Source organism: Maylandia zebra, linkage group LG7 (assembly GCF_041146795.1).
Source record: "Maylandia zebra isolate NMK-2024a linkage group LG7, Mzebra_GT3a, whole genome shotgun sequence".
NCBI classification, from domain to species: Eukaryota; Metazoa; Chordata; class Actinopteri; order Cichliformes; family Cichlidae; genus Maylandia; species Maylandia zebra.
The window spans coordinates 52720177-52791905 of record NC_135173.1 but is presented as its reverse complement, the minus strand read 5'-3'; the positions used below and the strand labels follow the sequence as shown (position 1 = coordinate 52791905).

Below are 71729 nucleotides of genomic sequence, written 5' to 3'. Positions count from 1 at the left end.
TTTCCCACACCTTCTGTGTTTGAAATTATATACTGCCTGCAGTAATAATAACGGCCATGTTTAGAGGCAATGCCAGCATGAACCAATGCTGCCCCCGTGTGGTGGGTTTGATGTTGAGTACGCCCAAGAAAAAGAAAAGCAAAGCGAAACCTTCTTTACCTGGTCTCAGATTGTTTCCATCTGTTGGGTAGGATGTTTTGTGTTACATGTGAAGTACAGGTTATGTTTTTCTTTTCTGTCATTCATAGCAAAATATAGTTTTTACAAAAGTTGTCAGCAGTGATGGGTTATCCGACAGCTTTCCGAGAATGAACTGTTGAAATTGTTGCACCTGTCTGTATTTTCTCACTCCGTTATATTTGGTTCACTGCTCTTTTTTTCCTCCTGATTTAAAAAAAAAAAAAAAGAAGGGGAGAGAAAGAAAAGGACGCCCTGCAAGGATACAATTAACCTTTAAACCTTAACCTAATTTTCTCACTGCCTCCTGTATGACTAGTGATTGTGAATTACCATTTCTCTGTACAAGAGCCCAAAAACTCATTTCCAAAGTGATATCTGCTGCCTGACCTTTTAACTCTCTCCCTCCTGCTCACCCTGCGGTCAGGTCATTACATCCGTCTCAGTTCTACATCAAACTGCAGAGGCCTTGCTACATTTCTGCTTCTTTTCCATCTTTGAATGCAACACTGCAACTCTGTCATCACCTCTGACACACATACATTCCAGATTCAGTATGTCTGCCGCACATGAATGTTTTGTGTGTTCACGCTGCAGGAGTTCTCTCATTCTGCACTGGCTTCAACCTCCTTTGACCTTTGACCTGCCAGATGTTCACTGTGGACCTATCGATCTCGAGGGAAAGAATAACAACAAGGGGCGTGTGAAAGTTGCTAGTTGTAGAAGTGCACTATAAGTGCAACATAACCTACACATGGTGGCCACTTTATTAGACATACATGTGTATCTCTAATAATCATCTAGTCACGAGGCAACAACTCTATGCATGTAGGCATGCAGACAAGACAAACTGTTTAAATCACCTTTCTTTACCCATCAGAATCGGGAAGAAAGGTGATTTAAGTGACTTTGAGCGCATTATGTTTGTTGGGGCTGGTCTGAGGCTGGTCTGAGTATCTCAGAAAATGCTGATCTGCTGGCATTTTTCCACACCGCCATCTACAGGGTTTTAGGGGAACTTTCCTGAAAAGAGAAAACATCGATTCAGGTGCAGTTCTCAGTTGATGCCAGACGTCAGAGGAGAATGACCAGACAGTAATTCAAACAAACCACTAGTTACAGCCATGGTATGAACAAGCGCATCTCTGAATGCACAACATGTCAAACCTTGAAGCAGAAACTTCAAGGTTTGACGTGTAGCAGAAACTTCATTATGGTTATCTAGATACTGCGCTTTCAGCAGGAAAAACTTTTCATCACTCATCCAATTGACTTCTTTAGTCTCAGCTGCAGGTTTTGCCAACCTCATCAATGATACATACTAGCCAAAATTAGCACCACTGACTAATTAATGGACTGTGAGCTTACTTTCATCAATAATATACACATTGTCATGACCATTGATCAATAGCTATGAGTACTGTTTACAAAGACTTGATGCCCAAACCACCTAAACTGGCTCCTTCCGATGTGGAGGAGCAGCGACTCTACTCTAAGCCTCTCCCTGATGGGTGAACTTCTCACCCTATCTCTAAGGGAGAGGCCAGCCACCCTTTGGAGGAAGCTCATTTCTGCCACGTGTATCCGCGATCTCGTTCTTTCCGTCGCAACCCACAGCCCGTGACCATAGGTGACGGTAGGGATGTAGATCAACCAGTAAATTGAGAACTTTGCTTTTACTCACAGCCCTCTCTTCACCACGACGGATCGGTACAGTATCCGCATCATTGCAGCCGCAGCACCAATCCTGTCAATCTCCCGCTCCCTTCTCCCATCACTCGTGAACAAGACTCCGAGATACTTAAACTGCTCCACTTGGGGCAGGAACTCATCCCTGACCCAGAGTGGGCACTCCACCCTTTTCCAGTTGAGGAACATGGCCTCAGATTTGGAGGTGCTGATTTTCAATGAGTGATAAAATGTTTCTCCCACTGAGATCACAACATTCAGATGAATGCAATCAACTGTCAGGAATTTCATTACCTGGATGAATGACCATGCATCAAGACACTTGCAGCACAGTGGCGGAGCGGGGGGGTGGCTTACTGGGCTTAAGCCCGGGTTGTTTTTTCAGAAGCCCGGGGTCTTTTGGAGTGTAATTTTTTCATAGTTACATGCCTGGCTGACAACTGTATAAAACAAAAACTACACACAATATTTGGAGCACATAGTGCACACTGTGGGAATTTACGACTGTGCGTAAATCCCCCCTAATATTGGTATGATCCGAGCTCAGGCACTAAGCGACTGAGCGAGGGGGCGGTGGAGCTGCTGCCTGCGAGTGCGCTGTTGGAGAAGCGCAGACAGAGGAGAACTGAAGTTTGACCAGGTACCAAAGCAAATCATTCGTACTGTACAAATAATGTAAATATGACGGTGAATCACGAAAGATTGATATCAAACTGATCACTTGACCCATATTACGTTACTTGCTCTTCAAGTGAATCAACAAATGGCGAAATGAAAAGCTGAACAACAACAATGCTGTTTCTTTAGAGAGTCTTAGTTTACATGTGTGTTTATTTCATATTTTCAGTTGTTACCCTCCACGGCTAAATAAATCGGTTTAAGTAATGTACTGATATACAAGAATGGACATAAGGGGCTTCTTTCAAAGAAAAAACTCTGGTAGATGTTATTTTATATATTATGCTTTGTATGTTGTTCAGTATATTTCTATGAAAAACAAGAGGGATTTCAGTACACAGCAGTATATCCACAGTTTAAACCAGATATTTACATACACTTTATGGAAAACACAAGAACATTTTTACTGTACAACATCAATTTAGAGTAAACTTGTTTTGTTTTGGATAAATAAATATTGAAATATCTTTTGAATTAGTTAAAGAGAGACAGAGCTGTCTATTGTTTTATTATTTTCATCAAATTTAGGAGTACATATGCACTAAGTTTATTGTTAATTAATAAGAAAACTCCAGACGATTCCATTCTGAGCTTAAGAAGCTTCTGATAGGTTAGTAGAGTCCATGTGAGTAAATTGGTGGCACAGCTGTGGATGCATATAAGGCAAAACACAGAGCCACAGAGGAACAGAGATGGAACAAGAGCAGGTGAGACAGACATGTTAGTCAAATGGTTGTTTACCAAAAGTATCACCGTATCATAGGTAGTCATGTATCTCGTACCTAGTGTTTCTTTTTAGGTTTGTTATTTTTCAAATTCTACATTTATTAAGTTATGCAGGCTTGTTTGCACAACAAGGCTGAATAATTATATAAACTTTTCTCAATCTAAATAGTGTACTTTGGTAGAATTAAAAAATAAGTGTAGTGCAGGTCTATGGTGATTTTTAGTGCTACTATCATCTAGTTTTGATTCTGGGTCTGTCTTGGTTAAATCCTAAGTAGTCCTGATTTTGAACTGGAATAAAAACAGGATGTAGTTGTCACGGTCCTGGGTCGTTTTGACCCAGCGTTTTGTGTTTTCTTGAAGTTCATTTTTGTGCCTTGTGTTTGTTCTGATTTGTATTGGTTTAGGGTTGAACCTGAAGTTAGTGTATATTCAGCCCTACCTGTGTCTGTCCTTGGTGCTCTGTTCTTGTCCCCGTGTTGTGTTGTAAATCAGTCCGTGTGTTCCCTGCTTTACTTCGTAGGCTCGTGTCCTAGAGTTCCTGTCTTATTCTGAAAGTCTGTGTCTCCTCCGGTCCTCATGTGTATTAGGTTCAGCTGTTCTTCCCTCCTGTGTGTGATTACCTGATTACCTTGTGTGTGTATATTTAGTGGGTGTCGGTCTGTGTTCTTTGTCGGCTCGTCTGCGTTATCTGCCTGCATTACTCTGCGGCTCTCTGCCCCGCACCCCTTTGTATGGTCTCAGGTTTGCTCTTTAGTTTCTCCCAGTTTAGGTTTCCGTTTGTAATTGCTCATGCTGCGTTGCCTGTTTTTGCCACCTCCACCTTGTAAATAAACATCACTCGTATCATCAGTTTGCTGCATTTTGGGTCCTCCTTTTCCTCCACACCACACGGCTCCCTCCGCCAGCCGTGACAGTAGTCCTGTTTTAATTCCGGATCAGTTCTGGGTCTGGTTGGATTGGGATTTAGTCCGCATGTCTTGATACAGCCCCAACTTTGTTCTGCCTTGCTGCTTAATTAAAAAAACTAGTTTAAGGTGTCCTGCATATGTGATACATATTTTTCCCTATATGAAGTCATTCTTTTTTTTGAACAAAAAAACAGAGCCCAGTAATCTTTCAGTCATTTCAACCCCCCTTCCCCCAAATCCTACATGCGTACTACCCTTTAGGGCTAAGCCCCGGATGTATCAAATGTCTGCCTCCGCCTCTGTTGCAGCAGATGGGCTACAGCAGCAGAAGACCGCACTATGTGACTGTCCTGTCTGCTAAGAACATTAAACTCAGGCTACGTGTCACAAAAGGTTCACCAAAAAAATGTTGCCTGGTCTGATGAGTCTTCATTTGTGATACAGTCACATGTGAGTCAGAATTGGGCGTAAACAATATGAAACTATCCCATAACCATTGAGGCGGATGCTGGTGATGAAGGGGTTTGTCAACAAGAATTAAGTTGATAAACTTAATTCTAGCTAACCAAGTGGCCAGTAAATGTTTATTCTATATTAAAACGTAAGACTAATGCCTATTTTTCTTCATTCTCTACTCTTAATGTATTATGTATGACTCTTAACTGCTCTTACTCTAAGCACAACCGTTCCATCTGAAGATGTTAACCCAGAGGATACTGTTACCAAACATCAGCATGGAAGTTCTGTCCAACTGCATTTATAGTATATTTTTGTGTACTTACAGGAAATGGAACAGGTAAAGACCATATTTAGAATTCATAATTTCTGATATTCTTAATCTTGTCACATTGTGAGTGCAGTACAAAGACACTACAAAACCTGATTAAAATTTCTGCAGTAGGATGAAACTTCATTCTAGTCAGGCAGCTGTGCAGATCTATTGCACAGAGGTGGAAAGAAAACTATTAAAGCAGTTCTCAAAGGGGGGCCGATTATGCTCATTTCCACCTCCATATTTCTTTTTTTCTTTTTTTTTCTGGGAGTCCTCTAGGGTACGGTTGCATGATTCACAGGTAAAAGAAAATCCTTCATTATATTAAAGAAAGCGAGGCACAAGAATAGATGTCGTTGTGTTTAGACTGAGGTTTTGCCTCACAGAGATTACTTTTACATACACTGACCTCATTATTTGAAGCTATGCCCATTGCTATGAAAAGCATAAAATGTCACCTTTGAATCAAGACTGAATCTCAATGGCTCGTCTACAGGCTATGTTTCTGCAGGGTTCCCATCTCTGAACATCAACAAAAATATGAGAGCGCTAGGAAATCACTGGGAGGGCAACCCATTATGATATGAAAGTGCATCGCAAGTGCAATTTAGTACCAGACTGTGGTCTTGCCAAGGCCATAATTTATTTAAAACCAAGCAGCCCTGTGATGTAACACTGAATTAATGAATGTTAAAAAAAGGGCTCCCAGTGTAGTCTTGCTGATTAATACGATGCAGTCTAGGCTTTCCAGCTGAAGACCAATCAAGCTTTTTTTTTTTTGGTGAGTATTAACAGCGTCTCCTTTAATAAAACTAAAACCACTGTGGTGAACTGAACAACGTGAATTTTAAAGCATGCACCCATAAATTCCTGAAGGTTTTTCTGGGTGTACAGTAACATAACCAAACATAATACAATGCCTGCTTTCTTACAGCCTATAAAATGCAAACTTGTGTGAATATATGTAAAAAGCACAAAAATGCATTTTCTTCTGTTAACTAAACAGGTCTGTCGTGTTCCCGTGTAGCCTTTTTTTGTTTAATGACAAAAGAAATACATTTCAAAATGCTTCAACTTCTGATAAAGGCTTTGCCCACAGCTGCCTTTTTGTTCTGTGTTTGTATTCACTGCAGCAAGGCCCTTAACAGAAGAAGTGATGTTTTTCAAATATCACCCCTGAATTTCCATGTGCAAATAAGCGCCATCCAATCAATTAAGTGAGACACTTCAAAATGTTTTGCAGAAAAAAAAGCAAAAAAAAAAAAGCAACACATACACATTCAAGTTTATCAAAAAGGCTAATCGGGCAAAATAAGGCCCCCAGTTACACTCCAAGAAGTTTTGACAATGCCTATATCACAGTTAGTGAAAATGACACCCCTTAAGACAAAAGGACTGACACTACCAGACTCTTCAAACGTCCGGTGCCACCACTGACGGAGCTTAGCCAATTAAAACTTCTTTGCAGTTTCCTTTCCCTGATTGTCCACACTGAAATCTATATTTTTGGTATAAAATATATAGACTACAAAGCTGACTGAGGTATCTGTGCTACTCAGGTTTCTAAGCAAAACTGATGTGATCTGACTTTATTTCCTCCCTGTGCTCTCACCACATCAGCTGGCTGTTTGTTTGTCTAGTGCAGGGATGTCAAAATTAGAAAAACAGAAGAAAGAAATGTAAGAAAAACAGGAACTCTTCTGTCATTTCATTATTACTCGATTACTTATTTACTTTGGTGTAGTCTGAATAGCCCAGAGAGGTCTTTATTAGTAGGAAAAGATGTCACACTTAGTGAAAAGTCCAAAATTTATGCTCTCCTTTACATTTTCCAAAGCAGTTCAGCGGGCCACATTGGAGTCTTTGTTGGGTTGATTCTGGCCACTTTCTTGCAACTTTGTGGTCACTCTTTGATTTGGGGTTGCACCTAACATTTATTTTCATTATCAGTCAGTAGTCTGGGAGTTATTTTTCTCTCCCTGCGCCAGCCACAGCTGTGGTTGAAGGTATTATGTTCCTGGATTGTCTCTGGATTGAAATCCTTTGAAGGCAATGTATCTCAGGAATGTCTTGTGAACGTGAACTGGAAGTTATTAGAATTTGGTGATCAAACTCAATGTCTTTTTGACCTCATAAACACTGTTGGTCATAACCCAAAACTTCATAAGTTACCTTTGCCAAAAATGTTCCATACTTAACTAGTACAGTGGTGTCAAATATGTGCCCTGGGGGCCACAACTGTCTTGGAAAGAGTCAAATTCGGTCCACTAGATCACAAAGGCAATGTGAGAAACTTGCAATTAACTGCAATTAATTTTTCAATAACATGCATTCTGATTATTATTATCACTTATTCTGGGAATGTCAGATTGTTAAATCTCATTAGGTAAGTAAAGTAATTTAACAAGATATAATGCTTTCTGTTGTCTGGCAAAGTTCTAATGTAATGGTATAAAAGGTTCTTATTACTTTGGCATGTGGCTGTAAATATTGTTGTTCTGACCCAAGTGAATGCTTTCAAAATGTAATTCTCAACATGAAAGAAAGAGAAATATTATTTTTATTATGCAGTGATTTTACTGGTCCGGTCCACTTGAGAGCATTTTGGATAGTTTGTGGTTCATAAACTCAAATGAGATTGACACCTGGTCTAATAGGAAACAAATGCAATGATATGAAATTCACTTTCACTCCAAAAAGGTCAGCTTACTGTGAAATCATGATGTTTGGCAAAACCACTTCTGACATTATCAAAACACATTAAATCAGGAAGACAACAACAACAACAAAAACAAACAAGATTTATAAGCTGATTATCTGATGAAACCATATGATCCTGTAGCAGTCATGTTAATTTTGATCAATCATTTAGACAATAAAACATTATAAAAAGGGACTTCTGAAGCATCATAAAAACTTTCATGTTTCTTCAACCACAATCCAAAACCAGCTGTTTTGAATAATACACAAGCTGATAAAAACATAAGTTTTTATCAGCTTATATGTGCTTTTATTTATTTATGTTTATTTTTGTTTTACTTTAAATGAAAAAACACCATAGATGTATATCTTGCTCTTGTTCTGTTTCTACAAATAACCACTAATTATCTAAATGATCTAAATGCAGATTGATTCTTTTCAGTTCAGCTGTTGATCATATGTTACAAGATCTGTTCTAATTGCTAATGGAGGGATTTTTTTTTTCTGATTATGGTGACATTTGTGTTATACCTTAAAATAAAATTACCATACTAATATTACAACTTTTATGCAAATTTGTCAGCATTTGATGGACAGTAATTGTATCTAGTTGTCTAGTTTCAGTCATTGCAATGACAGGCAGCGGTCGGTTTTAAATAAATAGTACTGACAGGCCTACAGGAACAGAAATAGAGCACATGAGCACAGAAAATGTGCTACAGAGAAAGTGATTTATATAGCTCTCCATATACTCTGTTATGCTCTCTCTACCATCAAGCATGCCTCAGTGGCTTGATATCATAAATAATGTTCAGTGGGAATACATAAATGCATGAATAACACCGAAACAAACAAATAACATGGCTATGGCATTGTCATATATCTACAGTGTTTCTAACCATATGCAACCCAAATCTGACCAAAAGAAAAACATAAAAAATAATGACCTGTAACCTGAAAAAAAACAAAAAAACATACATTTCATTTGTAGGGCTTTGCAAAATTGACCACAAGGGGGCGACAAATTGCAATGACTATATTTTCTCTGGCCAATGTTTCAGTAGCAACACCGAAAATTCAAGGAGGAATTTGAAAGTAGAGATTAATTTCTATATTACTGACGACGGAGTTTTATTTGAATTGATCGGCATGAACTGGTGTAACTGGAAAGAATTAGAATTTTATTTGAACAGTTCAATAAAAACACAACCAATCACTCTCTAAGTTTGGATATCTCCTGGGAAGCAATATGAAATTTGGCACAAGGTCAGTGTGGGCTATTGAATGTTTTTGAGCTTGGTAAAGATTATTGATTTTCTGGCCTAATGCCATGAGCAATGTATGTACCAGACATTTTAATGTGGCTGTTATCTAATTAAATTATAATGGCATTGCATTAGTATTGACGGAGAATATGTGAAAAACATTTTGCCCCCTTCTTGATTTTTTTTTTGTTTTTTCATATCTGTCACACTTAAGTGTGTTAATCATACAAATCTGAATATTAGCTAGCAATAACCTGACTAAAGACAATGCAGTTTAAAAACAAAAAGACGATCTCATTTATCAAGGCTATTTGGATGAAGGTAAATATAATTTGCTGATAATCTCAGTTCTATTTCACTAGCCACACCCTGGCCTGACCACTGCCAAACATGTTGAATAAAAAAATGACTTAAATCGAACCTGTCTGACAAAGTGAAGAAACAATTAACTAATTAATTAAAAAACAGAGGATGGTCAAAGTCATTGCCATCTATCGGTCTGGAAAGCGTCACAAAGCCATTTCTACAGCTGGGAACAGTTGTGAATCTTTTGAGGAACCTATCAAAAGGGCACTAATGACTACCAAGACTACCAAACTGAATTAAATAATAAAATAATTACAAAATTACAAAATATAACAAAATAGCTTTAATAAATACACAGCTCTGATTATAAATAATCCAGGATATTACACATATTGTCCTTATCATAATGATTATCTCTGTTGAGGATTTGATATTAAGGGTGTGCACTATGCAGTGTGTACTGTGCCCCAGCATGCAACAGCATGAGGCTAGCACTGGCCACAACAGACTAGCAAAGCCTCTGCATCCGACAGGTATTAAAAGACCTCAGCCACCTCAGAAAATAGAAACAGCTCTGGCCCTTCCTGTAAACTGCAGTGGTGTTTTAGCCCAGTCCAGTTTATTGTCAGTCCTGTGATTGATAGAACCATGAATTCTGCTCTCTACCAGAAAATCCTGAAGGAGAATGTGTGGCCATCAGTTCACACCCTGAAGCTCAAGAGCACCTGAGTCATGTACCAGGACAATGATACAATACACATCAGCAAGTCCACCTCTGAATGACTCAAAATAATATTAAAATAAAATAAAATAAAGATGTTGGAGTGGCTTAGTTAACATCTAGACTTCAATCAGGTTGAGATTCTTTGGCATGACCTTAAAATTCCTCCACACTGATGCTGTACATCATGTACTTTCATATATAACACAAGTTGTGTTTCCTCAATATTGTATTATGTTTTAGATTTTAGCACATTTGGTGCCTGAATAACATGGCGTGTCAGATCTAACACAACACGTGTTGTTTTGAAAGATTTTTTTTGGTTTTTGGGTGTTTTTTTTTTTACACGTGTTAAAATTCACACAAAATGTGTTACACGTGGAACAAAAACGTCGTTTTTAACACGAGTGTAAAGCCTCGTCCAATGAAAGGACGGCGAGTCAGATTAAATCAGGGGAGTAAATTAACATTTTACTGGATGTGCTGAAATCCAGTTTTGCGGAATAATATGTTAATGCAATTTTTTTTTTTACTATAGAGCGATTGTTTCACAAAAGATGTTTGTATAGATACCTTACCTCAAATGTATTTCTGCACATTTATTTCACCTTTTAATTCATCCCAGTCAGCTTGTTTGCTCCGATGTGGATATTTACCCTTCACTGCCCGTGTATTGTCTTGGTCACGGATTTATTGTGAGCAGATTCCTCAGAGGCCACGTGATGGCGAAGGCGTTCCAGTTTACTCAGCGCATCACTTACTGACGAGAGGAGCGTTTCTGCGTCGTGATACCGGAATGTGGATATTTCACCTTTCAAAATAAGAGCAAATTGTTAATAAAGCAGAAGAAATGTGGCTGTCCCATGTAATGTGCGTGGAGTTTTAAATAGACTCGTAACATTGATGCAGATTGTGCCCATATGTCTCAGTGGGAAGCGTTTGCGTTTGGCAAAACAATACAAAGTAAGGTATTTCACGACCTCACATTGGGCTCTGGAAAGCTGAAAGTCTATGATTAATATCTGTTTCATTATTTTAACAACCGATTAAGTAATCAGAATCCGAACATCAACATACCGCACGCTAGAACTCTGAAACAACACAGAAGAGCTCTGCAGTCACACCTACAGGCCAGTGGTCACCCTTTCAGTGATGAAGATGTACAGATCCTGGACAGGAAGGAATGGTGGTTTGTGCAGGGAGTCAAGGAGGCCATTTAGGTGAAAAGGGAAAGACCATCTCTGAATCGCTGAGGGGGCATAAGGGTAACTCTTTTACCATCTTACAATGTGCGATTGCAGTCATGGCAATTTGATCATGAAACTGACCTCATTGTTAGTCACTGGTGCTATAGTATAGTTTCGGTCATTATGCCAATGTGCTGTTTATAAAGTCAGCTGAGACTGAAGGAGTCGCTCTCCAGTTCAGTGCGTGCGTGACGTTTCTCCCACTGAAAACACTACTTCCAGAAGAACAGAATCAACTTTCTTGGATTTCAACGTTTTGTTTTGAAAGGACTGATCGGATGTTCCGTTGATAATAGTGTATGTTTTGACACCGGTGCAGTGAGTGGCCTATTGAGCCCATTCTCTAAATAGGAGTATCTCCCAGGCGGACAGTTGCGGCAGCCTTCTGGCTCGGAATTTTTTTTTTTCATTTTCTGGATTTTTACATCACAGATAAATTCCGGGATGCCTTCAAGTAAAAATCTCCAAGGTAATAAATAAAATGGTTACGGACTGCCATGCCCCCCTTTAGCGGGCATCTGCTTATGTCTGTGGCTAGCTACAGCTTAATGTTAGTCTTTACAATAGAGCATCTCAGGCCGACCGGCTACCGTCCAGGCTAAGCCTGTGTTAGTATTAACCAGCTATTTAATAAAAATAACCTCACTTTCTTTTGTTTGGCAGGTGGAAAAGCCTTCGGGCTGTTAAAAGACCAGCAAAGGCAAAAACTGGAAGAAATAAACCAGGTACGCGTGTTCTCTTTATTTGCCGCGAGCTTCTCTAACGGCACTTCACGGTAATTTGAATTTTAATGAGCTCGCGCACACTTGACTTGGCCTTGGCCTCGTTTTTGAGGATTCGGTGCATTCCCGGGTAACTGTCTCAGGAGTGCGGTGAATTAGAAATCAAAACGCCACTGTCTCGTGTTTTGAAGCTGGCCGTGACCATGCTGTTGATGATGCATTTTTATTGATTTCCCTCCGTCACCAACTGCAGGGTCTGGGGTGCACTTGTTGAATGGTTGCATGCTGTCACACAGCTCCGTGCTAAAGGACCGTGAACGTCTCCCTCTGTCCCGATTATATCAATGTGGGAAACGTTTAAAACGCGTTTCGTGCCGACGGGAAACAGGTGTTACAATGAGCTCTTTGTTTAACACGCTTCGTCAGCCGTAGTTTGACGAGATATCTGTGTAATCTGTTTTCCTCCTCTGCTTTGGATGTCATCAGCTCACTGCTGCGGCAAAATGTACACATATATGTATAAAAATAAAAAAAGGCAGGCCACTTGGAAAGGAGCCAGTGACAGTAATGTATTTGCACAGCAGTCCCAGTTGCCACTACGCACTGCTTGTATTTATTTGTTCATTAGAGAAATGACCCCTGGTTTCTAAGCGGCTCTGTCTAAAAATATCAGTTATTTTGTGATTAAATCCAGGATTTTCTTTTGTACAGTGACATCCATTTAATTCCGCTGTATTATCATGACTGCATCTTGTAGTTCCCGATCTCAAATCTCAGCTTCTGTGTTCTGTATTCTGGCATCACTCTCTATTATTTATTTATTTTTCTTATTAAGGCTCCATTAATGAGGAACTAATAACATGTGCAAGATATGTAAACGTGACAAGGAAATTTTGGCACTATTCTTCTTGTTTTTCATGACCGAAAACAAAATAAAATGACTGTAATTTGCTCATAGATGTAAAGTGTAATCCATATATCTGTATTTCGGTTTAACCGTTCCTTATAGATTTTCACGACTCGTAAAACTGGCCCTCCCTTTGTTTACATAACGTAAATGACTAGCAGGACACTTCTGTGTGGGAAATTGCTGTGTGATTCAGCACAGCTGAGTCAGGCATCCCTGATAAAGGTCCAGTCGTGGTGTTTATCCTCTTTACACTTAATTGCAAGTTCGATAGACACACTGAGGTCAGCACGAAGAACAACGGCACGCTCTGTCGTTCTGGCTCTCGCTCTGTCCTGCAAGGATTGTGGATGACTCCCACATGCCATGTTGCATCATTATAATTTTATTACATTAGCTCCCTTCTGGCAGCTTTATACCCTTGCGAGGTGTTCCACTTAATGAACGCGGTGATAAGTGACGACAGTAAAGGGAGTCGTTGGTCTCCAGTTCAAAATTTGGACAGGACACAGTCAGATTTGGTGTGCTGAAAGTTCTGTTTATGTGTGGGGAATTCGCTGGAATCTAACAAGGAAGATGAAAAAGTAGTCCCAGTTTCATTAAACTTGTAAAACCTGTATTTTATGACCAGCTTCACTTTTGTTTTACCCCCTTCCTCTTTCTCAGGAGTACCTGGAAGACCAGAAATACAGTGATGAAGAAGACCTGGCTGAAAAGTTGGAAGGTTTCAAAAGTAAGAAAATCCAGCCCTTCCTTCAGCTGATGGCTATCTGCGGTGGTGTGGCTGGGGGTTTTCCTGGCTTTTGTCTTAGCTTAAATATTTTTTTACTTGGCAGGCAATATACACACACACACACACACACACACACAATCCTTTAGTCTTCAGCATTTTGTTTTTCTCTGTGGGAAAGACAGAATGCTGTGATTTCTAAAACATTTGTAAGGCCAAGTCCTTAGTGGCCTGGTAGGAATGTGCCGGGGCGTGACTCTGCTTGTTGTTGCAATATTCGGAGCTTTCCTGGGTAAACTCCTAGCTCCTGGGAACAGGAGTAAAAACATTGATACTTGCTGAATACAGGAATAAAGGTTGCACAATTTAGAAAAGAACTCCTTCCCCATTCCACAGATATTGCGTTTACATTTAAGGCATGTAGATTTTTCTTTTCTTTTTACAGTCGGTGTGAGTTTTTTAATCGGTTTCACATCAGACCAAAAACGCAGTTTATTGTAAAAAAACAGCGTAAGTATTGCAATGAAGAAGAAAAAATGCTCCAGTGTCCTACTTACATTGCATGCTTGCTGGAGGAAATGGAGCAGTAATATATAAACAGAAATGGGACAAAGCACCAGGGTCCTGGGAGGTTTGCTGGGTCCCCCCCCCCCCCCCCCCCCCCCCCCGTCTTTTCCACATTGTCCCAGAGGCTTAAAGGTCACACTACTTTTAACTACCAGTCAGATCGACTCATTGCAACCCAGCACATGGAACAAAAAAAACCAAGATAAAATGTAGTCCTATTTTATTTTAACACTTCCATAAAACCCAATGCAGGTTTGGGGGTTTTTTTTAAATTAATTTTGCATATTCAGGTGACTCTATATTGAAGTTTTCATTGATTTGTTTGGTTTTTGGACACTTGTTACTACTTTCATGGCTGAATGTAGTTATTCCTATCAGTTAGTCACTAGATTAAATTAATCAGCCACAGGGTACTCAGGCTGCTGGCCTTATTAACATAAATGAAATCTAAAAAACATGAAAATATAGTGTGTGAAACATATTAAATCACATTAACAAAGTTACTGTACAGAAATAACAGTTTTGGAGCTGACCAATATAAGCTTTCCAATATTAATATGATTTTTTAAAATAGAGCTGTTTCAGCTGGTGATTTCAGCACTCTAACTAATGAGCAATAACATTAATAAGCCTCATGTTCTGAGCAATTACAACTGTGAATTTTTTTTTTCAGTTTTAATGAAAAATTAAGTTTTACACCCAGATTTTGGATGGGGACAATTTTTAGACCAAATATATCAAAGTATTGATTCTATTATTCTCACACTCTAAGGCTACGTTCGCTCTGCAGGCAAAAGTGCATCAAATCTGACTTTTTGGACACTATGCGACCCATATCCGATCATAGTATGACAGTGTGAACAGCACAAATCCGATACTTTCAAATCTGATCTGGGTCACTTTCGTATGTGGTACTGAATCCGATACATATCTGATGTTTTAGAAAGCGACTGTTGTGTGAATGGTCATGTCGCATTAAATACGTCTTTTTCGTCACTGACACAAGACAGACGCCTATTATCAGCGCCAGAGAAGCGCCCGACGACATCGTGATCGCTTCCTGGCCATCCAGTGTAGATGTTAGTGAAACTGTTTGGAAGACAACATTGGAGAAATGTGAACATTTTATTTGTACTGTTTAATCTGCAGATTCTGACAGAAATCTGCAGCTATCCTTTGAAGCACTGCTCCTCTCTAAAACAGCAATAAGGATAATTATTAGGTCATATTTAAATAACAAAAAAACTTCAAGCAAAATTGGAAAATGTAAAGTCCGAAACAGGTCTTTATATTAAGGGCCATCAAACAATACTGTTTGGTCTGAGTCTAAACAGAGGTGTGTGTGTGTGTGTGTGTGTGTGTGTGTGTGTGTGTGTGTGTGTGTGTGTGTGTGTGTGTGTGTGTGTGTGTGTGTGTGTGTGTGTGTGTGTGTGTGTGTGTGTGTGTGTGTGTGTGTGTGTGTGTGTGTGTGTGATGTCTTCTTTTGCGCATGCAGGCCGCTTTAGGGCCGTGAACGGTTCACATTAGAGCGCGTTTGCTGTCACATTTTATTTGTAGTGTGAACAACCAAACAAAAAAATCGGATTTGATCAAAAAATCGGAATTGAGCATTAAGACCTGCAGTGTGAACGGAGCCTTAGTCTCAAGCATTGTACATACATAAATTGTACTCATCGGTACAGATCTTTTCTCCTTCTAACAGCAGCAGTTATCCAACAAATGAGTATTTGGTCAAATGAGACTGTGTTAACAAACCAGTCCACTAATCAACCTGGAGAGTACAGCCCTAGCTACTTCAGCCCAAGGGATTCACCGATGCAACTCCTGCCATGTCCAATACATACCAGTATCGGTGTCGAATCATCAGTACACACATTCATACCCAAGCACCCTGTCTAACATTTGTGAACGCACTGCTGTGGAGAAGTGTCCAGGGAAACTCTGAGTTCAGTATCTTGAAGACTGGAGTAGCTAAGGAATCAGTCCATCAGTCATACCATCTCTACCCCCTGAACCACTGCTGCGCAAAGAGGACAGAACGCATCAACCTGTGTCTGAGTTTTTCAGTCCCATTAACTCGATTACAGTTAAAAAGTTTAAATAAAACAAACTTCTGCAACCACAAATTCTAAAAAAGTGTAAAGTGTGCATGTTAGTCCCCCCTGTTAGCTTGCCTGGTAATTGTGGCCACTTGGCAAAGTAAACACAGACTAATCTGGGACTAAAATGAAAAGATGGTGCTGATAATCAACTACCGATTGAGCTAAAGTATGTAGCCTGCATTTGCTCAGAATTAGTGCACGCGCACACACACACACACACACACACACACACACACACACACACAGACACAAACTAGCACTGTACCTTTGCTTAGAGTTCCACAGGTTGTTTTTGTTTCTCATCACTCTCAGACAAACCAAAAAGAAAACTGAAGTTGTGTTTTGGGGGGGGCTGTTTTTATTTTGACTAAACAGAAGCTAATTGACAGTGGCCTCTGCCCTGGGGGTTAGGGTCTTTTAAAGTGATGGGAAATCCTTGTGTTTATCTGTTGGCCAAAGTGGCAGAGGAAGTCAGTGCGGTCACCGTCCATTGCAGCTATTTTATCAGCAAGTCACCCTCCTTTTTTAAAAATGGAAAATCCCTTTTGATGAGCTGACTAAGTGGGTGGTAGACAAACAACTTTGTCTAAATCAAACTTACACTTCAGACCTCCTTATGAATGTCAGAGAAAAGTAAAAAATAAAGTATATTTAAGGCTTTCTTGAGAATTTGATGCCATTTATTTTCTAGCATCACTTGCCAAAAGAATTTGGGTCTGGAGGAGCAACTGAAGACTTGAGTTTTGTGCAGTTGAGCCGTTTTCTGTGGCTGCAGATGATCAACAGGCTGCGCTACGACAAGTGGCCCACTCAAAAACTGCTGTGTGTGTGCGCATGTGTGTGCGGAGGCCCACTCCTCAGAGTTTACGAACAGGGTCGGCATTGTCCCGTCCCACTCCCCACGGGTTCGCTCAGTTAACACAGTACCCTCTCTTTGTCCCTCCCAACACACACACACAGAGCTCCCATTGTGGTACAGAAATAGCAAGTGTAATCTGACTAAAGTGCTCTTCCAGGGAAAAGGGAACAGAAAAATTTAGGCAGAAGCGGAAAAATGTCCGCTTCCGAAGAAGCAGTCACTTCATTGACATGTTTATGTTGTGCTTTTATAAGTGAATGCAAATCCAGTGGTTAGTAATTACTATTTATTCTTAAGCCTGTCTGTGGTTAAAACCACTTGGATTAGACGATATACCAAGAGTAATCTTTAGGCCAATTCCATTTCATTCCATCCCAGTTTAGAAATGAAAGCTTTAAAAAAAAGCAACCGACTTTTTCAATTCCATGTTTTAAAATGTGTGAATTGTTTTCTTTTGGTGTGATACAGCAAAGTGATTTATTTTTTTTTCAATAGGAAGAAAAGAAAAGAAATGTCTGATTTATCAGTGATGAAAGTCATGACTTGTTTTAGTCCTAGATTAGATTTTCATGCTCCCGTTAGAGCTGCGGCTGGAGGCGTTATGTTTTCAGGCTATCCCTCCATCTGTCCCGTTCTCACAATTGTGATATCTCCTGAGGAATTTCAGATTTGACCCAATAGTTCACTTAGACTCGAGAAAAACCAATGAAATTTCAATTCAACATTTTATATTCAAAGAGGTCACAGGTCAGCTACCTCGTGATGTCACAATGTTGCCAAAACCATCAACTCTTCAGATCATTATTCACCATCATAGCTGCAGAGATTGTGTCCCTAACTGACGTTTAGAAGGATACTAAATTGATGATACTAGATTTATTTCTCCTAAAGTTTTCACTGCATCTATTATAAGAGTTTCCCTCCAAGTATTAATGGTAAATGTTGTTCTATGCTAATTTAAAAAAAAAAAAATTGTAACATTTGGTCACATACATCCAAGTTATTCTATCGCATAAATAACAAGGGTTTTTTTTTCTTTAGCTGAAACCACGAATGAGGAGTTGTTAAGGGAGTGTTTTCAACAATGACAATGTGTTAGTGTCTCGAATGTTCAGTAATTACAACTTTTGTTTCTTTATAGTGAAATGAGTATAGAGCAGGGGTGGGCAATCTCAGTCCACGAGGGCCGGTGTCCCTGCAGGTTTTAGATGTGTCCTCGAACCAACACAGCTGATTTAAATGGCTAAATTAGCTCCTCAACAACATGTCCCGAAGTTCTCCAGAGGCCTGGTAACGAACTAATCATGTGATTCAGGTGTGCTGACCCAAGGTGAGATCTAAAACCTGCAGGGACACCGGCCCTCGTGGGCTGAGATTGTTCACAGCCCATGAACTGTCTGTATGCTGCTGTGCTTGGCGATTTTGGGCCCAAACATCTTTCTTTTCACTCTGTTTAAACTTGAAGTACTGTTTTAACTTCCTGACCTTCTGACTCTTAATCTGGCTGCCACGGCTCCCTGCAGCTGCCAGATTGCTTGCTTCCTGCTCAGAGATGTGGGAGAACACACACAAAAACCCACCTGTCCTTATCAGCTGTTTGTGTCTTTGCTAGGTCAGCTGTCAGCACAGTGTAAGATGTTGAGATCACTGGGCAGAGTGTGCTAACTGTTTTGCTGACATGTAATATGCTCTCTGGAGGTTGGTGCTTGTTAGTGTTGTACTGCGAGGTGTGTATGTGTGTGGGGGATGGTGAATGAACTACCACTGTTGGTAATAATCTCCTGTGCTTGTTTTGCAGATAAATATGCTGAGTTTGACCTGAACGACCAAGGAGAGATTGGTGAGTAAAAAAAACAACCCAGATAACAACTGTCGCTCAAGCCCATGTTGACATGAGACAACAGTAATTAATACTGTGTGTGTGTTGTCTGCCCCCAGTGGGCGCAGGATTTAAACAGGCTCATGTTACTTTGCTGTGTGCTGCATGGGAAGTGAGACTGTTCTGTCCATTGTTGTGGAAGGTTTTGAAACAGGTGTGGGGCCAACTGTAGTGTCAGGATCTGTTTGCGGTTCCTAAAACAAGCTCCTGTATGTCCTATAAAACTTCCCCAGTCAGCAAAATATCTCTGAATATTAGCCCCTATTCAGTTTTCTGGTCTCTGCACAATTAATATTGGTTTTCCATAATTTTGCACAGATATCTTTGTGATTCAGAAGCACTTTTACCAAATCATTACAATGTATTTTAAACTCATTCCAGCTGAAATAAATGGTATTTCTGTCAGAAGCAGACATTATAAAACTGTTAGACAGAAACGATCTCTGTGTGATAAATGCTTGAAACTTTCTGTGTAAATTTAGTCAAGTCTATTGTAGGTGTTGATGTAATTTAGCGTTTTTGAAAGTTTTTTTTCTTTTCTTCATATTATTGTGGAAAAGAAAGACTTGTACATAAATAGGAAAGCAATTCACCTTTTTCTGCTAATCGTGGATCCATTTGTCAACTCCACTTTGTCTCAGATCTGATGGGTCTCAAGCGGATGATGGAGAAACTGGGAGTGCCCAAGACCCACTTGGAGTTGAAAAAAATGATCGTGGAGGTGACAGGCGGCAGCAGCAACACCATTAACTACAGGGACTTTGTCAAGATGATGCTTGGCAAGCGCTCAGCTGTGCTCAAATTGTAAGTAAACCCCCTTTTAGTGTGTGTGCATGTGTGTTTGGGGTTGTTTTTGTTTTTAACAGTGATATTTTGTTTAATGTACGACTGTGTGCTGGTTCATTGCTTGTGTTCACATGTCTAATAGGGAGGATATGAACTGTGTGCTGTGTCAGCCAATTGCTTCCTTAAACAGCAGGGGGTTCAGGGATGACAAGGGATGATGTCACAGCCCACATGCTGCATTGGCTGCTAATCAGCATGATAACAAAACCCATCTCGGTAGCCTATCCATAGTCAGCTCATCCCTCTCTGTAGTGGGGATCCTAATCTTAGGGTACTGAGAATAGGCTGATTAACACCTTATGGTTGCATAGGCCTGACAAAGCCACCAAAATTTACCATACTGTGTCATTAAAATGTACCCTTTACAATAGAAATGGTGTCTATAGAATATGTAATAACTTTTTCATGCTCCCCAGGGGATAAAGTGGTGCACCTGTTTTTAAATGTGTTAATGTAGCCAGTGTAAGCCTTTTAAAGCAGCCTTGCACTAGGTCAACCTACAGGAGCTAGAGCCTGTAATGGCTGCTGCGTGTCAGCTCTGCTGGACTAAGCTGGCTGGACCCTTTAGCAGACAAATCTTATAATCCTGAAAAACAGCAAGCAGAGAAAAGGCATAGCATTTCCTCCTCACTTTTGAACAACACTCAAATGTTGTTCAAAAGTGTATCCCATAATCCCACAGCTGCTATTTATAAACATTTAAATCCCTTCCTGCTTCTCTTGTCTGCTTGCTGATAATCTAGTAACACTGTTGTTGCATCCAGAAATAACATTTATCATTATCAGTATTTGGTTACACTTTCTAATATATGTAATACATGCATATCATATTTCTTGTTCTACAGAAAAATGAAATAATTATCTGTATGGTTAACTACTAACTAGGGGTGCAACAATACTCGTATCGATATTGAACTGTTCGATATATCGGTTCCGTACGCATATGTATCGAACAATACAAAATGTTTTATTTTATCAACTTTTCTTCTGACGATGCTGTCTGTGTTGAGCGCTCAGTGGATCTGCGTTTGACTACTCCGCCTAGGCTGCACTGTCGAGTGCAGATCCACTGCGCGCAGCGCAAGCTAGCAAGACAGAAGCTAAGCTCGTTGCAACATGGCAACTTCCTCAATGTCACTAATGTCATTTTAACAAAATTAATGCTGACAGCACTAGTGGGAACACAACGAATATGACTGCACATTTACGCTGACATCATCCTAGTGCAAAGACAAGTGGAAGCACACAAAACAACAAACTTCACCCGAGTCATTTAGACAGCTGTTGGCACACGATTCTCCTTATGGGACCTGATGTTTAATATGCTGCTGAGACTATACCTCAGAAGGAGCGTATAGTATAGCTTTTATTTCATGTGGGTTTTTTGTTTTTTTTGGGGGGGGAGGTCTCGAGAGGATATGAGAGGGAGAAGCTGAGGCCACGGAACAGCTTTAGACTGATGTTATTCAAAGCATTTGGCAGGACAATAATTGATTTTGGTTGTAATTAGAGGGCAATGAATGACACCAAGCTCCGCAACTGGGCTAAGTTAGTGTTAGTGCAGTGCACAAGTACAAAAGAAGACACAGTCATAATTTGTTAGACCAAGATTTTGATTGACAAAATGAGCCGTGTAGGGATTTGTTAAAGGTCTTGCAGGAGAGCAGCAAAGGAAACCTTGCTCTTTGAAGAGATAAGTGTAATGGAGTCTTTATCAGATAATAAAGTCACACTGATTAAACAACACACATAGATGCCATAACATTAAACAGTCTGTTCAATGTTATTGCAGCTGGTCTGGCTGCACAGGCATCAAAGTCCACGTGAGTCGCTCCCTTTAAAACTATTGGCCATCTGCTATTAAGATGCCAGAATTCCCACCTCAACCCCTTTTAAAATATGCTTGCACTTTGGGTAAAATACAGATGTGTGCTCATCTCTGTAAAAATCACAAATCCTTATGCTGACAGAACATGGTCACAATGGTCATGAAAACTCTTCAGTTCAAACATTACATTGATGAATATTAGTGGTGACGGGTAGAATGGCAGACAAGTCCTAAGTGTGAAGAAAAATGAGTGAGAGTAGTGGTCAGAGGAATGTGCCAGAGTTTGAGTTGCTGAGTGCCTGTTTCGTCACTGGGATCATTACTCCTTATGAGCTTACTGGAGCTTTGCAGAGTTTTCCAAAAAAGGAAGTTAAAGGCAGGCATTTGCTCTGAATAGCTCTTGTCAGATCACTCACTGTGCTGTGTCCAGTCTGAACCACTGTTGCCTTCGGTCCTTTTGTGGTTTCCTTTCATTCCATTCCTTTCACTTATTGCTCAGCTGCTTCTTGCCTGACTGCTACATCCTGTGTCTACTGTCAGTCTTTTAAATTTACATCTAAATTAATATTTTACAGTCTTTATGCCTCTCTCCGTGGTGCTGAAGGGAACATGCCAAGGCACTTTATTAGGATCTTGCTAGTACTGTTTTGCCTTGAGAATTGTCCTAATTCTCCATTTCACAGATTCAGCAAGGTGCAGAATAATTCCTGAGATTTAGCTCCATATTGACATGATAGCATCACGTAGTTGTGGCAGATTTGCCAGTTGCACATCTTTGGTGTGACTCTTATTTTACTACATTCCAATGCTCTATTAGATTGAGATCTGGTGATTTTGGTGGTCACATTGAACTTGCTGTCATGTTCAAAAACCCAGTTTAATATGATTTGAGCTTTGACATGACAGATTATCTTGTCTTCTGAAGATGTGTGGTCATAAAGGGATGGAGTTGGTCAGCAACAATACTGTGGTGTTTTAAAAGATGCTCAGGTGGTGCTAATTGGTCCAAAGGTTGTGATGAACACGTTTCCCACACCTTTACACCACTAGCCTAAACTGTTGATACAGGGTAGAGCTATGCTTTTACGGGCAAATGTTGCAGAAACCAACAGACCAGGCAGCATTTATCCAAACTTCTGTCCGGTTTTGGTGAGTCTGTGTCAATTGTTGCCTCATTTTCCAGTTCTTAGCTGACAGGAGTGGTCTTCTGATGCTGTAGCACAGCTGGTTCAAGGTTTGCCCTGTTGTGCATTCAGGGATGTTCTTTATTATTCTTTGTTAAAGTGGTTATTCATGTTGCTCTGGGCTTCCTATCAGCTTAAAGCAATCTGGCCATATTCCTCTTATATTAACAACAGATTTTCATCAACATTTATTGGATATTTTCTTTCAGACCATTCTTTGTAAATCCTACAACTGGTTGTGTGGGAAAATCCCAGTAGATCAGCCTTTAAAAGTGAAATACCCAGACCAGCAACAACCTGTCATGTTCACACTCTCCTAAATCACCTTTGTTCCCCTTCTGAGGCTGGGTTTGAACTTCAGATAGCCATGTTCATCATATTTACATGCGTAATTGCATTGAGCTGCAATTACGCATGGTGACAATGATGTAAATACTGCTCTGCTGGTCCTGTGATGGACCTATAGAGGGTGCAACTTCCCTGCTGGGATACGCTCAAATTAACATTAAATGGAGATCTTGTGTTAACTGCCCATGACTCATCTCTCTCCACAGAGTTTTGGTTTTTGAAGACAAAGCCAATGGCTCTCCCTGCAAGCCGGCCGGACCCCCTCCAAAGCGGGACATCGCTAGCCTTCCTTAAGTGTCAGGCCTCCATGCTGCTAAAGGAGCTGAGGGACCATCAATAGCTATGTGGAATAATGTGGAGTGTCGTGTTCATGTGGGACCAGTGATCAAGAACGTCATTTTGTGAATATATGATGTGTGTGAGTTTTCTGTTTGAAAGACTGAGCCCAAAACTCACTAAAATTGTTTGACTGTGAATATTTTATTCCTCTTTTTTTCCCTCCTTTAATTAAAATGTAGCAGTGATAATAGTAACTTGTAATCAGCTTGATAAATTACATTTTGTAGTGTGTTTCATGGTTGCATTTTAAGGGAAGACTTAAAATTCTCCAGAGGTCTCTTTTGCTTCCACGGTCTGTTTCTTTTTTTTCTTTTTGACACATTGATTTTAATGATTTAGAGCACTATGCTTTTGGAAAAGCACAAGGAAAATGAACAGTTTATTCCAACACATTTTTGCACTCTTCTTAGCACTCTTTCATGCATTCCTGCCAGGCTTATCTTGGTCAACATCTTCGCTTCAGATCAGATGCCAGAGATTTCAAGCCCTACCCACTTCCTCTGGGTCTAAAGCCCCTTTTGAGTCAAAGTACTGATCTGGAATGAGTAACCAAGTTATCATTCCCACTTTATGATATATAAAAAAAAAAAAAAACACACTGGTGTACATGTGTGTACTTGCTGTACTTTGTGAGTCACAATGTTAGTAAAAGGATAAGGCATGTTGTTGACTTTCAGTGTCCTTGTGTGGCTTGAAAAGCAGTAAGTATGACTCTATTTAGAACCGCTAGTCTAAGTTTGACATACAGGCACGCAAGCAGAACAGATGTACATATTATACTACACATCGTACAATCATATTATTTCCAAGTGCCTCAAAATGCAGATACTGTAGAGCTTACACAGTTTGGAGGAGGGAGTGCACACTAGTGTTCAGTTCAAGCAGTCCTTTTAGTGTATGAATTCAAGAAAACCGTGAGATGCTATCATTTAGTGTTTGGTGAGAGTTTTAATGATGTTTGTTGAAGTGTCTGATGTATTTTTGTTACTGGTTTCCACAATATTCTGAGTGAGTGAGGTTCACATATGGTGGATTTATTTTTTCTGTTCTTTTTTTTTCTTCCCCCTTTTCTAACCATTATTTGTATGCCACTGAAAAAATGTAACCTGATATTTGGTTATTTGTCTTTGTCGAATTGTCTTCCTCATATTGTTCCATAAGCCAGCCATTTATCTCTAACATGGTTTCTTCTCCTACATGTTAAGTAATTTATGACTGTGTTTGTCTCCCCAGTATAAATGTTCTTTTAACAAACAGTATTTACTGTGAAATTGGTACTTTGACACATAACATGTTTTAACACCATTGTGATACTTTGTCTTTCGTCTGGTGGTTATTTTACATATTTAGTGTTGTTAAGATACACATTGTTTTGCCGACGCCAAAGCAATTAAAAGTCTTCTTACACTGGGCACAAGTGTTGAGTTGTTCACTGTGGAAAAACTTGTCTTAAACTGGTAAGATTTTAGGGTTAGCAAGTTTCAGATGGTTAGTTTTGTAAGTATTTGAACAGTGATATAGTTTTTGTAACTTGGCCTTTGTACAGGAGCCCAGTGGATTCTTAAATCAAAGGAAGTGATTTAAGTGCTGACTTCTTGCTTTAATAAAAATGGTTCAAAAGTATTGCATTAACCACTTTTACATCTGAATCATAGCACATCATTTGTCAGAAAGTGGAGGCACGTTATGCATGTATGGCTGTAGGTGTAACTAGAGTTTCCTGATGATGTGAATGCTGATAAAACCAGCAAGATGAAACCTGAAGTGTATCGGGCTATAACACCTGCTCAGATTCAGCCAAATGTTGCGAAGCAGATCAGAAAGCAACGCTTGTTTCTCATCACCAAGAAATTAGATATTCAGGGGTCAAGTCAGCCCAACATATGCTTGCTTTTCATTTACTGAAATAAAACGGAAGGCAGAGGAGACCCCCAAAGGAGCAGAAACTGAAGGTGTAACATATCAAGAGAGGAAGCCATCATTTAAGTATGTCAGTGGTTTCAAGGCCATAAGCAATAATTGACTGCAAAAGTGAGTCAGGCAGAGGCCCTGGTAGTACTTTCTCCAGCTATTAAGGTTTGGCTTTTGGGACACGTCTTCTGAATCTGAGCTAGTTGAGGTCGAGAGACACCTAGTCGCCTCACCTCAATGCATGGCTTGGATTCTCATGGAGAGAGGCTGGACTCCAACCTGGAGTTGCCCTCAGTGAGAGGCGGCGGGCAGGGGAAGGTGTCCTTGTATCCTTTTGGCTTGCTGCCTGTAAGTTGAAGCCTGGCCGTGCGCTGGGAAGGTGTAGCAGAGGCCCCCATCCCATAACTCCCACCTCAACAGCATCCGGGGGGGGGGGGGACCTTATTATAATATTAAACATTATTTCAGATTGTCCAACTCTGGAAATTGAATGCTATGTAGAAACATTGCTGTAATTCCTAAACAGTTTTGTGAAACTGCTTGAATTACAGACGAAAGTCTGCACTTTGGATTAGAATGTAGCAGCAGCCACACAGCAACAGATTTCACTTGATAAATAGTAATTTTATCTCGCTACAGTACATTCAAAGGTGAGTGTCCTTGAATGGCACCACAGTCATAAAGATTGGCAGACCATTAAAGTGGGAATCCTTATGCTAGATTACAGCACATCCTTTGTCTTAGTGCTGACAAATGCAGAAAAAGGTGATATATTATCTAATTTGGAGATATCCATGTCCGTATTGCATGGACACACACACACACAAAAGTGATGTGTGTACCATAAGAGAATCTGGGTGTACACACTAAGTTGGGTCATTGTCTCAGTGCATTAGGCTACTTGTTTGTCCTCACGAGCTTTTCGTTTTGCTTGTTTTCACGAACAGGTAAAATAACGTGAGCATTAACAGTCTCTTAAACTGGTCTGAATGTGTTGTGCTCTCTGTATGAAATGTGAGGCCCATTCACTTTCCTTGTTAGGGGGGAGAGCAGCTGCCTGTGTGTGGAACAGAGTAGAGGATAATGAGCAATACTTTAACAAGCATGCAAACAGGCGGGCCCAGTAGGATTATAATAAGCCTGTCTCTAATTAAAATGATAACCACTGTTGCATGTAATAAACTGTCAGGAGCTTATGGTAGCATAGTGGAGGAAGATGAATTTGCTGGCACTGCTGGGTTTCTCTTTAATCAGAATCAGAATCAGAATACTTTATTGATCCCTGGGGGAAATTATTTAAAGACACCGATCCGCAGGCCCGTATTCGGTCTTCAATAACAAAACTATTTTTTGCCACTTTTTGTTGCACACCATAATAAATTTTGCCTTAGCTATGTGTGTATGAGATTTAGGGCACTGCAGGGCAGCATATTCATCATCTGTCTCCTTACCAGATCCTGCACAGACATCGCCATCTATTGGACAGTCCAAGTTATGGCATGGTTTCTATCCTTTGTTGGTAAAAACGCAATGTAAAAGTGAAACGTGAAAAATAAAAAGGGGATAACTGGTGGTATAAAAGCAAAGTCACATACAGGCTGTAATGAACCAATAGACTGTCACTAATTAAACATTCATAGAAATACACTTATGAAAATAGAAACATTCAGCTTTTGGGAAACTTGGCTAGCTTCTCTGCTTTCTTAGTACTTTTCCTGCTGGAACCACATTATAAACCTGACATGTTGTTCAAGTAGTGTCATTAATTTAATATGCATTGTTTCTCTTTACAACTTTTTTATTTATTTATTTATTTTTGCATTTAGCATCCTTACAGTCTCTGGTTGATGCCTTTAATTGTCACGTGGACACGTAAGCCACTTTGGCATATGACATAACTAACTATACAACTAAATGCGTTTATTGTGTATATATGTCTTTTTCATTGAGCTGCCACAATCATCTGGATGACATTTAAGTTTGCTATGGTGTGAAATGTAACTAGAGCCCCAACGATTTATCATCAGACTGATATTTTCAGGCGATATTATCTATTATCATCTAGCATTTATAATGACTGTAAAATGAAATATTAAAAAAGTGAAGAAGAGACGGGAGAAACACTTCAACCAAGCTATGGATGTTGATGTTTTACACTTTTTGTCCACCAGAGGCCACTCTGTAACTTCTCTGTTAACAACTTACCTTTGGATACAACCAGCTGATCAGAGCAGAGTGGGGCCTAGATTAAAGAAGTAAAGAAATCCCTAGACATAACAAATATTTGGGCAATTTATTTATGTATGTGCCAGAAAGAAAAACAAATATGGACTGGTATATCAAGCTATTGGATTTTTTTTAAATTCTCAAATAGTGATGTCTTAAAAATCTTATATGGGTCAGGCTCTAACTGTAACCCATGACCTGCTTAGTGGATGCAAACAAACAAAAATACTGCAATAAGATATGAAGCAATACTTATACAAAACTGACAACAATATTGTATTATAATACAATATTGTACTAACAATACAATACTGTTCCTGCAGTTGGTGTCTTCAAGAACATACTTTCATGTGATGACACACACATGCAAAGATTTGTACGGTTAAAAAAACAAACAAACAAAACGTGGCCAGTTTACCCTTCTTAGTGCCCCTCAGATACAGTGCTGTTTGTGTCTGACAACCAGTAGTATATAGCTGTCATGATTATATAGCTGACACCAGCCACCATAACATATTTGATAATACTTTTTTAAAGAAAACTTCAAAAACTTATTTTTGGTGAGCTTCAAGTGATAATATATCATATATATCATATGATATGTTATCACTTGTTGACAGCACTGCAAACCCTTAGCCTTCTCTCAGTGAGCTTCATGATGCAGTCACCTGAGTTGGATTTCACTTCACAGGTGTGCCTTCTCTGGGTTCATTTGTGGGATTTCTTGCCTTCTTAATGGGGTTGGGATCATCAGTTGTGTTGTGTTGGTACATAGCCCTATTTCACAACTGTTAACATTCATGTTATGGCAAGAACCAATCAAAAAGATATAATATAATCCATTTAATATAATGTTTTACTTTGTAATTATGTAACCAAATTACACTGAATTCTTCTTTCTTTTTTTTTTTCTTTTTTACATGTAATCAAATTACTTTAAATCATCATTTTGGGTATCTTGAGTGCAGTACTTCTGGGATGTATACTGAGTTCTCTGTGTGCTAAGAAGCTCAATCAAATACCTGTTATGTGTACTGCAGTGAGCCAGATCCCTACGTACTGAGACTCAAACTGCATACAAAGTACAACATTCACACTTGCAAAAATACACTAAGTGTCACTGACAGGACTTTTGGTACTCACTGTTAATTCCTACCAGAATTCTCAAGGGAGTCATGGTAACTGTTCACCAAGCCTTTCTTTTTTTTTTTTGAAATAATCACTGACTGAACAAAACCTGTATTTTTCAGTTTGTACTTAAGAAAAATAATAATATATTTTTTAAAAAGGGCAGTGAAAGATTTTTAAGATCTTTCAGGTTCATTGTCCCATGCTTTAAACATGAGTCCTGACACTCCTTAGAACCATAATCCGTGTGGTCATGCATTACTGTCAGTGAGGAGTTTTTCTCCTCCTGACCAGTTCATTGAAATTCCCTGCATGTCTGTAAGGCTTTTTCATGCTTCAGGTCTTGACATACAGTAGGAGTGGTTCTTTACAAGGTTTATGGAGTTTTGTAGTCAGACTACACAGCAAGGTCAAACTGTCTTTTTTCCTCTCTTGCTGGATATGTTTGCATATTAAATGTAGCATAGTTTAACAAGTATTTCAAAGACTTTTTACTCCATAAAATGAATAATTACAATTGTTGTGAAATCTGGTTCCCATGAATATTGTGCACATCTTTCTGTTTCTAGACAGTTGAGTGTCCTTTCTTCTTGTAATCTACCATATTTACCTTTGAAAGGTTTCAATATTTTTAACAGTTAACAATAAGTGCAACAAATACTGCAGAGTGGGATGATGGCAAAATATATATCCACCTCATAAACAAGAGCCTAAAACCACAACTATGAACTGGATTTGCCATGTTGCAGAACTGAATAGTATAGGGGAAAGAATGGTGCATTATATATTTACTCCAACACAATCGAGCCATATTTACTGATCTTCATATGCTATGACTCATTTCAACGTGATTTTTCCAGCATGAATTATGGACCAGGAGTCATATTTCAGCAGAGTTTGCTGATTCATTCGCCACATTGAGCTTTCTGCTTCCAAACAGTGCTGTGCACTATCTACATTAAAATGTTCCTTCACTTGTACAGTGTGCCTTAAGTATAAACCCACAAAACCTGATTGTGTCACCAGGCAACAGAAATCTGTGGATACAATAACCCTGTTTAATTTGCCCTTGCTGAAGCGGCATTATTGTAATTTGGATAGTTTGGACTGGAGTGCAGCTTTTGTTTATATACTTTTTATGAAGTTAACAAGGTTTGGGAAATATATTTGAGACGATTATGAGAATGGTTTCTTATGAAACATAGTTCACTGTATTAATGTATTTCTAATGTATTTAATCCTGATGGTATTTTGTCAGTTTTTAAAATCTTTTTTATGTTGTATTTAGACAGATAAAAATAGGGCCCCAGTAAGAGAGCAGCCAGAAATCCTTTTTATATAGGCAGAAAACTGCTGACTTTATCCAGAGTTTCCATAGTATTTGATTGGGCACATCATAATTTATCAATCTCATATATTCCTAAAGCACATTTTCTCTCCTTTCACTTCCTGGCCCTGATTTAGCCTATACGGTAGAATTTCCGGCCAAAACAAGTTTACAACATGAACTTCACCCAGATTAACAATTTCGGAGTTTATTGAGAGCATTTAAATGCAACATGTTACGTCGTTGACGAGTTTGACGAATCGCACAGGAGCCGGGACGCCTCCCACCCTCAGTGTTGAGCGGAGCCGCTAGAGTGGAGAAACACATAGCGGAGTCCGGTCCATCTCTACCGCAGCTAGCTAACCCCGCAGCAAGGCCACTGCGGGAAGATGGCGACGGAAAAAGTGAAGCATGAAGGAAGAGTTAAAATTGGACATTACATTCTCGGAGACACTCTCGGAGTGGGGACGTTTGGGAAGGTTAAAGGTATGTGTAACTGTCTCAGGCGTTTGTGCATCCTGCCAGCTGCGAGACGGTGGGAGAGGGAGCTTTTAGCTTAGCTGCTAAGCTAGCATACTAGGAAAGCTAACTTGTCGCAGTGCTGGGGAGGCAACACACTTGTTGTCGCGTTATTTTCTGAACTTTTTGTGTGTGTGACAAAACGCAGGTTTTAGAGCATGTCGTTGTAGTTTCTAAGATAAAGAAGACACTGCAAGTTTTATGAAATTGGGCTGTAGCTGGTCACATAGTTTGCCATTTAGCGTCGGTTGCGTTGCGTGCTAGCGAGCGAAGCGCTTGTTGAGACATACATCGGGAAGTCAGCCCTCGTCATTGATGTTGCCGCAAGCAAGAGTACATTTTAATCGGTAAAGTACGGTTTCCTCTCTCTTGCCTTTAAACCCAACTCTGCGCTACATTTATTCACAACTTCTTTCCCCACGAGTCGTAGTTGTTGCCTGTTTCAAGCATTCAATGTTATTTCTGAAATTTCGATGGAAAGAGTTGGACAAACTCTGCTGAATCTACGCCCACTTTGTCAGTGCACAGGGCTGAACGCTTAGAAGCTTAAGTCAATATACAACTCGAGTTGTATCAACACGCAATGGACTAAAAACCTGTTTTATTTCTTAAAAGTAATCGTGTCTGTGCGTTTTGTTTACCTTACAGGCTGTTCTGTTCAGTAGAAACACTGAAACCACAATATATATCGAAATGGAGTGGAACCACCGCAAGCTGTGTGATCGGTTAATTCCCAATGAGTCACCTCCCAGCTCTCAGCTATTTGTTGATGTTGAGGGAAAAGAGCTAGAGTTGGTGCTGTGTGATTATGGTCTTGATTACTACCGACACAGCTGGTAAATCAAAACCAGCTGTTTGCTAACTCCCATGGGCAAATGCGCTGTCTTCCCACCATCCATTGAGATGCTATCTTTTTGTATCTTGTGCGGCTTTTTACCGCTTTCAGTTATGAGGACTCTGTATTTGACCTATTTGCTCATGTATTGACTGTGTATCCCCACTCATCTTTACAGATCATTTAGCATGTGCTAGGATTTTTTTCTTCTTTTTTTTTTTTAAATATAACTTTCAGCTGGAGACTTTATAAAGTAGAGATGTGGCGTTCAAAGACTCTTGAATTTACATATTTGAGAGAATGCTGAAACAGCAGATAGAAGTAAAATTTGCAAACTTGTTAGAGGTTTTGGTTAGCTTTGACTGATGTTTAGTAAGTATGTGCCCTAATGTTGCTGGAAGTTGTTTCAACATTGTGCGTGGCAAGATTTGCTTCTAGAAGGACTTTTGTTTCAGCATTAGATTTATCACACTCAGTAGGCAGCCAGTTTCAGCAAAAAACAAGAGAACTGTTTTACAGTCTTTCCATAATACCAAATGACAAAGCTATGCTTTGATATGCTTGAGTGATTGAATATGGTTGACTGAAAACAAAATACTTTTTTTCCCTTTCTTCCATTTTTTTTCTTTAATTTGAATGTTTTTATTTTTTTTATATTCTTAAAATTGTGATAGGAGGTGGTGATTTAGATCTCCCATTCCTCACACTGACTTCAGGATATTGGTCCTATTGCTGCTGTCCTTCATCCACCATGCTGCCTTCTGTTTCCAAAATAGGTTTCACCTCTAAGATTCGTAGCATGTCTGGTAACCTTTATCCTAATAGTGTAAACAACAAATTACACCTTTCCTTAAGTTGTGTGAAGATGCCTTGTTTTGCATAATACTTCACCATTCCCTATTTTATATGGCCTTGGTTGTAATAGAAATGCTCCATCCACTCTCTTTCTATCCTTCAGTGGGCCAACATGAGCTGACCAAGCATCAAGTGGCAGTGAAGATCTTGAACAGGCAGAAGATCCGCAGTTTGGACGTGGTGGGAAAGATTCGCCGGGAGATCCAGAACCTCAAGCTTTTCAGGCACCCTCACATAATTAAACTGTAAGTCCTAGATTACACCCTGCTCGCTGCTCCATAATCCCCTTGCCACCACATTAATGCCACCCACTGAGCTATTTTCAGGCCTTTATAGTGTTGTTTTAGAATGCATCCATCTAGGACAGTATCTGTCTGACTCAGTCCACTCTCTCTTCTGACCTCTCCCTATTGTGCAGTATTGACTGTTTCGTTATTCCCTCAGTTGGTCTTTCATTTTAACGTACAAAAGTGCACTGGCTTTGCCTTTGTTGTGGGTAGCTGTGTAGCTTGCTCTGCTGGTATTATTGTCAACATCTGGTAGGCTAAAACAGATAAGTGTGTCATTTCAAATGAGTAATTTTTTAACGTCATAGTCTGAGCTGACTGTGCCATAATGTTCTGGTGCTCTAAGCTAAACTTACTATTTGACAGTTGTCAGGGGACTTCCTGTTTGGTAAGGGAATGTTCACAGACTTGAGGCCACAGTTACAGGGTCATTAAACTGACTGGGGGGGGGGGGTATAATTGCCTGAAATACCCGTTCCATGTTAAAAAATGTAAGCTATGTCTGTGTGTCTACGCATGAGAGACTGATTCCATCTTTGGCAGGGTGCACAGACCACTGGGGCAAAGTACATAACATTGTCTGTCTAGCGGGGATAACAGATCGAGTAATGTAACATAATACTGCTTCATTTTTATTGATGGGATGTTTTCTGCAATTGCAACACATCAGATTCACAGTTAGTGAACATCTCTAACATCTGCTGAGCTACAAACTGCATGGCAGACATTATTGCCTTTGGTTTTATCCAGCATGGTAGTGCGTATGTTGTGTGTGTATTGGATTTACAAAAGCTCTGAATGTTTTCTTAAAATATCTTAACACTGTCACATTGTCAATGCATTTTTTGTTGTTGTTGTTGTCTGTATTTAAAACTTGTAAAATCTGAGCTTTAGAGGCTGCACACAATGTGGTTTCTGGGACTTGCTATCAAGAATTTCTCCTGGTTTGATTCTACAGCTTGATAATGCTTATGTAAAACAGCAACAGATGTGGCTTATGTGCAAAGAGAGCTACACAGCATTTTAGTACAAATAGATGCAGGTATGATGAATGCCACTAATGGACTGCAAGTATGCAGTGGAGTCTAACTCATAGCTCAGTCTGTTGTCTGTCTGGCAGCAGAAACATAAAAATGCTCAATTGTTTTTGTATTATATTATAATATTCAACATTTGCACAAAGTGCTGCTCTCATACACTTTTTTTTCCAATACTGAGCACACCAATTTTCTTCCATGGCAACTAAGTTTCTTCCTGTTTGTGAGGAATTGTTTTTCTTTGTTACAGGAAACCAAAAATTAGATGTGTTAACAATCTCCTGTGGGTTGAACTGAGCTGCTGGTTGATTAAATTACTTTGTTAAAATTAATCATAAATGGGCTAAAATAGACCATTGGCAAAGTAACATGAAAACTAAAAATTTGAGTCAGCTGTCCAAAACTAAGCACATATTCCGATTATTCTTTGTAATAATTATTAAATGGTAACAGACATGTCTAAATGTTTTCTTGTATAATACCTTCCAACTCCTAATAACCCACATGACTTGTGTTTTGACTGTAGGTATCAGGTTATCAGCACCCCTACAGATATCTTCATGGTGATGGAGTATGTCTCAGGGGGAGAGCTCTTTGACTACATCTGCAAAAATGGAAAGGTACTTTAGGACTGGAAACTTGTATATTGATTCCAAACTTCTTTAACCCTTTCCATCATTTCATATTGCACAGATGTTGTGTAGTTTATCATTAGTGAGATAAAGATAACGCAGATAAGTATCATACACTTGTCATCATCAGACTACAGTGGAGATAAAGTAATCTTTGAACTTTGTAAACTGTGAAGGCTGAAAAAGATATTCAAAACACAACATGAGGTGCTGCTTAGTCATCAGTGATGTACTGACTGAGGAAGGAAAGATCACACCTAATGAATAATTTCTGCTTTGACAGTTGGATGAAAAGGAGAGTCGACGACTGTTCCAGCAGATCATTTCAGCAGTAGACTACTGCCACAGACACATGGTGGTACATCGAGACCTTAAGCCAGAAAATGTGCTGCTTGATGCGCATATGAATGCTAAGATTGCAGACTTTGGTGAGTAGTTCTTGGACTTGAATCGAGAAGTCTCAGCAGGAACCACTGTTTTAGTTTGTTAATTATACACACATTAGTAATAGTAATTAGGGCTGTTCGATATAAGAATATATATCGGATGACGATATAAAAACGGCTATCGTTTAATTTTACGCTATCGTTTGTTTCGTGGTGTCGCAAAATAAACTGTTTACGGCAATATTTTTTTCATCGTTTTGATGGTCACTGTAGTGGCTATATTAATTTCTTAAAGTTCTCTCTTTCTCTTATATTCAATATAACTACACTACGGACGGACAAGCGCCTGTATTTATGCGTTGTCTTTAGCAACAATGACGGTAAAACCACAAACTTTTCACAATAAAGCTCAAGATCCTGTTGAGACTTTTCAAAATAAACTGAATCACGTGAAAGAGTATGCAGAGTATTTTCGGATGAGAAGCAAAAAAGAGCCGTCAGTAGAGCAGGGCGATATGACCAAAAATATTTATCACGATATACATTTGAAAATTTGCAATAACGATATAACTGACGATATAATTGACACCAGACAAAATACTTTACAACTCCTCAACTTTATTAGTGCAAAAAACCCCCAAAAAACATCAATGTATTTTCTCTTAAACAAGCAGCTGTTTTTTGTTTTTTTTTTTTAAATGCGCATTAAAGTTATATAAAAATTTAACAGTGCAAATGCAAATTCCTTTCTGACAGTTTAACCAAAAGGCATTTCCAGTGGAAACTGGCCGGCATAACCGTATATAATATCCACAAAACTAAAAAAAGAGGTTATACACCACAGTACGGTAATATTATGTTGAAGCACAGTACGTATCACTCCGCGAGGCTCCTGCCTACGATAGCCATAATGCTCCAACAATCCATCAAGCGGTGCGGCTTCGTAGCTTAGCAAAGTTGTACTAAAGCATTTGACAGATTTTTCCAGCACAGTCTACCAAATAAAATCGTTTTGAGGTCAGTAAACACAACCAGAATTCATACATAAGGCACACGGGATTATAAGGGGCACTGTCGATTTTCAGAAAAATCAAAGGATTGATTTTAAGTGTGCCGTATTTTCCAAAACAACATGGTAATAACGACGGCCCGCTAGCATGCGCTACCAAAAATAGTCCTTTGTTGTGTATCTGACGGACGAAAGCTAAACCAGTTCCACACCACTGAAGTTGCAGCATTTTTACAAACCAGTTCTGGTTCATCTATTTCATTTAACGATCCGCTTTCGCTCTTCTCATTCTGCGTCGCCGCTATGTGCGTATGTAAACAAAGGCACTGCGCATGTGCGTTTTACCCATATTCTATCGCGATATTTCATTTTCCTATCGTTGCCCAACATTACACCGGTATTATCGTGAACGGTATGATATAGCCCAGCTCTAGCCGTCAGATGCTAAAAAGTAAACCTTAGACTCAAACGTTAGAACAGGCTTTTCCCTGCACCACGCCGTGTAATAAATACTCACAAAGAAAACAGCAGCCGTTACAACTTATGTCTAAAAAATGTATCGTTTCATGCATTGGTTAAAACACTCGACTCCAGCTACATGACGCTCAGTTGGAAACACTTCACGCAAGTCGAGCTGCCCAAGATTCACAGAATTTACAAAAAGAATTTACATTTTTGTGATTTTTATATCGTTTCGGACGATAGATGTCTTATATCGGGATATGAGATTTTGTGTCATATCGCACAGCCCTAATAGTAATGATAATGTTTAGAGCACTTTCATAAAAAGTCCTTTCCAAAGCCAAGAATAAACAAAGCTAAAAGCAAACACAGTAATAAATAATTAAAACACCATAATCCATAACTGAAGCATAAATAAACAAAAAGACAATAATACCCCAAGAACTACATACAATAGAAAACAGGTGTCAGTTGAACTTGACAGTCTAATGTCAGACAGAAGGCTTTTCCATAATGTTAGGGCATGATATAAAAATATGTTGTTTTCTTAACCTTTGGGACCTTCAGGACACCACTCCCCTGAGAGTGTAGGGGACCTATAGGTACATATGGTCTCACGAGATCACTCGGGTAGCTTGGTGCTCTGCTAGTTAATATTTTATAAGACTGCAGCAGTACAAAATCCATGGTGCTGCAATATGAACCAACTGCAGACCTCTAAAGATTTTCTTGGGCAAACCTCACAGTAAAGCATTGCTATGATGCAAGATGTCACAAAGACATGAACTAGAACCTTGGCGTCCTTGAGCGCCATCATATGTCTGATTGTAGCCATTTTTCTCACCAAATTAAAAGGCAAATTAAAGGCTCTGATCAAAAAACAACAAGATTCTTACCAAATCCTCAGTGGATCACACAGTCATCAAAACACAAAGACAACTGGTCATACTTATGACTCACTCTTGCCATTCCAGTCACTGACATCTCAGTTTTAGCTGAGTTTAACCCACTGGTGCTGCATATTATTGAAAATAAAAGTGGGCCAGGGACTGACCCTTGTAATCAGATCAATCAGATCAGAAACTTTATTGTCATTATCACAGGTACAATGAAATTAAGAATGTTCCCCGATCATTGCATGTAGACTTCATACTTAATAGTGCACGACACAGAAAATAATTTAAAGCATATATTGAGATCTTTCTGGAAAGTATGGTCTCAACTGTTGACACACCTGAGATGACATAGTGTTTCATAAACCTGTTCTTAAGTATTTTGTGGTCCACTGTTTCAACCACAGCGCTAAGGTCTAATAACAAGAGAACAGAGATTGAGTCAGTCCAACACAAGTAACAGATCATTTACCACCGTTAAAAATGCCGATTCTGTAGAGTCGTTAACTTGAAAGGCAGACAAATCATATATTAACTAGTATTTCACAACTTGATTACAAGTTACTTTCTCAAAAGATTTTTACAAAACCTCCAGATTTGAAACAGAATTTCAAAAAATTGTCCTCCAAATCTGACTACATTTGGTATTTTGATGGGTTTTTAGTGTGAGCTTTTACCACATAGGTTCATAATCCATGAGCAGATTCCAGGGTTGTTTAGTGCGAGCATGAAAACGCATTCTAATAACAGTTTGTTATTTCAACGATCAATCATTTCTGGCAGTAGTGTGCCAGAAACATAAAATATGTTTCAGAAAATCCTTCATACATTCCTTAAATTTGGCTAAGCAAATATACAGAACTACATTCAAGACTTTGATAATATTAAACTATTCTAGTGTGCATTGGTTGTTGTTTAACCTGCAGTTATTCCAAATTATTTTGAATCTTTAGTAAAGTATTTTTGTCACTCTTCTGTTAATTCATGAATCATGTTCACCATTGCTACCAGTGAAAAAGACATTGTCTCCTTGCTGAGAGGATGAACTGCAGTAAGTGGAGAATCTTAAAAAAATGGTACAGCTAATTATAAAGCAGCTTTTTTGGGGGGCCGACAGAAAACAAAACATTACTGCTTTAGTATTTTTCACGTTAGTTATATACTTAATAAAGCACTTTAAGCTAAAACCAAACTAGAATAGTTTGAAACTGCATTAAAAACATTAAATGTTTATGTGAGGTAAATAATTGAAGTTGTTGTGTTTTGAAAAGTGTGCATATTATATAATAGTTAAAATCTTTTGCAGGTTTGTCAAACATGATGTCAGATGGAGAGTTCCTCAGAACAAGTTGTGGTTCTCCAAACTATGCTGCTCCTGAGGTCATCTCAGGAAGGTAATGGCTTATTTTAAATTCTGTTTGGTTTTTTCTTTTCTTCTAATGATACTTTACTTACATTTCGAAGTGAGACAGAAAACACAACTCAAAAACACAGCCTAGTTAAAAATAGATTTTGTGATTCTTTCTTTTTACGCCTCCTCAGGTTATATGCTGGACCAGAGGTGGATATTTGGAGTAGTGGGGTGATTCTCTACGCCTTGTTGTGTGGAACACTTCCCTTTGATGATGATCATGTGCCAACACTTTTTAAGAAGATCTGTGATGGGATCTTCTTCACCCCACAGTATCTGAACCCTGCAGTAATAAGCTTACTGAAACACATGTTGCAGGTGGACCCGATGAAAAGAGCCACCATCAAAGAGATCCGGTAAGCCTGGCGGAGTATTTACAAAGTCAAAAATCCTATAGGCTTTGTTTTGTTTTTGTTTGTTTTTGGTTGTCTAGATTGTAAATCACATTATTTCATGATGGCAAGGGACTGTCTGCGTAGAAAATTAGTTCTGTTGGTGCTGTTTTCATTCATGATCTTTTGACTACCAAAATGATTCTTCGCCACAGAGAGGACGAGTGGTTCAAAAAAGATCTGCCAAAGTACTTGTTCCCTGAGGACCCCTCCTACAGCAACAACATGATCGATGACGAGGCCCTGAAGGAGGTTTGCGAGAAGTTTGAGTGCACAGAGGAGGAGGTCCTTGCCTGCATATACAGTCGCAACCATCAGGATCCATTGGCTGTTGCCTACCATCTCATCATTGACAATCGTCGCATCATGAGCGAAGCCAAGGATTTCTACTTGGCATCTAGCCCTCCTGACTCTTTTCTAGATGACCAACACCTGACTTCATCAGGTGCAGCGATAGTGAAGCCTCACCCTGAGCGTGTACCTTTTCTCGTGGCGGAGACTCCTCCCAGGAGTATCCGTCACACACTGGATGAACTGAACCCTCAGAAGTCCAAGCACCAGGGTGTTAGGAGAGCCAAGTGGCACCTGGGTATACGCAGTCAAAGTAGACCAAATGATATCATGACCGAGGTGTGCCGTGCAATGAAACAGCTGGACTATGAGTGGAAGGTAAGGAAGAAGAGGGACAAGATATAGGAGGAAAGGCTTAATATTTACAATTTAAAAAAAAATGTAGTAAAATGTAATCTCACAGTTAGTTATTGAAGTTGGATTGTATTAAAAGTTTAATAAGCTCCAGGTGTACTTTTTAAAGCATCACAAAGACACATTATCCTTCCTTTCAATAATTTTCTAGGTTGTGAATCCATACTATCTGCGTGTGAGAAGGAAGAATCCTGTTACTGGGATGCTTGCCAAGATGAGCCTTCAACTGTACACAGTGGACAGCAGAACCTACCTCCTTGACTTCCGTAGCATAGATGGTAAGTTTCACCTTCACTAGTCTGTAGCAGTAGGTGAGGAAACAGTCTGCATTTAGATCACCACTCATTTGCATAAGCACCCGGCAGGATACACTGATAAGGTTACATAGCTAACCTGTGTATGGCTCAAATATTAGAGAATAAAACACATGAAAGATCATACACGAGGCCGTTATTTGTGATGATTCAAAGTGCACCATTAAATCTGTGTCATAGCCTGACCCGCACATTCCCAGAAATGTAACTACATATGACGCAGATGTCAATATCTGTTTATTGATTAGCACATGGATTATACCACAGGGAAACAAGATGTAATAGAATGTAATTACATGCTGTGCAGAGGCTAATATTCTGCCAGTGTAGATGCCTTTGTCTCATTTTATTACCTCTGGCGATACGTGCATAAACTCAAGGTCAGTTGTGAATTCCCCTTATCTTCCTGTGTTTCAATAAAAGTAACTGTTGTTCGAGATTTATTAGTTCCATGAACTGCTCGGTTTCAATTATGATGGCAGACACACCAGCAATGTTCCCTCTAATTTTTCACGTGTCTGAGCGAACACACAAACTCCCTGAGCGATCCCTTGGACCACTGTGAGCGACAGCAGATGTGTTTTTTTTTTTTTTTTTTTTTTTTTTTTTTTTTTTTTTTATATAAAGCTCTGACTTATGAGTATGAATCTGTGGTCTGGGAGAGAGTCCTGTAACTCTCTGCCTGCAAAATATAGTATATAATGACCAATGTTGGGCAATTAATTATATAGTTCTTCAAAAAAATGACTGAGTTATGCAAACAACGTTTTTTGTAGCTTTTTTTTTTTTTTTTTTTTTTAATGCAGCCAAGGCGTTTTTTTAAAAGAAACATTTCAAACTATTGACAGAACAATCAGCTGTTCTGCATCAAATCTGATGCCACACAAATTATTTGTGCCACTCGAAAAAATAATTTCTGTCCACTATGAGATAAAGGAGAACAACAGCCTGATACCTGCAGAGACCTTGCCAGCAGTGCGCAATTGCGCACGTGCGCAGCTTAGAGCGAACATTGCACACCAGCATACAAATGCAAACAAGGACAGGTGGGGATTCAACACAGTACTGTGCAAAATGAGGAAATTGTGTTAAAGGGCAGTAATAACACATCAGTGTTTGGGCATTATTTGACTCATGAAGCTCAATGGCAGCAGTACAGCATGTGTTGTAATTTACCGATGGATCAAGTTTTGATTGCTTGTATTGTAATATATTTAATTTTTAAAACTAGTCTCATACAACTTACACTCAGTTTTGCAACATTTGACCAGTTAACCTAGATCTTCAGGTAAGCCCTTTACTCAGTTCTCTGTATCTTTGGTGTTTATCTGGATTTTGTCCTCTAGTATGCTGCCTCAGTGTGGAATTTATAAATGATTAACTCATGGATGATGGTTTGGGAAGTCTGTGTAGGTGTTTGGCATTACCTCAAAGGAAAACATGAGATTGAAGAGCTGTTGTGTGCTTCTGATACATCACAGGCTTTCCATTTAAAGTATGTGAAGCTTTGGCTTTGGGCTACAGCAAAGTCCATCATTAAGCTTGTGTTTATCTGAACTTATACCTGATGACTCAGAAATATAGAAAATATTATGCTGATTGTTAACATTTGTCTATAACTACACATAATTAATCGCATGGATTTATAGCTTAGCTTAATTTAGGTTTTAAACTATTTGCGTGATAGTTTAGCAGCATTTCTTAAATTAATCATTTACCTGCAGTAATATTTGTTGCAGGTCTTAACAAAATTATCTGGGAACTAAGTTTGAGAGACTGCAAACATATTAATACATATTAAATGGTTTGATCAAGCAAGATTCGGCATTGTTAAATGTCCATCTGGTGGACAACATGGAGGACTATGAGAGAAGTTGTAAAAAGTATAAGCCATCAGCAGCTGTATCAGTGCAACAGTCCTGCCTCCTGTTGGGAACCTGGGTGCTAATGCTGTTAGCAAGTTCATAATAGGACTGCTGTAGCAGCAGCAGTTCAGGCACAACCAAATTGGGCACAAATCGGGCACCAGATCAGGAAAGTTGGATGCATCCTCTGACACTGCATGGGAAGGAAAGGGATGTGTGAATGTGGATTACAAGAAAGATTTTCACCTATATATACAGCACTTGCCTCATTTCTTTATATTTTGCTTCCAAGCAGCGAGAGCTTTTTTGTGTAAGGGGTCTTGAGCAATAGTTCTCCAGGATTTCTGAGGGTTTTTCTTTGGACATTGGCTACTTTTTTACTCATTTGAAGTCCAATCCCTCTGTCTTAGGCTACGTCCACACGTACACGGGTATTTTTGAAAACTGAGATTTACCGTTTTCGTTTTCAAAAATAATCCAGTCCACACATAAAGGCAGAAATGAAGGAAAACGCTGCTATGAACATGCCAAAGCAGCAGGTGGCGCTAGATTCCTAACCGTGCAGAAATGTTGGCCAATCAGAAGTCTAGAAGCCTCGTGGGGAAAAGTAAACAAAGCTGGGGCATAGAAGCAGAACAGAGTCGTATGTGTGGAGGGACAGTAACTGTGTGTATATGTAAGCATTTAAACACTGCAGAGAGTACAATTAACAGTATTGTAGAAATTCATTTCACCGAAACAATAACGTGGCGCAAAAATATCCACCCTGGCCGGAGTTTTTAAAAATCTCAGTTTTCAGTGACCAAAAACGCCGTTTACGTGTGGACGAAAGGTGCAAACGCATAGAAAAATCTGCGTTTTCAAAAATACGTGTGGACGTAGCCTTAACATTTTGTTTGTTAAGCCATTTAACACTAACCTGTGACTCATTCAATCACAGAAAAGGGACCGAGCTCAAGAGATAAACAAATAGTTCCAGCTATTTTTCCTGGCAAATTATAAAGAAATGAGGGCTGGCTCAAGACCTTGACTGTTTGACACCTCCTGTCACTGCAAGTGTGTGTCTAACACCCCAGATTATAATAATTTGACCAAGCAAAGTGGACATTGGGACTGCAGTAATCTCATAAATATATCACGGTCAGCAGTATTTTGATCGAGAAAATTAAAATACAGTTGTATGCAGTCTGTTTCCAGCATTAAAACTGGTACTAACAAAATGCATAACCACATTCATAGGAGGCAGGTCATGCACCGGCAAATATAGCTGCATTTAGAATATGTTCATTTTAGAAAGCCGAATAGCTTATATTAAAATTTGTTTACTGGTCAACCCCTCATGAACCAAAGGCTTTTTATCTCAGTAAATGGTGGCTAAGAAGAAGTCAGTGAACAGAGATGTATGTGGGTGTTAGAGCCATGGACTGTGTAGCCACAGCTGCTTTGAGAGGAAATGGTGAACGCTGCTTTGGCTTGTGCATATTTCATGAACTGAACCCAAAATTGTTCAAACTCTGGGTGTCAGGATGATCTGGGTGTCCGCAGTGCAATATCTATATTACAGTTTATTAGGTTAAAAGGAAGAAAATAATCTTTATTTTTGACTACAAAAATCTTACACTTTATCCCTAACCTAAACAATCGACTAAGTATAAACTAGTGATTAATTTCACTGTTTACAGCAGTGTCTCTGTGGCAGGAATTGAATTGAGTATTTTCCAAGACTTGTAGATACCCTAGTGATACCCATTGAACTTCTTGTGTTTGAAAATCAGTTTGTCTTATTGTTCAGATGATATGTTGGAGACAAAATCTGGAAGTGCTACCCCTCTGCGCTCTGGCTCTGTGGGCAACTACCGGACCGCTATTAAGAACGATGTAGATGGAGCAGAACTTCCAGGTACACCTAGTACCGTGCACCCCACCAAGACTGGAGAAGGCTCTTTGACGTCATCGTTGACCTCATCCATCGATTCCACAGGAGGCGGGGACAATGCATCTGTCCCTCGACCAGGAAGCCACACCATCGAGTTCTTTGAGATGTGTGCAAATCTTATTAAACTACTTGCACGATAGCTCGCAAAACAATCGCTAGCCTTTTTCTCCCTCTGAGTGTCTTTATAGCAATAAGCATGCAACTGAATCGTGGCTCAGTTCATCCCGGCTGAGGATGAAGTGATTGTTCCATGGCACTGATGCAGGTTGGTGTTCCCTAAGCTGAAGGGATGTATACTGAGCTGACTGGGGATGCAAAGGGTTACTGGGGGAAAGACAAATGACTAGCTGATTAATTAGCTAGGACAGAACATTTAGGAACGAGGGTTTTACAATTTCCTGAACAACTTAATAGCAAGCGTCTACATCCAAACTACACATATGCGCAAGTGATTACACTGAATTTTCTGTACTGTAGTCAGGTGAGCACTGCTTTTCAGTACAGAGAGCAAAATCACATTCTTACCTGTACAAAAGGAAGCCACACATGGAGGTTGGGGGTTTGGGTGGCAGTCACGGGATGCAGGAAGCACTTTTGCACAAGTTTCTTTTATTTCCTGCTGCTGTTGTTTTTTTTGTTTTGTTTTTTTGGGGGTTTTTTTTTTGGTTCTTTTCAGTAGGGATCTGAGAATTGGTGCACATGTTCCGAAGCGTTATATATAACTAGGGTGGGCAAACCCATCACATTCATTGGAGTCTGAAGAAGTTCTGTGACTCCTGTATTTCTGTCTTGCGTCAGGGACTAAAGAATGCGTTCATCAAATTTATGTTGGGTTATTATTATTATTATTTTTTAATTCTTTTTAAGAAATTGTCAGACTAAATTTCATGGTTTTGTCCTGTTGTAAAAATGTGTTTTTGAATTTGTCTGTCGCCACCTTTTTATATATAAAGACGTAAACATATTTATCAGTGCATTAAGTAGGTGGAGTGTTGGTTGTAAAGGAAATTGATTTTTTCTTTCTTTCTTTCTTTCTTTCTTGCAATAAGATCTATTGCTGGATGATATATATATATATATATATCTTTTTTTTTTTTTTTTTTTTTTTTTTTTTTTTTTTTACAGTCTGGCTTGTAATCATAATGAATTTTATTTCATTCAATCAGTTATTCTGATACACGATTGTCTTTGTATTTAACTTTAGACAGCTTTTTCCCACGACAGTCAAAATCTAGAACTATAACTTTCCATGTCGCATTAGAATGACAAGTTGATTTTTACTTATTTTCTCTTATTTCTTTAGTGTTTTTGTTTTAGATTAATGAATACGATTTCAGTATGATTACTAAGTGAAATGCCTTTTGCCTACATTTGTTTTGTAAATGCCATCACACATGAATAGGCCTCAGGGCTCAGTGAGTAGTAGCAATTACATGCAGCGCGTGGACAATGTCTGTTGGTAAGTGAATACATCCACAATGTCATTTTTGGACATGTTTTAATTTCCTGTACATTCCCTTGAAGTTTGACCTTGTTAAAGGTTTTATGTTTTTAAACCTGAAACAGACTTATGAGCTTTGAATGACATAGATCGGGGAGGTAGATCGCACTTCTGGTAACTTGCAGGCTCACAAAGTAGAGTTGGATATGTCTTTGATTATAAGTGTGATGTATCTCATTATCCATTGCCTCTCCGTGGTCTTAAAGTTTTAAGTTATGCCTGTTTGGCTGCCTTATCATTATCAGTACTGTTTATCAGTTTTATGTCAGTAAAAGTTGGAAATTGTGCCGGTCAGAATTCTTGGTGCTGTTTTTGCGGTTTTGAGGATTAAAATAATCTAATTACACTTTCTTTATGGTTGGTTTATTCATTTTTCTAGGTGCTTTGCATTACCAAAAAGGGAAAAAATTCTAACTGCAAAAACCTAAAAGATCTGATTGTCATCTTTTTATAGACATCAGTAACTACTGCCATCTTTAAAACGATGTCAACAGGATCAAGTTAAATCAAACTTTTAAGATAATTTGGGGGTGGTTCTTATTTGAATTAAAGTATTTGTATGCCCTTGCTGTAAAGTCAGAATCTTATTATCTGACATGTTTATTAGCAAATGTCAGCAATCTGAACTATCTGTTGTATGAGCATTTTACTTTTCAGAGATAATTCAGGAGTGACGATAATTGTGACCAACTTGCATCTTTTGTTCATATCCACATTTGACCTTCATGTCTCACAGACAAAATATATGGATCATGGTAAAGGCACAAACACTATGGTGGGGTTTTGTTTTTGTTTTGTTTTTTTGGGGGGGAGGAGTTGCAACCTCTGGTTATAAACTGCTTTTCATGGCTTGCTTGATACATTTTGAAAGAATGTGTGCAAAAAAGTTTTCTTTTCTTTTTGCCTCTGATGGAGTATTGTCCTAGTGGTCTGAGTTCAGCATCCGCTTCATCTGCTTCAAAGAATAATTGTTCTGTTTTTGTTTGGTGTGTAAGGGGACCCAACCAGACTGATCAGTGTAAATCTGAATGGACAGTATTGAATCATTTATATACACAACTGCATAATAAACTGCTAAAATGCACATTTATGTTTGACTTTTGTTTGTTTGTTTGTTTTTACCTGAAACATACTGTGAAGAATATATAGAATATTAAATCTACCACTACCATACTAAGCTTTTCTGTTTACAGCAATAGCATTGGACTTGTATTTTGGAATGTGATCGCAGGCATCGGTAATTTTATTAAAATTTCATATATTTGTCGTTTAAATTAAATCTATATTAACCAATTTTGATTTCACGTTGATTTTCGTGCGCTTTAAAAGATTTAAAACACGGTTCTTGTTTCTTTAAAAGACTAAACATTCTCACAACTTCCGGGTCATGCTGCATTCACGCGCATTCCACAGAATGGGAGGGGGGTTGGACCGGTTCAAGGCAAAGTTAAAAAAAAAAAAAAAAAAAAGGGGGCGTACACATTTCATTCCGAAAAGTTCACCAGTGTTAACGCAAAGTTACACTTTTGTTCCCTCACGTCTGTAGTTTCAATTGGAGAGATATATACTTACCAAAAGAAACTGCATGAATTGTGCAAAAACGGGCTGATTCCCCCCCCGCTCTTCAAATTTTCCAGTATTTACGATGGGATGTTGGCTTTAAACCGATAAGACCTGAACGCAACGTGAAGGTCAACAAATGTGGCTAACGATTAGCTAACTGCAGCTTATCCACTGTTGCTCGTGGAAAGCCGTGGATGAATGTGCGTATGTCCCCACTTTGTTCTAAAATAACGAAGTATAAAAACATACCTTCAAAATTAAAAGAAGTTAATTTTATGTAGGCAAGCCTACTGGCATGTCATGTTTTAATTGCAAGTTTTAGCTGAGTTGCCCGAATTAACGTTAGCTGGCGTCAGTATGACGAAGTTTAATTTGTTTTTCTAGCGAGTTTTGGGGATGTTATTGCCATAATAAACGTTAAATATCCAAAATAAAATATAAATCTTTCTGCTACGGTATTTTGGAAACTCATTCAGCGGCCATGTATACGAATCTAGATGGCAAAAGCAGGCCAGACTTGCGCTCATAATAATGTACATTTTTGTACTACTCTGTCGTGATTAAAGCTGAAATCGAGCATATATATGATAAGTGACCACCGCCACCACGCGTCGTATCCCGTTTTTTTTCATATAGGATGGCGTCATTTGGCTGGAAGAGGAAAGTTGGGGAGAAGGTGTCCAAGTCAGCGGTGCAGCAGTTTGAGGCAGAAGCGGAGAAAGCTGTGGATGATGGGCCAAGTCAGGACCCCGAGGTGGATTGGCTGCACGCTATCAAACGACGGCGGGAGATCCTGCTGGAGGACTGTGCTGCCAAGAGCAAGAGACTGGAGGAGGAGGGTGCCCTGTTGGCTGAGCATGGCAGGTGAGAGTGCTTGGCGCAAACACATTCTGACAGGCACACAGAAACTGGGCCAAGTGTCCTCTTTTTTTGCGAATCAAAATATGGTCACCCTAACACACAGTACTGTGCAAATGTTTTGATCCACCTCTTATTTTTGTCATTTATTATTTCCTTACCCTTAGCTTGGAAAATTAGGCTACGTTCAAACTGCAGGCGAAAGCGTATCAAATCCGATTTTTTTTTTACCCTATGCGACCCATATCCGATCATGGTATGACAGTGTGAACGGCACAAATTCGATCTGGGTCACTTTCGTATGTGCTACTGAATCCGATACATAAAGGATGTTTTAGAAAGCGACTGCTGTTTGAATGGTCATGTCGCATTAAATCAGTCTTTTACGTCACTGACACAAGACAGACGCCAATTATCAGCGCCGGAGAAGCGTTGTGTGTGACATCTTCTTTTGCGCATGCAGGCTGCTCTGAGCGTTCACACCAATGACTGGTTCACACTAGAGAGCGTTTGCTGTCGCATTTTATTTGTAGTGTGAACAAGTAGCCAAAAAAATCGGATTTGATCAAAAAATCGGAATTGAGCATTAAGACCTGCAGTGTGAACCTAGCCTTAGAAATGGTTGTGGCGATTTATTGAAACGTGCTAACATAAATGGAAATGCATTATATAGGACAGAAACAGTTTGTATCGTTAGTGTAAATATATGGTATGATCGCCTTTATTTTTCAACACAGCCCAGCAAAAACTCCAATCCAGCTCCCTTGATTGCTTTGGAAAATGTGTATTTTCATTTTTGGACTTAACTGTATTTTTATACCGTTTAGGTTTTATAAATATGGAACAGTATGGGCAGTGAGCTATCGGAACCTTTTCTGCAATTCTACAATTCTGAATTGTGCTCCTGAAATTGCATTTCTTTTATATATTAAGATATCTCAGGCATTAAATGTGTAGTTAACCATCTTTACACTGACAGAAAGTGGCGTTTCACTTGTCCGGCCCACTGAAGATCAAAGTGGTCTGTATGTGGCCCTCAATGTAAATTTAGTTTGTCATTTCTGGGCTATGGTGAGGCCAGTCCCTAACTGATAGTGCCCATTGTCACTGACTACCAGTCCACTTCTTGTGTAATCTGGGATACCTCAGTGTGTTGTCTTCATTTTCCTTCCTTAATAATGGCTACTTGAAAGACAGCCTTCTACTGAGACCATTTTTGATGAGACTTCAGTGAACAGTAGATTGATAAACCGAAGGGCCAGATGTTCTGTGTCTGGTTTCTGGTGGAATTTTTTCCAGTTTCTTAAGGAAATTACTTCCAGATACTATTCATCTGCTATATATATATTTTTAAGGCCTGTCTCTTCTTATTTGTCCTCCACTTGTCCACTTTCCTCAAATTCTTTTAAGGACGCACTGCACACCATACCAAGATATAGAAGGTTAATAGCTCTTTAGAAATCAACCTTGTTGGAACAAAAATATTATTTTATACGTGTCAGTCTGTGTTATTTTTGGCACTTTTCATAGCTTCAGACAAAGAAACGGAAACAAATTGTGTTTTTTGTTACAAGCTGCCAGTAACAAAGTTTCTAAAGATACAATTTAAAATTGGTTCTTGGCTAAGTTGTCTGTTATATGTAGACAAAACACACTGGTTAATCCCTTTAGTTAGGTGCCTTTTGAGTGTGTGAATGATTTGTACTTCAGTGTTAAAAGGTTTGAGAAACAAAAAAATCATTCCTCTGAAAATAATCAGGTACAAGGACTGGACTGAAAATTAGTGAAAAAGCTGCCAATGTCCAGAGAAAAACTTTGAAAGACCATCAGAAAGACGGGACAACTATTTTTCAAGACCACTTTAAAAAATTACAAGAAAGCCTGATTTGGAAGCAAATAATAAAGAAATGAGGGGTGGCTCAAGTCTTTTGCACAGCACTGCAATTCAATAAAGCTGTAGTTGTTAATGAAATCAGACAATAGAAATCCAATATTTGTGCAGCTGTTGCCTTGGCAAAAACAGCCAGTGGTGAAAAAAAGGCTGTATACATAAGCCGCGTTCTTTCAAAGTAATTTTCCACACTGTGTGCCAAGTAGGATTACAGCATGAAACATATTTGTATTCTGTGGTAATAATGGCATCCTGTCAGTGTGCTGCTAGATTCCCTTGTGAAAAGTTCTGGGAGAACTGTCAGTTTCAACATTTTTCCCTCCTCAGCTTTGCTGTTAGTAAGAGTCAAGTTACTTCAGATCCTCTCCAGAGGAGGGCAGCATTGTACAGACAATAAAGACATATCGATCACAGTTTAGATATTTCTGTTGGCTTTCTAGTAAAGATTTACATTAAAAACATATTAAATCCAAGGAGACGTGTAACTTAGAAAGGCATCTAAGGTTGAGGTTTTCCTTGTATTTAATTTAATGGCTTTTCTGTGAAAGGTCTAGCACATGTTTCAGAAGTCAAAGAGCATTTGTTCTTCTCAGATCATCTGGTCAGATTATCTCTATTTAATATTGGAGGGGAAAATAAAAACACAGCCGCATTATTTAAGCTTTTCAAACAGAGCAGGGATTTAAAGGTTTAAATCTACTCAAAGCTCTACTGTCAGAGTTCCCGAAGTAAACTTTAGAACTAACGTTAGACTGACTAATAACAAGCAATGTGGTCAGTTTAAGAGAGCTTTTTATTTTATTTTAAATGGATACTCACCATTTCAACTCAAATTTTTTTCTTTTTAAATAGATACAGATATTACAAAAAAATAAGCCTCTTTCAGAAGCTGTTTTTATGTTTGTTTTGTGATAATTTAACCTCTTTAACCAAATAACAATCACATTGTGAAAGCTTCCTAGTCCAGAAGACGTAATGCTGTTGTCCACAGTGACTGCCTGTAATTATATTTGTGAGAAGAAAGTGGATTTTACTGAGGAAATTATGTCTTACTGCTCCATAATTGCAGTTCAGTGGTTTGAAATGGTGTCTGGTCGAGGATGTCAGCCATGTCTTTTTTTTCTTTTCCCTCTAATAACATTGATCTGTGATGTCAGCCTGATATTACAAAGGTTTAGATGTTTGTGATGTAATTGAACAGCTCCTATAGTACCCACTTGTTCTGTGAGCAGAATAGTAGGGGGGTTATGTTTTGCCTGTTTTTCTACAATTATGTCTTTATGTTAACATCTATTTGCTACCTAAAGGTTTTACCGTCCACAGTTAATATTTATATTTGCCACAAATGTATTTTGTTTTGATATTTATCTAATTTTATTTCCTGTTGCTAAATATCCATATATGATTAAGATGCTTTAAGTGGATTCCCTCCCATAGCTGCCTTAAAACACTTCTTTACCATCATCATTACCATCACTACATCAGAGCTTATTAACTGAACTGATATAAAATTAACAGCTTTGCAGTGTAAATATCAAAATTGCTCTATTGTGATACTATGGTGCATAATGTGTTGCCATACTTCAGCGATGGCTCAGTCACACACAGAGTAACAAATAAAGTGGCAGACAAATAATTACCATCTGCTGTATAAATGCAGTCAGATTGCCATCATGTTGGAATTAATTAGAGTCCGTGTGCGCCGATGAGGGCAGCACCTTATCTGGAGTACAACTCTTTGCAGTAGGGGAGTCGATCCAACTGGTTGCATTTTGGCTCTATTCTTATATAAAAGCAAGGTTGCCATTCTGCAGCAACTACATTTCTATTTTGGAGCAATTTCTAAATATTTGTTAACTCCATAAATAGTTAATATGAATTTGTTTTTAATGTGAATTGTAAAAATTGATGGTAACAGATTTGCAGTTTTTCCTGGTTTATGTCAGTTAATTGCTGCTTTATCACAAATCGGTTGCATATTATTGCCAACTTGATCTCATTCTGTCACAAACTGACCGCAGCTTCCATCTTATTGCTTTTTTATCATCATGTTGATGCAGCAAGTAACTGCCAGTGATCGCAGACCTGATTAATGCTTTTGAAACAACCATTTCAAATCCAACTCAGCTGCAAGTTCTTTGCACACGCTCAGATTAATTTTGGGAAACACCATGGATTTCCCTAGTGTTACTGAAACATTAGTTAATTTAAGAGTAATATAAACTTCCCACTAACACACTAAATGTCATGCTTACCAAAGAGTTTTCTGTAATTTGGGCTGTTGTTGCCATCTTTAGGAGATTAGCTGCCTCGTCGTTGTTGTATATGTATGACTGGGCTCACTGACACATTTATTCACAAACTGCATATGTGTTTAAAAAAAACAAAATGTCTGCCTCACAGTGAAACAATCATCATTTCAAGGAGGTTGCATAACAAACAAAACGTGACGTTTAAAGGCGTTTATAAGGTAAAATATAAGGTAATAGCTCATCTTAGGTATGTCTATTATTTTTTTATTTTTAAATTTTGTCCAGCAAGTTGTGTTTTCTCAAAAGCAGAGAATGCCAAATATGATATTTGAAATCTCTTTGAAATGGTCAACATGTTATTGTGTAGTAAGGATTAGAGATGGCACGATACCACTTTTTCATGTCCGATACGGAAACATAAATTTGGATATCTGCCGATACCGATATGAATCCGATATAGTGTTTTTTTAATCAATAAAACTGTTTTTTCTTTAATATCTTGCTGCATTTTGTATAAGTTTATACTCAAGTTTAAATAATTAACAACACTAAAGCTATTCTGTTATACCTGTATGCAAAAAAATACACTGCGTCCAAAATATGTCATAGTTCAGCAACACTGATTAATCTAATAAACTTAAACCTGCACCATCCTCCCTATTCTGGTATTTTATTCTGCCCCCCACCCTCCACCTCATGATGCTTAATCGATGTAATCAAATTTAATTTGATGCAGGGGGAAAATGCACAGAAATAAATTATTTTTCAAGAATAATTAAATAGATTCAACATCTTTCTTCAACAGAATTGCAGAATTCACAGATGGTACCTTCCCAAAGGAAAAAGTAGTATAGCTTACTAGGGTATATTAGACTTAATAGTTACTATATTCAGTAATGGACTTCTATATATTTTACATCAGATTAAAACTTTGGGTGTAAGATTCAGATAATTATTTATTAAAAGCTAGACATTTTAAATGAGAATAAGAAAGAAAAGTATGTCTTTGTGCCCCCTTTTCCCTGTTCATGCCCTATCGGCCCCCCTGGCTAAACTTTGCTCGATCCGCCCCTGCACAGTTACCAGCCATCAGCTACGCAGAAAATGATCCTGGTGTAGAAAGTAATATTAAATAAATTCTAACAACAGCTTATCAAGGTTAAACGTGCTGCTGTTGTTCAGCCGCTGGTTTCCTCTTTCTGGTGAGAAGTGGGCCAAAAACAAAGAAGAGAGACGGACTCACGACAGAAAAGCCGATCAGCTGATCATTAAGCAGTTTCAGGATTGAAGTAGCAGCAGGAGAGGGAGAGAGAGAGAGAGAGAAGAGGCAGTCGCACCATATATCGGTTGTTAAGCTTAACGTGGGAATGCTTTACAAACATTCAGAGATGAACTTACACACTTGCTTTACTTCTCTCTGGGAAAACTTCCTTGGAGATGGAATGCTGGTTTGGTAGCTACGCTACAAATACACACAGCCGCTTTATCACGTGATGCATACTGCTGCGATGTGCTACGGTTATGAGCCGAGTTACGCCATGTAGCAAGTTTTGTGAGGTGCTTTTTTGATATTTAATGGGTCGGATTACTTTTTTTTTTGTCGCCGATATCCGATCCAGTAATTTGGGTCAGTATCGGACCAATACCGATAGGTAATATCGGATCGGTCCATCTCTAGTAAGGATATGAGGGTTTCTTATGATAGGAGCATGCTGGGATTTTCTCCTTTTTTGGACAGTAGCGTGTTAAATGATGATCCATCCTCTACTGTATTTCATAATTTTCCACTCTTTCTTTAAACTAATAACAAGTAAGCACTTAAATCATTCAAACGGTATTAGGCTATGAGCAGAGGCATTATAAGAGAGACATAAACCACTAAAGGAAACGTTTAAGATAAGATAAGATAAGATAACCTTTATTAGTCCCACACGTGGGAAATTTGTTTTGTCACAGCAGGAAGTGGACAGTGCAAAAGTTATGACGCAAAAATTAGAATACAATAAGAATAAATACAGTACACAGCTGTACAGAATAGAATAAAATAATATACTATATACAGTAGAATTAAATAGAATAAAAATATACAATAAGATAAAAATAGAATACGAATGCTATATACAACTGAGTAAAAATACAACGATGCCAGAAAAGATTATTGCACTTAGTGTTATTGCACATGTGTGGATGTGTGTGTTTGTTCAGTTAAAGTCTTTGTTGTGGAGTCTGACAGCAGTGGGGAGGAAAGACTTGCGAAATCTCTCCGTCCCACACCGTGGGTGCCGCAGTCTCCCACTGAAGGAGCTGCTCAGTGCTGTCACAGTCTGCTGCATGGGGTGGGAGACGTTGTCCAACAGGGATGACAGCTTAGCCGCCATTAGCCGTTTGTTTTAATCCGTGAAAGAGTTTTGCAACAGTAAAATCAGAGGAATATAACTTCCACTGGAAAAGAGTTGGCAAACTGTTTAAGTGTGTTTTTTAAAGATAGATTTGAAAAATGATTCTGTGCATGCAGTTTTTATATTAATTTATATTACGTTTCAAAATAGCTGCCCAAATAATGGACTTTCTTAAAATTGATACTAGTTACTGTCCCGTCTCTCTAACCCATCTTTGACTGATAAACAGTTATGATGCCACTAGAAGAGCCATTTTTAGCTTGCAGGCCTCACATGGTTTATAGCTCATTGCTTAATTTCCTCATATGATTTTGCAGTATTCTTTACTTCATGTAATGGAAAGATTTCCACACTCCTTTAGTTCCGTTTCCTCACTGTTCTCTCTGCCTTTTGAATGGCAGTGGCATGTTTTCTGACTGCAGTCTGAACTTTGTAGGTGATGACCACTAGTTGTCTCATTGTGTGATTTGAATTGCTTTTGATTTTCTCAGGATATCCATCTCCATAAAGCTATAAAAGGTGTCGATTTGACATACCCTGGACGTCACCTCTTGTCTTTATCTTGATCAGGAAAACAGTGTTGTGTCAATATTGACCAGAGGAAGAGAGTTCCTAGAATCGCCTGGAGTGTATGCATATGTGGTGAAATACCTGAAGACTTGTGAATCCTGGTATACAAATCTATGCAAAGCAGTTAACTATAGTGGTGACAGCTGCTTGGAGTGAGGTTCTAGAGAAGCTTAATGTGACTTCGTGCAAATTCTGCTATCGTTCTGCTTTAATGTCTGGGAAGGAACTAGTAGACAACGTAATTAGCTCATGCTAAGAAACCACCAAGGGAGGTTTTGGTTTACCGTTTGTCTCTTCACTTCAGCCAACCTTTTTCTGTTTATGTAACCTGCTGCAGCCTGTGTGCACTCTCTGCTGCCGGAAGTGGGCAGATGTTGTGGCGTACACATGCAGCTTTATAGTTTTAAGAAATTCTTTGTTCTTTTTTCCCCACTTTTTCCTATTATAAAGATGATAAATGTATTTTAGGTTTCTTTGTTTTTTAACTGGCAAGACAAAAAAAGCACAAAACCAACCATGTGGTTATGGTTGTAGTAAATAAATGAAACATGATACAGCCATGTTAGTAATAGTTTGGTTTTCTAATCTTTTAGGGAGTTGCCTGAAAGAATAGAAAAGTAGGGCAGAGGCAGCTTTCAAATTAGGTGGCATTTCTACAGCACGCAACAATAGAAATAATTAGGGGAAAGTGCTTTTATGATGTCCACAAGCATGTGGACCCATGTTAGTTTGCATAACATATCAAATCTCTGGGTGGAGATGGTGAAACTGGGTGTCTCATTTCACTGCATTATATTATTTACTGTTTGAGTTGATTGCGCTTCAGTGCTGCATTACCTGCAGAATTTAACCTCAGCAAAGTTCATCATGAACCTGTGTTTAACTTGGTGCTGTGAGCCACGTCTGGATGTTTGGTTTTGTGTAGGTTGGCAATGTTTAGATTGGCTTTGTGTAAATTCACAGTGAACACAGCAAGCATTCATGGTTCATAAATGCATGACTATTAAGAAGTGAATGTGCTTTACCTTTACGACTCTGATTATAGATACCTGAATCCCACTTTTCTCAGTTGGATTTGAACCACAGTGTGTGTTTTCTTCAGGCACTGGGAGGCCATCAAGAAGTGGGATGAGGCCATTCAGTTGACTCCAGACAACCCACTACTGTATGAAATGAAGTCCCAGGTATATCATTAATTATATTCTCTAACAGACATATTTTCTCAACAAACAGTGGTGGAAATAATTAGTTGATCCTCTACTGAAGTTTGTTCACATCTTTGTAAGTGAGCAATCTCAAATTTTATGATAGCAAGTAAACAAGATCTTGCCTCATGAGGTGATGATGATCATGAGAAAAGTTTTGGATCACCCTAAAACTGCATGAAAGGAGTTGGTTAATGATCTGAAGACAATTGGGACCACAGTCACCAACTGGTACCACTGGTAACGTCCTAGCAGACCAACAGACCCGTTGTGTTTGGAGGAAGAAAAATGCTGATTATGAGCCAAAGAGCAACATCCCTACAGGCAAGCACGGAGGTAAAAACAATTTGTTTTGGGACTGTTTTTCTGCAAAGGGCAACTACAGGGCGACTTTATGTAACGGGAGAGGCCAATGCACAGTCAGATCTTGGATGAAAACCTTCTTCCCTCAGCCAGAACACTGAAGATGGGTCGCAGATGCATCTTCCAGCATGTCAATGAGCTAAAACAAACCACCAAGGCAACAAAGGAGTGGCTAAAGAAGAAGCACATTAGGCCATGGAGTGGCCTAGCCAGTCTCCAGACCTCAGTCTGATAGAAAGTATGTGAAGGGAGCCAAAGCTTTAAGTTGCCAAACTGTAGCCAAGAAACCTAAAGGATTTAGAGAGTTTCTGTAAAGAGCAGTGGGCCAAAATCCTTCCTGAGATGTGTGAAACCTGGTGACCAGCTAGAAGAAATGTCTTACTGCTGTGCTTGCCAACAAGGGTTTTTCCACCAAGTGCTTACTCAAGTTTTGCTTAGTGATCAAATAATAGATTTTTAAAATTCATTCTTATCAGTAGCAGCCCTGAAGAAATGTGATCTTAGTGCCATTTTAATGATAATTTATTTTCACTTCCATTGAAATTGCATTTGAAAGGGATCACGGTTCCAGTATGTATGGCTTGGATCTGACATGAGTGCAGTATCATATTTCATTTGTGAGAAAATGTACTTTAAAAAGCATATGTGGTTAACATTGTCTTTAACCACATGGTTGAAACAGCCACCCCATTTTGTTCTGCTGTTTCCTGATACACTGTAGAATTTTTGTGAGATGCGAAACCTCAAAACTTTAAAAGATGCTGTTTTACACTTGGAGTTTTGTATTCAGTTATGCCAGTAAACCAGGTTGCAACGTCAGAGCTGAAAACAAAACTAGTGCAGAATTACCAAAAACTGCAGTAACTGCGTGAGGCTAGCTCCACAAGTGGGTCAGTTCTTGTAGAACGTTACAGTTTAATGCCCAGCTCAGCAGCAGAAGTAAATATGCGCAGTTAACATTAGCTTTCATAATATAATCCATAGCCAATATTTTTCAAGCAACTGATTCAGTTAATTGCATATCACAATGGGCATGTCGGGCATGTCAGGCATTACCTATCTTACCTACCTTAATCTGACTCATTAAACTAGCTCCTTCAGTGTTGCCAGTGTAGCATTTAAATTCTATTATTAACACCTAGCTTAACACTGCACCTTCTGGTCCAGTTCTGCCTTTTAAAAAATTCACCAAATGCTAATCTTGAGACTTTAAGCAATAGTCCACAAACATCAATCTTTTATAATCAGTCCATGGAATCCATAGTTAAAATTTTCTTGTTTAGTCGCATAAAATTTCAAAAAATATATTTTTTGTGATATCATGGTGTTTATCAGCAATGATAAATTAATGAAAGCTGCCGGTGGCCATGGCTACATAGACCATTTTTCCCGCTTCCACTTTGATATTAACATCTGTTGCTTATTTTCAATACCATGTAAATAATCTTTAATCTTTTTTCTTTTTTTTTTACTTTTCTCAACTTTCTTTTCCTCTTTGTTTTTATAGTTACTCTTCCTTTAGGTATTTTGGCTGCGCCTCAGTTCTCCTTTTCTTGTTACACAAGAAAAGTAAAGAAGTCGTGGGTGTAGTCTCACAAACTCCATTATTTCCTCCATTATTTCCATAGTCATTCACATCTCACAGAGTACTCCAAGCCTAATATAATATCATCCATTATAAGAAATTTGAGAAGGAAATCGTTAGAGAAGCATTTATTAGGGTATTGGGAAAACACTGCAGCATGATTTTTTTTTCCTCATTCCAGGAATGACATGAGCTATAGCATAAATTCAAACTGGCCTTATACCATTTCTACTTGGATTGAGCTTCAGTGTGTTTGGACACACATGTACACCCACTTCACCTATTAGTATCCATTAGCACTGCTGATGTTGTTCACAGTCGTTAGACTGAAAATGGGCTGGTTCTCATCAAATGCCTATTACTGGCCCAGATGACGAGTTTGGTTACAGTGACTCTGCTGGCCTTTTACTTCCTCTCATCACTTTCTTCCTGTTTAATTTAATCTGTGCCACTTGTGTCCTGCCACTTGTATATCTGTGTGGCTGAAATCAGTCCAGTTTGTAAACCTTTTACTCCGTCTTACTGGCTATAAATTAATGATTCCAACCTATGGTGGATCCTGTTGATAATGAGATGTCTTCAAAATGTTATGGCTTTGAAGGCATTTTGGTTTGCGGTGTTCTGACAGAGACATTGTAGGTATTCCTGGCGTATCAGTGGGTATCAAGCTATGGTATTAAAGCAGTCTTTAGACTTCAACATGTTGTGTTGGTGCATCTTGCTGTACACTGGTGCTATTCTCACGTCTAAGTCTCATGTTGAAATGTGATTGAAAAAGGAGGAAGTAAAAGTAAACCTGTGTCCAGCAATAGCAAGAGCATAAATGTCCTAACAACAATACTCAGTTTAGCTTTATTTTTGTCAGCATCGCTTTGCTCTGCATATATATAAAAAAATCGTAAAAGACAATAATGCTATTTTTAACGGCATTACCAGCGAAAGAGAACCTCTTCAAAAATAGTTTTTGTTTATTATGCAAATACATGCACAAAGTTGTCAGGTCTTGACTTCAGGCATGACAAAAGCAAAATCAAAAAGGGCCAGCGTCTGAATAATAGATGACTTTATAATACAAGGTTAAAGACGTTAACAACTTCAGTTTTACACTGTTAAATGCGATCACAGAAAATGTCAGTGATTTAGAGAGAAATCTTGTGACCGTGAAGGTGCTCTACACTGTACTGCAGGACCAGTGGTTCAGTGAGTCACCACAAATCAGTCTGCAGGGACGGAGATATCAATTATTTACTTTTAATATGGTAACTGACCAGTATCAAGCTGAAAATAAAATGGTGTGATATATGAAAAGATATAAAGCAACAATAAATAAATAAATAGTCACACTACAAAATGTAAGCAAAGACAGTTTAAAGCCTGTGTACTTTCTGATCTCGATGATCTTTTTTTCTCTCTTTGATTTTGTTGCTGTTTTGTTTATGGCATGCGTGCATCATCTTTAACCTTCTTTGTTGTCAGGTGCTGACCATTCTGCAGGAAGTCTTTCCAGCTGTGAAGGCAGCAGAGATGGCAGTGAAGTTCCGGCCATTGTGGTGGAAGGGCTGGCAGACCTTGGGTCGGGCTCAGCTCAACTTGGGAGAGGTGGACCTAGTGAGTGTATCTGGCAATGCATTAAAAACGTCCTGTGAAGGCAGGGCTGCAAGAAAATGCAAATAATAAATGGTATTTTTAAGTCACAACTACTGCAGACTGACCTCCTTAACTGCTTATCCAATTCAGAGTCACGGTGGGGCTGGAGTCTCTCCCAGCTTTGATTGGACGAGAGCCAGAGCACACCCTCAACGGTTCACTAGTCTATCACAGGGCTAACACAGAAAGACAGACAATCATTCAGGCTAATATTTGCAGTTTTATTAGGTTAGTTTCGCCCAACCGAATAACCTTATCTTTGGACTGTGAGAGGAAGCCAGAGTACCTGGAAAGAACAGGTGCAAAGAGACGACTAACATGCAAATTCGCATGGAAAGGCCTCATGCTTTTGTCAGATCCCACCACACAACTGTGATACCTTGTGATACTTCTCTGCTGCCACTCTACGCATTCTACCCTGGCGTTCTAGGCTATTTAAAAGTAGAAGGATAGTCCGAGCCTTCAGCTTTCAGGCCCCTGCTTCTGAGGAACCAGCTCCCAGTTTGGATTCAGGAGACAGACAAGACACCCTCTCTACTTTTAAGATTAGGATTAAAACTTTCCTTTTTGATAAAGTTTACAGTTAGGGCTGGATTAGGTGACCCTTAATCCACATTTAGTTATGCTGTAGTTGTGCTGTATCAGTAGTGTTGCATAACAGTTGATGGCTTTTTTTTTTTCTTAGGCAGTCGCTAATGGTCTTTACTGGAAGGATCAATTTATGCATTTGATTTTGCAATAAACTATGCCTGTTTATGTAGATACTTGTAAGTCAGTTGTCTCGAATTTGGAGCGCCGTTAAGATGGATGACTTACCGTGTTTACTATTACTTTTTTTGTGAACTCTGTGAGACAAAGCAACTCTATGAAAGCACACCCAGGTGCCTGGGGCTTGGACGATTGCTTAAATTGCCCCAGAACACGCCGGGACCTGTGGGTGTTCGAAACTCGCAGTTCTGCTGCTCGGCCCTTTTCAAGCCAAACAAACAGGGGTGAACTCAGAACGCCTTCAGCTAATGTTGCTCCTACACGCCCCAGAGCGGGAAACCTGTCCTATGGTACCAACAACAACAATAGGAAGTGTTGAAAGTTACAGCTAAAACTAAACCAAATATAGACACACCTCCCTCTGTAATGAAGCTTTTGGGATGGAAAAGAAAAATACGGCACATCTATTTTTAGCTTGACTTGTTCAGTCGAGTTTCAAAGCTTTGTATGCACCAACATGTTTGAGTAGCACATGTTTGTGCAAATGTGAACACAGTGATTTCCATGTTTCCTTTCCATGGCTCTGCTCTAGTCCTTCCCTTCTTTAATTATTATCCCCTGCAATCCAATTCAAGAAAAATGCATAGTCTCCATGTATGATTTGCGTTTTAGCATAAAGTTTGTTTGGCCATGAGTTTTATAGAGAAGAGTGATGATTTTTTTTCCTGCAGTAGCAGTTGAAGGATTACTTTCATTTATAAAGGTTGATTTGGCTCTAGTTGATTCAAGATTATACTTGATGTGTTGTTTTAGGCACAGACGGTTGCACTTTTTTCAGAAATCTTATTATGATTAACCTGTCATCATCTTTGACAGCGCATGTTATTTATGTTACAGGTGAGGAATGTTAACATCAAGTAGTTTTGATAGATTCCCATCAGGAGATTAATGCAGGCTAGCAATTCAAGCATGAAAAGCAATCTCCAGATTACAGAAAACACCATTTATCTTATCCTTTAAAGAATTGTGTTTTAATGAACAAGTAACAGATTTTCTTTTTTCTAATTTTTACTTTTATGGGAAAATGGGAGGTCAGACAGGAGTCTCCGTGGACTATGACATTGTCAGGCAATAATGTGAGAGTAGGCAGCAGGTGGTAGAGAGCCTGGAGACGTGGAGTTATGCACTGGTGAGAAGAGGAATGCAAGGAGAGATAGATGTGACAGTTAAGCACCTAAGTACCTGGGGCCAACCGACAGTGCACAAGAGAGGTGAAGAAGAGTAGAGGCAAGGTGGTGTGGGTGGAGACGAGTGTGACAGAAGTTTACAAGATGATTGTAAACCTTCCCATTTGCTATGATGTATACTGTGCGGGGACACTGGCACTGACAGAGATCAGGATTGGTACAGATCAGGATGGACAAGATTAGAAATGGGTATATCAGAGGGACTGCTAAAACAGAGCTGTTTGGAGACAAAGTTAGAGAGCCAAGGGTGAGATGGTTCAGACATGTGCAGACAGCAGATATTGGGTATACAGGACAAAGGATGTTGAAAAGAGGAAGACCACGGAGAAGAATCATGGAATTAGTGAAGGAGGACATGCAGAAGGTTGGTGTGACAGAAGAAGATGCTAGAGATTGATTGGAGGTAGATTATCTGCTGTGGCGACCCCTTAAAGAGAGCAACAAGAAGAAGAAGAAACCAGGCAGCATATTTCAGGAGTGATGTGTGGTCACATAGATAATTATAGACCATGAATCTTTCTGTTCAGTATAACTATTAACATTCAAACTAATGTGCGAACCCATCCCACAGTCATATAAAAGTTATTGAGCTCCTTTTACTGGAACGATCAATCTGTCCACAATGAAGCTTGTGGTCGTGCTCATTACAACGCTGATGCTGCAATCACCTGCAGCATTTAGGACAGTAGTCTGAAATCTTGTATATGTCCCTAAGCGCATGTCATTACTGTCCCTCTAGGCTGTGAGGTCATTCCAGATTGCCATCCACCAGTGCCCATCAGAGCGCACCCTGTGGCAGGAAGACCTTACCTGGGCTTGGAGGTTACAGAAGCAGCAAACAGCAACCAAGGAGAAGATTCGACAAGAGGAGGAGACTAAAAAAGAGATCCTTAATGCCCCTGAGCTCAATCAGGACTATGATTTTGAGTCTGACGAAGTGCTAGCTGCTTGTGTGGCCGTCGCTGAGCGACAGACACGGTATGAGGAGCTAAAGAGGACCGCTGTAATCATAGATGCTGAGGGGAATGTAAAAAATGTACTCACAGGGGAGGAGGGATCAGAGAACTCAGCCACACCATCAAAGGAAGAGTTTGTCAAAGCAAGAGGACTTTGAAGAGAATATAAATGACTTTCAAGGTTCCGCTTTTGTTTGTCTTTTTTGTACATATTAACATTCACAAGAATTGTGAATGTTAATATGTACAAATTAAGACAGTTGAGTTTTACCCATGTGTGTCTGAATCCCATTCATGTAAATAGTAGTAAATGTGCATGTGAAAATTAAGTTGTAACATAATGTGGTTTCAGACAACAGTAAAAACAGGCTGAGGGTCAGATTTCAATCTGTGAAGGTCCGTTCATTAATTACTGAGGATTCATCCTGATATTTGTAGAAATATTAACTTTATTTGCTTCTAGTTGTGTTTCAAAATAATGTGGACACGTAAATTGAGAGACTTTAACTTCCCTGATTTACATGAAAATTACAACATTTGCTTGTTAAAATCTACAGCCACAATCTTTATGTGCGATTGTAAAGTACAGAGAAAATTCACGAGACTTGTGGTTACATTTTACTCTTGTGAATATGATTGTTTGTGAAATAGGATGTGGATTAAAACACGATTTATGCTCAGCAAATTGTCAGTGAGTAAATAAACAATGAAAAAAATGTCATAGTTGTGTTTCCTGCAGTTTACTTTCACCGGAGAAGAAGAACTGACTTGTGCAGACATTTATTATGTACACTACTAGTGAAAGATTTGGACACACCTTCTCATTTAATGGTTCTTCTTTATTTTTACTGCTTTCTACATTGTAGATACATACTGAAGACATCAATTATATAAAGCAAGATATATGGAATTATGTAGCAAAGAAAAAAACAATAACTCAAAATAAAAACTCTGTTTTATATTTTACATTCCTCAAAGTAGCCACCCTTTGTTTCTTCCTGTTAAAAGGGAGTTTTTCCTTCCCACTGTCGCCAAAGTGCTTGCTCATAGGCGGTCATATGATTGTTGGGTTTTTCTCTGTATGTATTATTGTACGATCTACTGTACAATATAAATATATATAAGCAGACACATCTCTACATCAACTGTTCAGAGGAGAATCGAGACTTTATGGTCAAATAGCTGCTAAGGAAAAGCAGCAAGCAGAAGAGATTTGTTTAGGATTAAGAAACACAAGGAATGGACATTAGACCAGTGGAAATCTGCGCTTTGGTCTGATGAGTCCAAATTTGAGATCTTTGGTTTCAACCACTTGTCTTTGTGCAATGCAGAAAAGGTGAACGGATGGTCTCTATAGGCATGGTTTCCACCACAAAGCATGGAGGAGCAGCTGTGGTGCTGTGGGGGTACTTTGCTGGTGACACTGATGGGGATAATAAACCAGCATGGCTCCCACAGCCATCCCATCCAGTATGCATTTAGTTGGACCATCATTTATCTTTCTAACAAGACATTGACCCCAAACATATCTCCAGTCTGTGTAAGGGTTATTTGACCAAGAAGGAGCGTCAATGGAGTGCTGCTACAGATGGTCTGGCCTCCACAGTCACCTGACCTAAACCAAGTCGAGATGGTTTGGGATGAGATGGACAGGTGACGGGAGTGAAGTGAGAGGGACAGACAGACAGAGGATAAATTAATACTATAGTATATGTATTAAGAGGATTAGGCTTTAACCCTAATCCTGAATTGCGGCTGGTGAGTTGCTGACCCTATTGTAAGTGAACCATTTTCTTTATGTGATACCACAGGATCCCAGCATGCTAAAGTCAGGATTCTCACTTGTTCATTTCAAAAAATGTTTGTTTAGGGAGTTTTTAGTTTTTGTTTTTTGGTGTTTTTGATTAACTTGTTTATTTGAAGCTATTACAAGCTTAATCTCTTGAACTATTATCCTGATTATCTCTGGTAATTGTTTTTTACATTTTTTTTTTTAGTTTTCAATTTATTTTTCCTCAGTATTTGTAAGTCATCAAGGACTCATCAAGGCCCCAAACCATGACTCCCTCTGCCATGCTTCCATGCAAACACACTGCTTCCATCAGTGTCTTGGAAGTATTAGAACCTCAGCTCTTTCAGTCAGTTTCTTGAATAGTGATGGTTAGTTCACTGTACTCCAATGGCCTCCACAGTCAGCAGATCTCAATCCAACAGAGCATCTTCTAGATGTGTTGGAATGTCATATTCATGTCATGGATGTGCAGCCATCACATCTCCAGCAACTGTGATGCTATCATGTCAAATATTAAACCAAATCCATGTCAGAAAGAATTAAGGCTGCTCTGAAGGGAAAAGGCTGTCCAGCCAGGTACCAACAAGGTGTACCTAATAAAGTGCATGCTTAGTGTGTTTTATGATCAAGGTACAGCTCTCACACTCCAAAAAATTAGCAGATTTGGTCAGTACAGAATTTGTATGCCTCCAAGTGAGGGGCACATCTGTGAAGTCTCACCGGATTAGCTGGAACATCTGATTCCAAGAAACTGTTGAAGTTATTTGCATAGAGCAGTCACTTCCCTTTTCTTGTCTGGTTTGTAGGAAGGATGGGAAAAACATTCATTTCAGTTAAAAAAAAGACGATTAGGAAGGTGAACGTAAACTGCATATAATTAATTACTTGATCAGTCAGCACCACAGATGGGTAATGAGGCGGGATATAGATTGATTCTCAGTGGTGATAAATGTCAGTGCTTCAGATGACTGACAGGAACACTGTGTAATAATAATAATAACAGGAAAGAAAACAAACTACTAACACTTTTTGAAATAGAGAAATATGGCAAAGAGAAAAAGAAGACATTTCTACAACGTAATCTAACTTATATAATATACTATATATAAAGATTATATAAGTTGTGACACGCTTGTCTGAGACACACCCAAAAACATCGCTGGCGCAGTTGTTGTTTTTAGAAGTTGCATAATAAGATGAATGGAGGTCACCTGTGTATAATCAGGGTGCGCCAAGTGATTTTAAACACACTGTATTTGGATGGTTCAAATGCTGGTCAAGCCACGTGTTCAATTTCAATGTAAATCCAAACTTTCCAAAAGAAATAAAAGAAAATGCATGAAAAAAAGGAACTGTTGTTAACCAACTGGCTTTGCTCAGCCGAACCTGCACCTCCTACTTCACAAATGCCTCAGCATTTCTGGGACAAGTCAAAACTTTTATTTTTCTAAGAGTACGGCTGCTTTGAAGTTGTTCTGACGCCGTCAGGTATATACTGGCTACTGGCTTTTTCCTACTCTTCAGCAGAGTTTTGGGAACTCCCCCCCCCCATTCTAACAGTGTAGCTCAAGAGATAAAAGTATTAGTCAATCTGCCACTTCATGTTGCGATCAACAGTCTCAGCAGTTATTGGGTGGTTTTAAGTGAAGATGTCTGCAAGGCAAGTCATCCCTGGAGGATGAATTTTATTTATTTGCTGAATACGCTTGGGTACCAGACAAAAAGTCCTACAGATTAAGATAACTCTGTTTACTTTTTCTCTAGAACAATTAATGTGGGTTCAAACAAAGGCATCTACAACGGTTATAAAGAAGTGATTGTTGCTGCCATGGGAAGGCTTAAAGGGACATGTTAAATCAAAGTGAAGTCCACAAGTCATTCCACAGTGAGAATTATTCATAGTTACCCATCTTCTCAGGAGCAGATATCCCCAGGGTTGCCAGAAGAAACCCTCTTATATCTAAAAAGAGCATGCCAGCACGGCTTAAATGTGTAAAGTTGCATCTGAACAAACCAAAATATCAGCACAAACACCTCTGACCAATTGTCAAGCACAGTGGCAGAGACATAATAATTTAGACTGATTTTACAGTCATTGAGTCGACCATGAACTCCTCTGTATACCAAAGTATTCTAGAATCAAACGTTGGGCCATTTGTCCAACTGTCGGGTCATGTAACGGGACAATGACTCAAACACAGCACCAAATGTACAACAGAATGTCTAAAAAAGAAAAGAATCAAGGTGTCACAGTGGCCCAATCAAGCCTAGACCTCTAACTTACAGAAATGGGACCTTAAAAAAGCCGTGCATAACTGCAAACTTCATTGAATTGAGGCGACACTGTAGAGACGAATGAGACAAAATTCCTCTTCAAAAGTGTGGGAGACTAAATCAGATCAAATGGGAAAATGTTTGCTTCCAGTTATTAGTAAAAGTACTTCTACATGCTATTGAATCATGGGGTGTGCTTAGTTTTTTTTTACACAATACTTCTGCATTTTTGTTTCTGTGAAATAAATATTGAGATGGCGTAATGTGTCATGCATTGCTCTTTATCTCCAGTCGTATAAATAAAGTTATAAACTGCCAAGAAGCAGCCAGCACCACTATTCAGTGGCTGATCGATACTGTAATATGTCCTGAAGGCATTGCAACAGAATACACATGACAGCATGCTGGGATGGGATTGCACAACCTGTCACTCAGTTGTCTTTTCTGCATTACTGCACGAGCACTAAGTGGCCATGTGTCGGACCACACCTTTCTTGGCTCTTATTTCAATATAAGCTACACGTCTTAAAGTTTCATGATTGCAGCCTACACAGTTTTGCAGAGAGGCTATTGTTTTGACAAAATCTGCCTTCAGATACATCTGCCAAAATACTCAGAACAACCTTTGTGATAGTTCCTGCTATGGTCGTGTTGCCATGAAGCTACACACTCCCAAGATAAAAACAAGATCAGCCATTCTATTCCAGCTCATGAAAACGATTAGTGCACAGTATAGTTTGGTAAGCCATCAGCTAGAAATAATTACAACCTTTTAAAATGGTTTGCAATGCTAATAAGTGCCATTATTCATCAGCTACTCTCTGACAAACATCGTCTAAATCAATTTGATTCTGTTTTCATCCTCAAATATCCTGATTGGGTAACAACAGCTCAAGTTAAAATAGTGCAATAGTTATTCTAAAAGCCCATAATGTCACAACTGGCCTCTTTTTCAATGGCATCTTCTAATGACCCTTTGTTTTCACAGGCTCATCATGGCGAGAGTTTAAATGTCTAAAACAGGCTGTCACATGTTAGCGGCGCGAGCTGATGAGATGGGGAGAGAAGGGACAAGTTTCCAAGGAGAATCGTTTTTCCTTCCGAGTCTCTGCTAAAATCCTGTCACAGCTGTTTTGTCAGTCACTATTTCCTGTCTCCCGAGAGGCTCTACAGCTTTAACAGATTTCTGAGGTCAGAGCTGTCTTTAAAGGGTTATTGTTCTCAGAGGGGCATTTCATTGCTCTCGGAAGGCTCTGGACGGAGGCCACAGTGGAACTGGAAATCATCAGAGGTAAAGAAACCAGCTGTCTGCAAGTGAACGATATCCTGCCGTCTGAACCGGCTATTGATTTTAAATTTGCTCAAAGCAGTCAGTGCTGACCAAGGGGATGGCAGGTGCTACGTCTTTTATAAACATCCATAACATAGAAATGTTTAAATTTCACTTGGGTTGTGTTGAAGTCGTCTACTTTCCCTTTTGTTTTGCTTTTTGCTTTTTTCTTGTTGCAAAGAATCACTTCCACAATGGGGCCAGGCATTTGTTACCTGTAGGCTGGACTATTGTAATTCCTTAATCTCCGGATTTCCTAAAAACTCCCTTTTACTTCCTCTGCATTTACCGACCACTATTTAACTTTGGTCTTCTCTCTCTCTGTAGTATATGCTTTGTTCTGTAAGTTGTCTTTTTTCTATCCTTTTCTTTTCGCTTTTCGCTTTTTTCCTAAACACACGCAGTCATGTTATTTGTCCCCGTTGTCCTTACGTACTTGCTCATTGACACCCAACAATCCATGATCCCTTATCTATAATACTGTAGGATCCTTACCTTAGAATAGAAAGTGCTAAATGAGTACTGTAAATTGGTGCTACATAAACTGAACAGAATTGAACCAGCCTCATTGTTTTAATTGACAAAGTGGTGAACGCCATTAACCCTGAAGTGATAACTAATGATTTTAACTCAGTCTTTGCTGGACTGATCAATCTTGTTTTCAGTAGACTCGGAGAAGCACTTGCTTGTAATGTTAGTAGGTTCATAAGTATTTGGACATTAACACATATTTTTGTGTTTTGCCTCTGTATGCCACAGCAGTAGCTTTTAAAATCACACAGTCAAGATGTGACTGAAGTGCAGACACAGTACCCCATTTTCAGATGCTCAGAAGTAATCGGACATTTGACTGACAAGCTGTCTCATGACCAGGCGATGTCTGTCCCTTCATTATTCCATCACAGCAGACAAAACATCTGGGTTCATTTCAAATGCTGATCTTGTATTTGGTAACAGGTCACTGGAACTCTCATTACGAGGTCCAAAGAGATGTCAACAAGAGCTCTAAAGTCCATAATTAGGAGATACCTTTGTGGAGGGAAATCAAGAAGGTTTACAACAATGCGCAAAGCACTGGTCAGACTAAAAAACAGGAAAACCAGCAAGGTATTCACCAGAAAACATCTAAAAGAGCATGCAGAGTTTTGAAAAAATGCAAAAAAGAAAAAAAAAACTTTGGACAGAAGAAACCAAGATTATTTTGCACCAGAATGAAGGGAAACACGTGGAGAAGGAGAGGAACAGCAAGTCATCTGTCAAACATGATGTTGTTATGTGCCTGTGGAACCGGGTCACTGCTGGTTATTGATGACGTGACTGCTGCTAAAAGCAGAGGATGAATACTCTCTGCTGAGGTTCAGCAAATGCTGCAAAACTGATCAGACACTGCGGTTCCACAAATAGAACCGCAACTAAAGGCAACTGAAGCAAGGACCTGGTAGATCATCTCAAGACAAACACAACATTGGGTTCTAGACTTCAAGCAGTCACTGACTTCATTAACGCATTAAAACAATCCTTTTTAATGTGGATCTGTGTATAAAAATAGCTGTAATTTCTAAACACTTAATGAAACAAATTAAAGCTGAACACCTGCGCTTCAGTCACATCTTGACTGTTTAAAATCCTCTGTGGTGCTGTACAGAAGTGAAGCTTCAAAAAAATGTGTCATTCTTCCAGAACTTACTGACGTACAGTAGCTGTACATCATCAAGCATTTATTTGCTGTTAATACTTGTTTGCACATCATTCATCATCATTCACTCTTCCTGTTGATTCCAAAAGAAAACAACACACTGACGTTTATTAGCTTATATGAATATTTAGACACTTTTATTTTGTTTATAAATTTGGTACATAGGTTGTTGCTGTTTTTTTCATTAGACACATTTACACAACATTTTGTGATAAATCTGACACTGAACATGAACGTGTGTTTATATTTATATACGTCTATAGCAGCAGTATATCGAGGTCATGGCTTCAGCTTTCATTTCCTGCCTTATCTTCCTTATAAACTCTGATTAGCTGGGATTATTACGCATTGCATTACAAATTAAATCAATAAAATGACGGGATTAGAAGGATTTTTAGGAGTCACTTTGAAGTCTAACGTCCTCCAGTGTCTGCACTGTGGAACTCTAGTGTATAGCTGCCTTTGTTATGGGATTCAGGGGATGGCATGATCATAGTTTTGATGAAAGAGCTGCTCTGACAACCAATAAAAGTTTAATGTTTGAAACAAACAAACAAACAAAATAAAACACGAACACACATTCATCCCGCACCTATCTTCAAACTAACTGAACCTTCTCACGGAGAAGACAGTAACGTACAATTTCACACTAAAAATAAATTAACATCCTGGCACACTGTTCACATTTTAACACAACAAATTCTTTACAGACATCGTGCAGGTTGTTGAATCACAGCGAAACAAAGACAACCTGGCAATGAACTGAAATCCAAAAAGTGCAACAGGAGAGCTTTATGATGCTCCCTCGGTGGGCTTGTACTAATAAAAGTTATGTGATTGTATTCATGTGAGTTTAGCAATATAGCAAAGAATGAATGTGGAGTGATACACTGATAACGGGTACTTACAGAAGGTCTGTAATTCATCTGTCAAATGTTTGTAGCAGTCCACAAGATATCTACAGACTGACAGAATTTTCAGTCTCCAAATTTTGTTTGCAGTGCTTTCACTGGTTCCCATCTGTGAGGGGAAAGTCTTATTTTGGTGATTATGCTTATGGTTATATACATTTTTCTTGTATATCTGCTGTCTCATCTGTAAAGGTGACATGTAGAGGTGGGTCTTTGGGACACACTGGAGGCTCTTTCAGTGGTGTTTCCGACACTTTGTCCTCTAATACTCCGTGTCCCCTCTTAGACCCGTGGACCTCCTGGGGGACCTGCAATGTCTGTACAGCAGGAATGCTAGAATCACCCTGCACTCCCGCCTGAACTGACCCACGCGCCTGCATGTTTCTTTCTGATGGGTACAGCATGGTGTGCGATGTGTTCACCATTTCCCGCAATTCACGGGACATCAGTGATGGTGAGTCCCGAGAGACGATGGATGAGGAGAGATAACCGTCAGCACAGAGGAAGTGCCTGCCACTGCTTCGTCCCCGTCCACCCATTTTACAGAACACACACTTGATTTTCTCCATTAGCTTGAGAACAACTGTCTTTCTGAGCAAGATGTAGATCCAGGGGTCTAGGATGGGGTTGACAGAAGCCATGCGGATGGCCTGCAGGTCGTCAAGTATCGAGTTCTCGTCTTTGCGGTTTCTGAACAGCTGATTTATGAAGATCCTCAGCTGAGAGGCAAGCAGAGAAAACAGAAAGGTAGAAAAGTTTAATAAGCATTAAGAACATTTTTATTTATTTATTTATAACATTTCACAAAAGCAAACAATTCAATTTTTTGGTTTTTGTCGACACTTGATTGGCTACACCTGATTCCTTCATTTAAGAGTAATATTTTATATATTTATTTAATATTCTTACACAGTTGAAATGGAATAGTCAAGCATAAACAGACACTATCTGACTTCTGCTAACTGAGATAAAGTACAAAGGGCAAGAAGCAAATAAAAGAAATTCCCACATTTCTTGCTCTCAAATAGCAAATGAGATTTTGGCACTTGGGCTTCCCCCGAGTCTAATCGTCAGTTGTCTTTTTCAAGACCCGCAGGCCCGGAAGTTTAAATCTTAAGATTTAAAACAGCACTCAGTTATCGCTACTAACATTACAATGAATTGCTTCTTATAATTTCTAATCATTACATCATAATTTTGACGGATATTAAAAAAAATCCTTATCCTAAAACGTTTCTAACGGGCACAGTGAGAATATAAAGCTTTTGCAAATGTATTGTTGAGTTGATCTAAAAGATAAACGTGCCACTTGTCTGGGTTGTACTAATTGAAGCGACAGTTCTCTTAG

The 71729-nt window shown here is 39.0% G+C and overlaps 4 protein-coding genes and 1 long non-coding RNA gene across 7 annotated transcripts in view; 3 read left to right on the top strand and 2 right to left on the bottom strand.

Moving 5' to 3' along the window:
- The window catches only part of LOC143419723 (uncharacterized), a 9941-nt gene extending 6147 nt beyond the window's left edge, over nucleotides 1-3794 (bottom strand). For both annotated transcript variants that reach the window (XR_013099736.1, XR_013099737.1), the window contains exon 1: nucleotides 3713-3794. This is a non-coding gene — a long non-coding RNA (uncharacterized LOC143419723). The remainder of the gene's footprint in view (nucleotides 1-3712) is intronic.
- Nucleotides 3795-11497: 7703 nt separating this feature from the next.
- On the top strand, nucleotides 11498-24920 carry aif1l (allograft inflammatory factor 1-like). Its single transcript, XM_004549822.3, has 6 exons — nucleotides 11498-11661; nucleotides 11856-11917; nucleotides 13488-13554; nucleotides 18878-18919; nucleotides 19600-19762; nucleotides 23371-24920. Exons 1-6 carry the CDS (start codon nucleotides 11637-11639, stop codon nucleotides 23456-23458), a joined length of 447 nt encoding a protein of 148 aa, XP_004549879.1. The 5' UTR covers nucleotides 11498-11636; the 3' UTR covers nucleotides 23459-24920.
- Nucleotides 24921-30338: 5418 nt separating this feature from the next.
- On the top strand, nucleotides 30339-46218 carry prkaa1 (protein kinase, AMP-activated, alpha 1 catalytic subunit). Its single transcript, XM_004549821.5, has 9 exons — nucleotides 30339-30581; nucleotides 32408-32549; nucleotides 34155-34248; nucleotides 34544-34688; nucleotides 38317-38404; nucleotides 38553-38777; nucleotides 38969-39482; nucleotides 39670-39796; nucleotides 43490-46218. The coding sequence occupies exons 1-9, from the start codon at nucleotides 30485-30487 to the stop codon at nucleotides 43771-43773; spliced, it is 1716 nt and encodes a 571-aa protein (XP_004549878.1). The 5' UTR covers nucleotides 30339-30484; the 3' UTR covers nucleotides 43774-46218.
- A 439-nt stretch (nucleotides 46219-46657) lies between these two features.
- On the top strand, nucleotides 46658-63101 carry ttc33 (tetratricopeptide repeat domain 33). Of its 2 annotated transcripts, none has more exons than XM_004549820.6 (5): nucleotides 46658-46901; nucleotides 47334-47561; nucleotides 55770-55851; nucleotides 59297-59428; nucleotides 62162-63101. In XM_004549820.6, the coding sequence occupies exons 2-5, from the start codon at nucleotides 47335-47337 to the stop codon at nucleotides 62534-62536; spliced, it is 816 nt and encodes a 271-aa protein (XP_004549877.1). In that variant the 5' UTR covers nucleotides 46658-46901; nucleotide 47334; the 3' UTR covers nucleotides 62537-63101. The 2 variants fall into 2 exon arrangements, with proteins under 2 accessions (XP_004549877.1, XP_004549876.1); XM_004549819.6 differs by having other exon boundaries at nucleotides 46660-46897.
- A 6475-nt stretch (nucleotides 63102-69576) lies between these two features.
- The window catches only part of ptger4b (prostaglandin E receptor 4 (subtype EP4) b), a 3755-nt gene continuing 1602 nt past the window's right edge, over nucleotides 69577-71729 (bottom strand). The window contains exon 2 of the mRNA XM_004549818.5: nucleotides 69577-71100. Coding sequence (XP_004549875.1) covers nucleotides 70531-71100 — 570 coding nt within the window. The 3' untranslated portion in view covers nucleotides 69577-70530. The remainder of the gene's footprint in view (nucleotides 71101-71729) is intronic.

What these genes read in the sequence shown, in the direction of transcription:
- aif1l (XM_004549822.3), top strand. Translation starts at nt 11,637, where the DNA reads ATGCCTTCAAGTAAAAATCTCCAAG. An exon ending in TTCAAGTAAAAATCTCCAAG is followed by an intron (nt 11,662 to 11,855) that starts GTAATAAATAAA and finishes TTTGTTTGGCAG; the next exon opens with GTGGAAAAGCCTTCGGGCTG. An exon ending in GAACGACCAAGGAGAGATTG is followed by an intron (nt 18,920 to 19,599) that starts GTGAGTAAAAAA and finishes ACTTTGTCTCAG; the next exon opens with ATCTGATGGGTCTCAAGCGG.
- prkaa1 (XM_004549821.5), top strand. Translation starts at nt 30,485, where the DNA reads ATGGCGACGGAAAAAGTGAAGCATGAAGGAAGAGTTAAAATTGGACAT. An exon ending in ACATCTGCAAAAATGGAAAG is followed by an intron (nt 34,249 to 34,543) that starts GTACTTTAGGAC and finishes CTGCTTTGACAG; the next exon opens with TTGGATGAAAAGGAGAGTCG. An exon ending in CCTGAGGTCATCTCAGGAAG is followed by an intron (nt 38,405 to 38,552) that starts GTAATGGCTTAT and finishes ACGCCTCCTCAG; the next exon opens with GTTATATGCTGGACCAGAGG.
- ttc33 (XM_004549819.6), top strand. An exon ending in TGTATGAAATGAAGTCCCAG is followed by an intron (nt 55,852 to 59,296) that starts GTATATCATTAA and finishes CTTTGTTGTCAG; the next exon opens with GTGCTGACCATTCTGCAGGA. An exon ending in ACTTGGGAGAGGTGGACCTA is followed by an intron (nt 59,429 to 62,161) that starts GTGAGTGTATCT and finishes CTGTCCCTCTAG; the next exon opens with GCTGTGAGGTCATTCCAGAT.